Below are 72,089 nucleotides of genomic sequence, written 5' to 3' on the forward strand. Positions count from 1 at the left end.
CACTTCCTCAGGACCTTCCCTGTTAGCTGATAAAGAGTCCACCTGCAATGCAGGAGACCCCGGTTTGATTCTGGGGTCAGGAAGATCCCCTGGAAAAGGGATAAGCTACCCATTCCAATGTTCTTGGGCTTCCCTGGTGGTTCAGACAGTAAAGAATCCACCTGCCATGCAGGAGGCCTGGGTTTGATCCCTGGTTGGGAAGATTCGCCGGAGGACAGCATGTCAACCCACTCCAGTATTCTTGCCTGGAGAATCCCCATGGCCAGAGGACCCTGGTGGGCTGTAGTCCATGGGATCAGAAAGAGTTGGACATGACAGAGTGACTAAGCATGCATGCATGCACTTCCTCAGAGAAAGCTTACTTGACACTTTAGTCTAGCTTATTATTGCTAAAAAAATAGTCTAATTTTTATGCATGGCATTATCAGATTGTATAAGCAAGTTTTCAGTTATGTGCTTATGCATTTAACAGATGTTCCCCATAAGTTCCAAGAGGCAAGCAGAACTTGTTTGTGGTTGTCTGATCTCAAAGACCCCCTACTCTCAGGGGCAAAGCCAGCTGGCTGGGGAGACCCATATGACCTGTGAAGCTCCTAGTTAGCCTCTCCTGATCCACTGTGTAAGCACACTGCCTTGGGGAGCTCTGAGATGAGCCAAGGCCCCAGGTTGGGTTTCTGTGTGGTCCTGAGATGTTGTTTGCCCTGCCCATCCCTAGACCCTGTGGGATAGAGCTAAATGAGGCAAGAACTCTTATCCCCATTTACCAGAGAAGCAAACAAAAGTTAGTGAGAGGAGGACCTGGAGCAGGAAACATGTTTGTGTCATTGTAAAGCCTATGCTCTTTCCAATAACACTGTGCTTTTTATTTATTTTTTAAACTTTATATTTATTTTATTTTTTACATCAAAAACATTTTGGATTGGGGTATAGCCAATTAACAATATTGTGATAGCTTCAGGTGAACAGTGAAGGGACTCAGCCATACATTTATGTGTATCCATTCTCCCCTAAACCTCCCTCCCATCCAGGCTGGCACATAACATTGAGCAGAGTTCCATGTGCTAAACAATATGTTTTTGTTGGTTATCCATTTTAAATATGGCAGTATGTACATGACTTTCCCAAAGTCCTTGACTATCCCTTCCCCCTTTGGCAACCATGAGTTTGTTTTCTAAGTCTGTGAATATTTTTCTAAGTATGTTCATTTGTATCATTTATTTTTGCTTTCCACATATAAGGGATATTATAGGATATCTCTCCTTCTCTGACTTACTTCATTCAGTATGACACTCCCTAGGTCCATCCATGTTGCTGCAAATGACCTTGTTTCATTCTTTGTAATTGCTGAGTAATATTCCATTATATATATTTATGTGTACCACATCTTCTTTATCTATTTCTCTGTTGATTAATATTTAGGTTGTTTCCATGTCTTGGACTCTTGTAAACAGTGCTGCAATGAACATTGAAGTGCACGTATCTTTTCAGGCCATGTTTTTCTTTGGCTATATGCCCAGGAGTGGGATTGCAGAGTTTTATGGTAGCTCTATTTTTAGTTTTATAAGAGTTCTCCATACTGTTCTCCTTAGTGGCTATACCAATTTACAAACCCACCAACAGTGCAGAAAGGTACCCTTCTCTCCACACCCTCTCCAGCATTTGTTGCTTGTGGATTTTTTGATGAAAGTCATCCTGACTGGTGTGAGGTGATATCTCATTGTGGTTTTGATTTGCATTTCTCTAATAACTAGCAATGTTGGGCATCTTTTCTTGTGCCTATTTTCCAGGACATCTGCACATTCTCTTTAGAGAAATGTCTATTCAGGTCTTCTGCCCATTTTTTGAGTGCATTGTTTGCTTTGATGCTATTAAGTGTCATAAGTTGTTTGTAATTTTTGGAGACTAATATCTTATCAGCCACATCATTTGCAAAAATTTTCTACCAATCCGTGGGGTGTCTTTTTGTTTTGTTTGATTCCTATTTTTACCATTTTATTTATTTTTAAAATGAAGTATAATTGCTTTACAGAATTTTGTTGTTCTCTGTCAAACATCAACAAGAATCAGTCATAAGTACAACCATGTCCCCTCCCTCCTGAACATCCCTCCTATCTCCCTCACAACTCCACTCTTCTAGATTGTCACAGAGCCCCTGTTTGAGTTCCCTGGGTCATAGAGCAAGTTCCCTTTGGCTGTCTATTTTACATATGGTATTGTAAATTTCCATGTTACTCTCATACATTTCACCCTCTCCCTCCTACCCTCCCCCTATGTCCATAGATCTGTTCTCTATGTCTGTTTTTCCATTGCTGCCCTACAGATAAATTCATCAGTACCATCTGTCTAGATTCCATATATATATTTGTCAGTATATTATATTTATTTTTCTCTCTCTGACTTATTTCACTCTTTATAATAAGCCTAGGTTCAACAGCGCAGAAGCGTGGCCTAGAGGAGCTACCTTGTGTCCAAGGAAGGAGCAGCAGCTGTGCTTTGCTGGAGCAGCCATGAAGAGATACCCCCGTCCAAGGTAAGAGAAACCCAAGTAAGATGGTAGGCACTGAGAGAGGGCATCAGAGGGCAGACAGACTGAAACCACAATCACAGACAACTAGCCAACCTGATCATACAGACCACAGCCTTGTCTAACTGAATGAAACTAAGCCATGCCGTGTGGGGCCACCCAAGACGGTCGGGTCGTGGTGGACAGGTCTGACAGAATGTGGTCCACTGGAGAAGGGAACGGCAAACCACTTCAGTATTCTTGCCTTGAGAACCCCATGAACAGTATGAGAAGGCAAAAAGATAGGACACTGAAAGATGAACTCCCCAGGTCGGTAGGTGCCCAATATGCTACTGGTGATCAGCAGGGAAATAACTCCACAAAGAATGAAGAGATGCAGCCAAAGCAAAAACAACACCCAGTTGTGGATGGGACTGGTAATAGAAGCAAGGTTTGATGCTGTAAAGAGACTATAAAGAAAGCTGAGTGCCAAAGAATTGATGTTTTTGAAATGTGGTGTTGGAGAAGACTTTTAAGAGTCCCTTGGAATGCAAGGAAATCCAACCAGTTCATCCTAAAGGAGATCAGTCCTGGGTGTTCATTAGTAGTACTGATGTTGAAGCTGAAACTCCAATACTTTGGCCACCTTATGCGAAGAGCTGACTCATTTGAAAAGACCCTGATGCTGGGAAAGAGTGAGGGCAGGAGGAGAAAGGGATGACAGAGGATGAGATGGTTGGATAGCATCACCAACTCAATGGACATGGGTTTGGGTGGACTCCGGGAGTTGGTAATGGACAGGGAGGCCTGGTGTGCTACGGTTCATGGGGTTGCAAACAGTCAGACATGTCTGAGCCACTGAACTGAATTGAACTGATCCACCTCATTAGAACTGACCCAAATGCATTCCTTTTTGTGGATGAGTAATATTCCATTGTATATATGTACCACAGCTTCTCTATCCATGCATCTGTCTATGGACATCTAGGTTGCTTCCATGTTCTAGCTATTGTAAATAGTGCTGCAATGAACATCGGGGTACATGTGTCTTTTTCAATTTTGGTTTTCTCAGGGTATATGCCTTGGAGTGGGATTGTTGGGTCATATGGTGGTTTTATTCCTAGTTTTTTTTTTTTTGTTTGTTTTTTGTTTTTTTTTAAGAAATCCCCATACTGTCTTCCATAGTGGCTGTATCAATTTACATTCCCACCAACAGTGCAAGAGTGTTCCCTTTTCCCCACATGCTCTCCAGCTTTTCTTCTTTGTAGACTTCTTGATGATGGCCATTCTGACTGATGTGAAGTGATATATCATTGAAGTTCTGATTTGCATTTCTCTAATAATGAGCAATGTTGAGCATCTTTTCATGTGTTTGTTATCCCTCTGTATGTCTTGTTTGGAGACATGTCTGTTTAGCTCTTTTCCCCACTTTTTGATTGGGTTGTTTATTTTTCTACTATTGGGTTGTATGAGCTGCTTATATATTTTGGAAATTAATCCTTTGTCAGTTGTTTCATTTGTTATTATTTTTCCTTATTCTGAGGGTTTTCTTTTCACCTTGTGTGTAGTTTCTTTTGCTGTGCAAAAGCTTTTAAGGTAAATAGGTCCCACTTGTTTATTTTTTTTTTAATTTCCATTACTTTAGGAGGTGAGTCAGAAGAATCTTCCTTTGATTTATGTTATTGAGTGTTCTGGCTATGTTTTTCTCAAAAAGTTTTATAGTTTTTGGTCTTGCATTTAGATCTTTAATTCATTTTGAGTTTATCTTTGTGTATGGCATTGTGAAATGTTCTACTTTCATTTTTTGCATGTAGCTGTCCAGTTTTCCAGCATCACTTGTTGAAGAGGCTGTCTTTGCCCCCATTGTATATTCTTGCCTCCTTTGTCAAAAATAAGATGCCCATAGATGCATGGGTTTATCTCTGGACTCTATCTTTTTTTTTTTTTTTCCCAGTGGGTTTTGTCATACATTGACATGAATCAGCAATAGATTTACACGTATTCCCCATCTGGACTCTATCTTATTTCATTGGTCAGTAATTCTGTTTTTATGCCAGTACTGTACTGTCATGATGATTGTAGCTTTGCAGTTAGTCTGAAGACAGGAAGGGTGGTTCCTCCAGCTCCATTCTTTCTCAAGACCTCTTTGGCTATGTAGGGTCTTTTGTGTTTCCATATGAATTGTGAAATTTTTTTTGTTCTAGTTCTGTAAATAATACCATTGGTGTTTTGGTAGGGATCACATTGAATCTGTAGATTGCACTTGGTAGTATAGTCATTTTCACAACATTGACTTTTCCTACCTAGGAACGTGGAATATCTCTCAATCTGTTTATGCTGTCTTTGATTTCTTTCATCAGTGTCATAATTTTCTGTATACAGTTCTTTTTTTTTTTCATTTATTTTTTATTAGTTGGAGGCTAATTACTTTACAATATTGTAGTGGTTTTTGCCATACATTGACATGAGTCAACCATGGATTTACATGTGTTCCCCATCCCGATCCCCCCTCCTGCCTCCCTCCCCATCCCATCCCTCTGGGTCTTCCCAGTGCACCAGCCCTGCGCACTTGTCTCATGCATCCAACCTGGGCTGGCGATCTGTTTCACCCTTGATAGTATACTTGTTTCAATGCTGTTCTCTCAGATCATCCCACCCTCGCCTTCTCCCACAGAGTCCAAAAGTCTGTTCTGTACATCTGTATCTTTTTTCTGTTTTGCATATAGGGTTGTCATTACCATCTTTCTAAAGTCCATATATATGCATTAGTATACTGCACTGGTGTTTATCTTTCTGGTTTACTTCACTCTGTATAATGGGCTCCAGTTTAATCCATCTCATTAGAACTGATTCAAATGAATTCTTTTTAATGGTTGAGTAATATTCCATTGTGTATTTGTACCATAGCTTCCTTATCCATTTGTCTGCTGATGGGCATCTAGATTGCATTACACACCAGTCAGAATGGCTGCTATCAAAAAGTCTACAAGCAATAAATGCTGGAAAGGGTGTGGAGAAAAGGGAACCCTCTTACACTGTTGATGGGAATGCAAACTAGTACAGCCACTATGGAGAACAGTGTGGAGATTCCTTAAAAAACTGGAAATAGAACTGTCATATGACTCAGCAATCCCACTCCTGGGCATACACACCAAGGAAACCAGATCTGAAAGAGACACATGCACCCCAATGTTCATCGCAGCACTATTATATATAATTGCCAGGACATGTATACAGTTCTTTTTTCTCCTTAGGTAAGTTCATTCCTAGACAATTTATATTTTTGTTGCAATGGTGAATGGGGTTGATTCCTTAATTTCTCTTTCTGATTTTTCACTGATAGTAGATAGGAATGCAAATGATTTCTGTGTATTGACCTTGTATTCCATGACTTTGCTGAATTCACTGATTAGCTCTAGTAATTTTCTGATAGTTTACTTTGGATTTTCTGTGTATAGTATCATGTCCTCTGCAAACAGTGAGAGTTTTACTTCTTCTTTTTCAATCTAAATTCATTTTATTTCTTTTTCTTCTCTAATTACTGTAGCTGGGGCTTCCAAAACTATGTTGAATAATAGTGGTGAGAGTGGACACCCTTGTCTTCTTCCTGATCTTAGAGGAAATATTTTTAGTTTCGCGCCATTGAGATTAATGTTTTCTGCAGGCTTGTCATATATGGCCTTTACTAAGTTGATATAGGTTCCTTCTATGCCAATTTTTTGAAGAGTTTTTTTTATCATAAATAGGTGCTAAATTTTATCAAAAGATTTTTATGCACCTATTGAGATTACCATATGGTTTTTATCTTCCAATTTGTTAATATGGTGTTTTACATTGATTTGGGTATATTGAAGAATCCTTGCACCCTGGAATAAACCCTACTTGATCATGGTGTATGAACTTTTTAATGTGTTGTTAAATTCTGTTTGCTAGAATTTTGTTGAGGATTTTTGTGTCTATGTTTGTCAGTGATATTGGTCTTTACTTTTCTTTTTTCTGTGTGTTGTCTTTTTCTGGTTTTGGTATCAGGGTGATGGTGGCATCGTAGAATGAGTTTGGAAGTGTTCCTTCCTCTGCAATGTTTTGGAAGAGTTTCAGAAAAACAGTCATTAGCTCTTCTCTAAATGTTTGATAGAATTTCCCTGTGAAGCCATCAGGCCCTGACCTTTGTTTTCCGGGAGATTTTTTATCATAGTTTCCATTTCAGTGTTTGTAATTGGCCTATTCATAATTTCTATTTCTCCCTTATTAAGAATTGGGAGATTAAACTTTTCTAAGAATCTGTCCATTTCCTCTAGGTTGTCCATTTTATTAGCATATAGTTGCTCATAATATTCTCTTACCATCCTTTGTATTTCTGTGTTGTCTTTTGTAACATCTCCTTTTTCATTTCTAATTATGTTGATACGATTTTTCTCCCTTTTTTTTCTTGATGAGTCTGACTAGTGGTTTGACAATTTTGTTTATCTTCTCAAAGAACCAGTATTAGTTTTATTAATCTTTGCTATTGCTTCCTTCATTTCTTTCTGCACTGATCTTTATGAGTTCATTCCTCCTTCTGACTTTGGTGCTTTTTTTTTCTTCTTTTTCCAGCTGCTTTAGATGTAGAGGTAGGCTGTCTATTCGAGGCTTTTCTTGTTTCCTGAGGTAGGATTTTTTGCTCTAAACTTCTCTCTTAGAACTGCTTTTGCTGAATCTCATAGGTTTTGGGTCGTTGTATTTTCATTGCCATTTGTTTCTAGAAATCTTTTTATTTCCCTTATTTCTTCAGTAACCTCTCCATTACTTAGTAATGTATTATTTAATCTCCATGAGTTTGGATTTTTTTTACAGCTTTTTTTTTGTTCCTGTAGTTGATACCTAGTCTCATAGTGTTGTGGTCAGAGAAGATACCTGATACAAGTTCAGTTTTCTTAAACTTACTGAGATTTGATTTGTGGCCCAAGATGTGGCCTATCCTGGAGAACATTTTGTGTGTACTTAAGAAAGTGTATTCTTCTGCATTTGGATGGAAAGTCCTGAAGATATCAATTAGGTCCAATTTGTCTAATGTTTCAATGAAAGTTTGTGTTTCTTTATTGATCCTCTTTTGATGATCTGTTCATTGTTTTAAGTGGGGTGTTAAAGTACCCTATTATTATGCTACTGTCGATTTCCCCTCTTATACCTGTTAGTGTTGCCTTATGTACTGAGGTGCTCCTATGTTGGGTGCATAGATATTAACAATTGTTATGTCTTCTTCTTGGATTGATCCCTTGTTCTTTATGTAATATCCTTCTCTTTCTCTTATAATATTCTGTATTTTAAAGTATATTCTGTCTGAAATAAGGATTGCCACTCTGGCTTTCTTTTGGTTTCCACTAGCATGGGATACCTTTTTCTATCCTTTTACTTTAAGTCTATATGTGTCTCTAGGTCTGAAGTTGTTCTCTTGTAGGCAGCATATACACACACACACATATGTGTGTGTGTGTGTGTGTGTGTGTCTTTTTTTGTATCCATTTGATCAGTCTGTATCTTTTGGTTGATACATTTAATTCTTTCACATTAAAGGTAATTATTGATATATATATGTTCCTATTAGCATTTTCTTAAATGTTATGGGTTTGTTTTTGCAGGTTTTCCCTTTCTCTTGTATTTACTAGTGTCAACTACAAATCTGCACTTACCAATAGTATTGCCAATGACAACAACAATGGCATCTGCCATCTGCCTCTATGGAGGATGAACCCTGTACTGCTATACCTGTGACCTTCAACAGCCCCTGAGGAAGTTCAGGGTGGAGTGAGGCACTCTATGCTCCACAGAATCTGGTGGGACAGGTCTTTAGATAGTTGGATGTCTTTAGGAACATATTTTATGATCTCAATCCTTGCATTTCCTCATATCTAGAGAAACACTAAGTCCCTTCATGGTGACATCAGATCCTCATGACAAAAAAATCTTTTGTAAAATGAGTGCTTCATGGGATTGAACTCTCCATTCACCAAAACCTAATACCTTATATATACCTTATACCAATAAAGAATATCAATAACCTCAGATATGCAGATGACACCACCCTTATGGCAGATAGTGAAGAGGAACTTAAACACCTCGTGATGAAAGTGAAAGACGAGAGTAAAAAAGTTGGCTTAAAGCTCAACATTCAGAAAACTAAGACCATAGCATCTGGTCCCATCATTTCATGAAAAATAGATGGGGAAACAGTGGAAGCAGTGACAGACTTTATTTTGGGTGGCTCCAAAATAACTGCAGATGGTGATTGTAGCCATGAAATTAAAAGACACTTACTCCTTGGAAGGAAAGTTATGACCAACCTAGATAGCATATTAAAAAGCAGAGACATTACTTTGCCAACAAAGGTCCATCTGGTCAAAGCTATGGTTTTTCCAGTGGTCATGTATGGATGTGAGAGCTGGACTGTGAAGAAAGCTGAGCGTCAAAGAATTGATGCTTTTGAACTGTGGTGTTGGAGAAGACTCTTGAGAGTCCCTTGGACTGCAAGGAGATCCAACCAGTCCATCCTAAAGGAGATCAGTCCTGGGTTTCATTGGAAGGACTGATGCTGAAGCTGAAACTCCAGTATTTTGGCCACCTCATGCGAAGAGTTGACTCATTGGAAAAGACCCTGATGCTGGGAGGGATTGGGGGCAGGAGGAGAAGGGGACGACAGAGGATGAGATGGCTAGATGGCATCACTGACTCGATGGACATGAGTTTGAGTAAACTCTGGGAGTTGGTGATGGACAGGGAGGCCTGGCATGCTGTGATTCATGGGATGGCAAAGAGTCAGACATGACTGAGCAACTGAACTGAACTGAACTGAAATGTACCAATATACCTTATATATTGATTTTCCCCCACTGCTTCTTTGGAGTGGTATCTCAGAGCTATCTGAGGTGCTGCCTCCCAGGCTGCAGTTCTCACTTTGCCCCCAAATAAACTTAACACACAACTCTCAAGTTGCACTTCTGTTTTAGTCAACACCGGCTATGTAAATTCCTTTAGTATTTGTTGTACTGTATAGTTCAGTGGTGCTATATTCTCTTAACTTTTGCTTGAGCTTTTAATTTCTCCATCAATTTTGAATGAAATCTTCAAAAGGTATAGTAATACCTTTTGAATTACCAGGTATAGTAATCTTGGATGTAGATTTTTTTTTCTTTCTATACTTTAAATATATCCTGTCATTCCCTTCTGACCTGCAGAGTGTCTGCTGAAAGATCTGCTGTTAACTTATGGGTTTTCCCTTGTATGTTGCTTCTTGTTTTTCCCTTGCTGCACTTAATATTCTTTCTTTGTGTTTAATCTCTGTTAGTTTGATTAATATGTCTCTCATTGTGTTTCTCCTTGTTTATCATGTAAAGGTTTCTCTGTGCTTCTTGGACTTGATTAACTATTTCTTTTCCCATGTTGGGGCAATTTGCAACTATAATTTCTTCAAAAATTTTCTCAATACCTTTTTTTTCTTCTTCCTCTGGGACTCCTATAACCTAAATATTTGTGTGTTTAATATTGTCCCAAAGGTCTCTGGGTTTATCCTCAATTCTCTTCATTCTTTCCCTTTATTCTGCTCTTCAGAAGTTATTTCCACCATTCTATCTTCCAACTCACTTATTTGTTCTTCTGCTCAGTTATTTTGATATTGGTTCCTTTTAGAGTATTTTTAATTTCAGTAATTTTGCTATTCCTGTCTGTTTGCTTATTCTTTATTTCTTCTATGTCCTTGGTGACTGTAGTAATTCTGTTAATTGTTTCTTGCATTTTCTCCATTCTATTTTCATGTCTTTGGAGCATCTTTACTATCATTATTCTGAATTCTTCTTCAATAGATTGCTTACTCCCTTTGTTTATTTGGTGTTGTGAGTTTCTACCTTGTCTTTTCATTGGTGTTGTAGTTCTCTGTCTTTTCATTTGTTTTTCCTAACTTGCTCCACTTAAGATCTCATTTTCTCAGCCTTTAGGGTTGTATTCCTTCTTCCTTTTGGTTTTTTGCCCTTGGAGAGCAAGGTTAGGTGAGTGGTTTGTGTTAACTTCTTGTTTGGGTGACTTGTGCCTGTGTTCTAGCAGAAGGAGACCAAGGAGATCAAGTAGGTAATTACATAAATAATGGGACAAATACACATACTTCCACACACAGTTATAACCAAAGTATTCTAAAGAAAAGAGTACAGGAGATTGACTTGGTGAAAAAGAGTAACCAAAAGTGATATCAACCAATTAAAAGCAGAGCTAACTAAAGCTCAATTTGGAAAATTAAGCCTGAGCAGAGTGCCAGCTGGGGAATATAGCAAAGAGAGTTCAACAATTTAACTTACGTGGTGAAAAAAGGAAAAGTAAAGGAAAAAAGAGAAGAAAAAAGTGAAAAAAAAGGGAGAGAAAAGGGAGATTTGGAAAAGAGGGCTATAAAAAGAAAATGAAAAGAAAAAATAGAAAAGAAAGGATAAATAGATGTATGTGAAAATATTTATATAAATTCAGGAAGAGCTACAGCAGATAAAGAGGTACAAGGAAAGCAGTCCAATGTATCAAAAACAAAATCAGAAAAATCACCAAAAAAGGAGGAGGGGGATAAAAAAGAAAAAAATCTTAAAATGAAAAATTTTTGAACAAGAAAATCTAAGAGGAAAATTTACAGGACCACAAGACACTAATGTAAAGGTAGAAACATGTAGCAGGAATAAACAGTGTGATTTATAAGAAAAAAAAATCTCAAAGTCATGGTTCTTATTGGTTGTGGGGTCTGCCTCCATGGATGGGGTTCGATTAGTGTCCTGTGATGTTTTCCTGGTTGGGGGAGCTTGTGCCTGTGTTCTGGTTGATGGAGCTGGATCTTGTCTCTCTGAGTAGTAGATTTTGAGGTGTCTATGGGTTCGGTGTATCTTTGGGCAGTCCTTTTGGCTTTGGCAGTTTTAGGTATGTCTATTTCTGCAGCCACTTCAAATCGCAGCACTGTTTATAATAACCAGGACATGGAAGCAACCTAGATGCCCATCAGCAGACGAATGGATAAGGAAGCCATGGTACATATACACAATGGAATATTACTCAGCCATTAAAAAGAATACATTTGAACCAGTTCTAATGAGATGGATGAAACTGGAGCCTATTATACAGAGTGAAGTAAGCCAGAAAGATTAACATCAGTACAGTATACTAATGCATATATATGGAATTTTAAAAGATGGTAACAATAACCTTATATGCAGGACAGAAAAAGAGACACAGATGTATAGAACAGACTTTTGGACTCTGTGGGAGAAGGCGAGGGTGGGATGATCTGAGAGAATAGCATCGAAACAATATATTATCAAGTGTGAAACAAATTGCCAGCCCAGGTTGGGTGCATGAGACAAGTGCTCGGGGCTGGTGCACTGGGAAGACCCAGAGGGATGGGATGGGGAGGGAGATGGGAGGGGGGATCAGGATGGGGAACACATGTACATCCATGGCTGATTCGTGTCACTGTATGGCAAAAACCACTACAATATTGTAAAGTAATTAGCCTCCAACTAATAAAAATAAATGAAAAAAGAAAAAGGAAAAAAAACATGGCCCTCTCAGAATATATTCACTGCTGCCAGCCCCTTACTTGTCCCTGGAATCTTTGCCAATGCTCTGTTCCCCAGTCCTGCCCTGCACTGAAGGCTGAAGCTTGCTAGGTAGGGGCTTGTGTGGATCTTTCCTCATCTCCCTGACCATTGCCAAGATTTGTGTGAGCTTTCCCCGGCCCCCTGAGCTCTCCCTGTATGTTGTGGGACTTGTGTGCACTTGTCTCAGCTCACCAAGTCCACCCTCTATGTTGCAGGGCTTATGTTCTCTTGTTTTGGCTCACTGGCCCACCCTCTACACTGTGGGGCTTATGTGCACTGGTCTCGGCTCCCCAGGCCCTCCCGCTGCATTGCAGGGTTTGTGTGCACTTATCTCAGCTCCCTGGGCAGCGCTCTGCATCACAGGGTTCGTGTGCACTTGTCTTGGCTCACCGACCTGTCCTCTATGTCTCAGAGCTTGTGTGTTCTTCTTCTGGCTCCCTGGGCCTACCCTCTGCATCGCAAGGCTTGTGTGTGCTGCAGAGGTTTGTATGCCATGCATCTCTCAGTACTCCAAGCCCGCCTTCTGTGCAGCGTGGGTTGTGTGCACTGGAGAGGCTTGTATGTGAAAGGTTGTTGCTGAATCACGCAAAGACGCTGGGATTCTTGGCCTCTGGAAGAGAAGAATTCAATCCGGGGCCAGAGATGAGGCTGGATCACTCAGAGCTTTTGTGTAATAAAGTTTTATTAAAGTATAAAGCAGATAGAGAAAGCTTCTGACATAGACATCAGAAAGGGGTAGAAAGAGTACCCACTTGCTAGTGTTAGCAATGGAGTTATATACTTTCAAATTAGTTATTACAGTGAGTCAAAAGAAATCTGGAGGTTGTAAAGACCTCACCAGACCTATTCCCATAATTCGCAACTTGAGATAACAGAATAAGCCAGACGGTTTTTTCAGAGACTGTCCTCAAGCAGTATACATTATTGTTATATAATCCTAAGCAGTGTAGAGGGGTGAAAAAATTTCTCCTTTCTTCCTCCTTGAGAATTCCAAGCCCCTCTCTCCATGGGGACCCCTAGACTTCTTATCAAACTGCCTAGGAATTGACTCTCTCATATGCTGTCCCTCTTTCGGCACCCTGGGCCTGCCCTCTGCACTGCAGGGCTTCTCTCGGTTCCACAAGTCCGTCGTTTTGTTGGGGTCACCGTCCATGAGCTGTTTACAGGTTGAGAAGTACAGCTTTCTCTGTTTTGCGCCCTTTAAGTCCCTGATTTGACTGGCTTTCTGAGATTCCGCAGCTCCCCTTTGGGAACATTTCATGCAAAAATGGGCTCAATAAAGGACAGAAATGGTATGGACCTAACAGAAGCAGAAGATATTAAAAAGAGGTGGCAAGAATATGCAGAAGAACTGTACAAAAAAATCTTCATGACCCAGATAATCACAATGGTGTGATCACTCACCTAGAGCCAGACATCCTGGAATGTGAAGTCAAGTGGGCCTTAAAAAGCATCACTATGAACAAAGCTAGTGGATGTGATAGAATTCCAGTTGAGCTATTTCAAATCCTCAAAGATCATCATCTGTGAAAGTGCTGCACTCAATATGCCAGCAAATTTGGAAAACTCAGCAGTGGACACAGGACTGGAAAAGGTCAGTTTTCATTCCAATCCCAAAGAAAGGCAATCCAAAAGAATGCTCAAACTAATGCACAGTTGCACTCATCTCACACACTAGTAAAGTAATGCTCAAAATTCTCTAAGCCAGGCTTCAGCAATACGTGAACCGAGAACTTGCAGATGTTCAAGGTGGTTTTAGAAAAAGCAGAGGAACCAGAGATCAAATTATCAATATCTGCTGGATCATTGAAAAAGCAAGAGAGTGCCAGAAAAACATGTTTCTGCTTTATTGACTACGCCAAAGCCTTTGACTGTGTGGATCACAATAAACTGTGGAAAATTCTGAAAGAGATAGGAATACCAGACAACCTGACCTGCCTCTTGAGAAACCTGTATGCAGGTCAGGAAGCAACAGTTAGAACTGGACATGGAACAACAGACGGGTTCCAAATAGGAAAATGAGTACGTCAAGGCTGTATATTGTCACCCTGCTTTTTTAACTTATATGCAGAGTACATCATGAGAAACGCTGGGCTGGAAGAAGCACAGCTGGAATCAATATTGCCAGGAGAAATATCAATAACCTCATATATGCAGATAACACAACCCTTATGGCAGAAAGTGAAAAGGAACTAAAAAGCCTCTTGATGAAAGTGAAAGAGGAGAGTGAAAAAGTTGGCTTAAAGCTCAACATTCAGAAAACTAAGATCATGGCATCTGGTCCCATCACTCCATTGCAGATAGGTGGTGAAACAGTGGAAACAGTGGTTGACTTTGTTTTTCTGGGCTTCAAAATCACTGCAGATGGTGATTGCAGCCGTGAAATTGAAAGTCACTTACTCCTTGGAAGAAAAGTATGACCAACCTAGATAGCATATTAAAAAACAGAGACATTACTTTGCCAACAAAGGTCCATCTGGTCAAGGCTATAGTTTTTCCAGTGGGCATGTATGGATGTGAGAGTTGGACTATAAAGAAAGCTGAGCACCAAAGAATTGATGCTTTTGAACTGTGGTGTTGGAGAAGACTCTTGAGAGTCCCTTGAACTTCAAGGAGATCCAACCAGTCCATGCTAAAGGAGATCAGTCCTTGATGTTCATTGGAAGGACTGATGCTGAAGCTGAAACTCCAGTACTTTGGCCACCTCATGCAAAGAGTTGACTCATTGGAAAAGACCCTGATGCTGGGAGGGATTGGGGGCAGGAGGAGAAGGGGACGACAGAGAATGAGATGATTGCATGGCATCACTGTCTCAATGGACATGAGTTTTAGTCATCTCCGGGAGTTGGTGACGGACAAGGAGGCCTGGCATGCTGTGGTTCATGATGTCGCAAAGAGTCAGACACAACTGAGTGACTGAACTGAACTGAACTGTACTGGGTGGGACTGTGCTCCCTCCCTGTTGTTTGGCCTGAGGCAACTCGGTCCTAGAGTCTATAGGCTTCTATATTAGGACTATTGGTAACCTCCAAGAGAACTTATGTAGAGATGCGTCTCTCAGGACTGCTGCTGTCAATGCCCCCATCCCTGTATCAAGCTACTGACCATCCTCACCTCTTCAGGAGACCCTTAAACACTCACAGGTAGGTCTGTCTCAGTCTCCTGTGGGCTCATTGCTCCTTTCTCCTGGATCCTGGTACATAAGACCTTTTTTTGCCCTCCAAGAGTCTCTGTTTCTCCCAGTCCTATGGTAGCTCTGAAATCAAATTTCACTGGCCTTCAAAGTCAGATTCCCTGGGAATTCCCAGTCCCTTGGCCAGATCTCCAGACTGAGGAGCCTTATGTGGGGCCTTGAACCTTCACAACATAGCAAGAACTTCTTTGGTATTATTGTTCCCCAGTTTCTGAGTTGCCCACCTGGCAGATATTGAATTTTATTTTTTCATAATTGTTCTCCTCCTACCATTTCACTGTGGCTTCTTCTTTCTCCTTGTATGTGGAGTATCCTTTTTGGTGGGTTCCAAAGTCTTCTTGTCAATGATTGTTCAACAGCTGGTTGCAATTTTGGTGCTCTGGCAAAAGATGAGCACATGTCCTTCTACTCTGCCACTTTAATCTTGTTCTCACACTGTGCGTTTTAAATGAAGATCATTCAAGCTCCTTCCAGCATTACTTAAAAGGACAGTGCTGAGAGATGGATAGATAATAGTGACAGATAGATGGATAGACAGACAATCTTCCCTTTGCTGCCACCTAAGACATTATATCTACTACTGTGGGCAGGAATCCCTTAGAAGAAATGGAGTAATTATCATAGTCAATAAGAGTCCAACATGCAGTACTTGGATGCAATCTCAAAAACGACAGAATGATCTCTGTTCTTTTCCAAGGCAAACCATTCAATATCATGGTAATCCGAGCCTATGCCTCCAACCAGTAATGCTGAAGAAGCTGATGTTGAACAGTTCTATGAAGACCTACAATATGTTATAGAACTAACACCCAAAAAAGATGTCCTTTTCATTATAGGGGACTGGGATGCAAAAGTAGGAAGTCAAGAAACACCTGGAGGAACAGGCAAATTTGGCCTTGGAGTACGGAATGAAGCAGGGCAAAGGGTAATAGAGTTCTGCCAAGAGAACGCACTGATCATAGCAAACACACTCTTCCAACAACACAAGAGTAGACTACATGAACATCACCAGATGGTTGACACCAAAATCAGATTGACTATATTCTTTGCAGCCAAAGATGGAGAAGCTCTATACAGTCAGCAAAAACAAGACTGGAAGCTGACTGTGGCTTGGATCATGAACTCCTTATTGCCAAATTCAGACTGAAATTGAAGAAAGTAGGGAAAACCACTAGCCCATTCAGGTATGACCTAAATCAAATCCCTTATGACTATATGGTGAAAGTGAGAAATGGATTTAAGGGACTAGATCTGATAGACAGAATGCCTGATGAGCTATGGACGGAGGTTCATGACATTGTATAGGAGACAGGGATCCAGACCATCTTCAAGAAAAAGAAATGCAAAAAAGCAAAGTGGTTGTCTGAGGAGGCCTTACAAATAGCTGTGAAAAGAAGGGAAGTGAAATGCAAAGGAGAAAAGGAAAGATATTTGCATTTGAATGCAGAGTTCCAAAGAATAACAAGGAGAGATAAGAAAGCCTTTCTCATGGGTCAGTGCAAAGAAATAGAGGAAAACAATAGAATGGGAAAGAGTATTGATCTCTTCAAGAAAATTAGAGATACCAAGGGAATATTTCACTCAAAGATAGGCTCAATAAGGACAGAAATGGTAGGGACCTAACAGAAGCAGAAGAAACTAAGAAAAGATGGCAAGAATACACAGAAGAACTGTTCAAAAAAAGATCTTCACGACCCAGATAATCATAATGGTGTGATCACTCACCTAGAGCCAGACATCCAGGAATGTGAAGTTAAATGGGCCTTAGGAAGCATCACTATGAACAAAGCTAGTGGAGGTGATGGAATTCCAGTTAAGCTATTTCAAATCCTGAAAAATGATGCTGTGAAAGTGCTGCACTCAATATGCCAGCAAATTTGGAAAACTCAGCAGTGGCCACAGGACTGGAAAAGGTCAGTTTTCATTCCAATCCCAAAGAAAGGCAATGCCAAAAATGTTCAAACTACCACACAATTGCACTCATCTCACATGCTAGTAAGGCAATGCTTAAAATTCTGCAAGCCAGGCTTCAGCAATACATGAACGATGAACTTCCAGATGTTGAAGTTGGTTTTAGAAAAGGCAAAGGAACCAGAGATCAAACTGCCAACATCTGCTGGATCATCAAAAAAGCAAGAGAGTTCCAGAAAAACATCTATTTCTGCTTTATTGACTATGCCAAGGCCTTTCACTGTGTGGATCGCAATAAACTGTGGAAAATTCTGAAAGAGATAGGAATACCAGACCACCTGATCTTCCTCTTGAGAAACCTGTATGCAGGTCAGGAAGCAACAGTTAGAACTGGACATGGAACAACAGACTGGTTCCAAATAGGAAAAGGAGTATGTCAAGGCTGTATATTGTCACCCTGCTTTTTTAACTTATATGCAGAGTACATCATGAGAAACACTGGGCTGGAGGGAGCACAAGCTGGAATCAAGATTGCCAGGAGAAATATCAGTAACCTCAGATATGCAGATGACACCACTTTTATGGCAGAAAGTAAAAAAGAACTAAAGAGCCTCCTGATGAAAGTGAAAGAGGAGACTGAAAAAGTTGGCTTACAGCTCAACATTCAGAAAACTAAGATCATGGCATCCGGTCCCATCACTTCATTGCAGATACATGGGGAAACAGTGGAAATAGTGGCTGATGGGGAAACAGTGGAAATAGTGGCTGACTTTGTTTTTCTGGGCTCCAAAATCACTGCAGATGGTGATTGCAGCCATGAAATTAAAAGATGCTTACTCCTTGGAAGGAAAGTTATGACCAACCTAGACAGCATATTGAAAAGCAGAGACATTACTTTGTCAACAAAGGTCCATCTGGTCAAGGCTCTGGTTTTTCCAGTGGTCATGTATGGATGTGAGAGTTGAGCTATAAAGAAAGCTGAATACCGAAGAACTGATGCTTTTGAACTATGGTGTTGGAGAAGTCTCTTGAGAGTCCCTTGGATTGCAAGGACATCCAACCAGTCCATCCTAAAGGAAATCAGCCCTGAATGTTCATTAAAAGGAGTGATGCTGAAGCTGAAACTCCAATACTTTGGCCACCTGATGTGACGAGTTGACTCACTTGAAAAGACCTTGATGCTGGTAGAGATTGAGGGCAGGAGGAGAAGGGGACAACAGAGGATGAGATGGTTGGATGGCATCATCGACTCAAGGGACATGGGTTTGGGTGGACTCTGGGAGTTGGTGATGGACAGGGAGGCCTGGCATGCTGCCGTTCATGGAGTCACAGAGTCCAACATGACTGAATGACTGACCTGAACTGGACTGATCTGACAACATTGACATTTTCTCTGTTTATTTCCCAAGCCATTCTGCTGCCTGCAGGCTGATTATCTTTTACTGGCTTACCTCCACACTTTCATTAATGCCTTATCATTTGTCCTTCAGCTCTAATCCAGGGCTCTGTGAGGACAACTAATTAAAGTCAAATGCTTCTTAGAAAGAGATATTGGCCAGCAATCCTGCCCTTCTACTCAGTAGGAGCAATGTTTAGGTTAACAGGTGAAGCAGGCATATATTTAAATGGACATGTTGTCCATTTTATCAATGCTTCAGATGTGCCCATGAGGTTTCTTTAGCTCTTATGAACTCTAATTGCATGTCCTGCTCACAGGTATATATGGAGATCACAGCTGGTTTAAAGAATTTGTCTCAGAGGAAAAGAAAGAGAGAGAGAAAGAGAGAAAATTTATCTATGTATATAGCCAGCTCCTATGAAGGAGCTTACTCAAAGATGAAACAGATGATAGCAGTATCTTGATATAAATTATGATAATAGGTCACACAAACTGTTAGATCACATGCTGATCTAAGAGACTTGAGATTATCTAAACTAACATGCAGATGATGAAACTGGAGCCCTGACAGTGTACACAGTTCTCCAGGCCCCACTTCAGAGTCTCTGATGCCCAGGGAAGACTCTATCCAAGACAGGCTGCTATTTCTCAGGAGAGAAGTTGAGAAAAGCCAGTTGTCTTCTTGTCTGACCTGACACTTTTGGTTCTCGTGTCTCCTAAGCAAACACAGCAGCTTCCCAATCACTCTTTTTTTTTTTTTTTCATTTATTTTTATTAGTTGGAGGCTAATTACTTTACAATATTGTAGTGGTTTTTGTCATACATTGACATGAATCAGCCATGGATTTACATGTATTCCCCATCCCGATCCCCCCTCCCACCTCCCTCTCCACCCAATTCCTCTGGGTCTTCCCAGTGCACCAGGCTGGAGCACTTGTCTCATGCATCCAACCTGGGCTGGTGATCTGTTTCACCCTAGATAATATACATGTTTCGATGCTGTTCTCTCGAAACATCCCACCCTCGCCTTCTCCCAGAGAGTCCAAAATTCTGTTCTGTACATCTGTGTCTCTTTTTCTGTTTTGCATATAGGGTTATCATTACCATCTTTCTAAATTCCATATATATGCGTTAGTATACTGTAATGGTCTTGATCTTTCTGGCTTACTTCACTCTGTATAATGGGCTCCAGTTTCATCCATCTCATTAGAACTAGTTCAAATGAATTCTTTTTAATGGCTGAGTAATATTCCAATCACTCTTACACAGGAAGCACAGAGATTTAAATCTATCCTCAACTGATGAGATAGGAGAAGCAAAATAAAGAATTTGGCCTCCAAAGTATCTATCACTAGAATAGAAACATTCTGCTTTTATAGGGTGCTAACTGTATCCAGGTATGGCTTTTATCTCTCACATGTTACACATATTAATTCATTTACAGATGAAGTATCAGGGGCTTAGAAAGATCAAGTGGCTTATCTAAGCTCACACAGTTGGTCAATGTTGGAGCCAGAATTCTAGGTTTAGTCCTGTATTGTAAAGCAATTTTTCATTGCCTCAACAGACAAGGAGCAAATTAATTTGAATTAAGCTGAGTGATTTGATTTTTGTCGTTTACAAAGATTTGTTTGAAAGCTAAACTTGTGCTTGACCTTTGCTAGGAGCTAGAGGAGATGCAAATAATGAGACAAAAGAGAATTTCATGGCAGACTAAGGTAGTGAATAAAAGCTCTAATGTAATACAAGCTTACATCAGACAGATGCACGGTTATGTTTTGCCTCACTGAGAAAAATTAAAACCCTTGACCATAAGTTTTTTCATCTTCAAAATGGGAATAAAATAGTTATTAATATTTACCTCAGAGTTGTGAGATATAGGTTATTCCATAAACATTTCCTGGAAAACGCCAGGCACTTGGGGGTCAGTAAAGTCCATTAACGAGATCCTAAATCATCACAAATAAATGTTAGTGGTTAATGACGATGACCAATGAAAATGCTATTGCTGATGGTAATGATGGTGATGCTAATGATAAAAGCAGTGGGGGCATTGTTGCTGCTGCTGATGCAATAATAGTGATTAAGCAAAAGAATACGGTCCTGACAGATCAGGAGCTGGCTGTCAATGTCAGTGGTTCCTTAGCTGGAGACATATTTTCCCAGGAGACACTTGGCAATATCTAGAGGCATTTTTGGTTGTCATAACTGTTAAGGGGGTATGAGTGCTACTGCGTCTAGGGGGTGGGCTCCGGGCGTACTGTTAAATACACTGCAATGCACAGGACAGTTCCCACAGTAAAGAATTATCAGGCCCAAAGAAGACATACAAATGACCACCAAGTATACAAAAAGGTATTCAACATCTCTAATCAACGGGGAAATGCAAGTCAAATCTACAATGATCTATCACCTCACAACTGTTAGTGTGGCTATAATTACATTTTACAAAACAAAATGTAAATATGTGTTGGCAAGAATGTGGAGAAAATAAAATGCTTATACATTGTTGGTGGTAATATAGAATGGTGCAACAATTATGGAAAATAGTATGGAGGTTCCTCAAAGAACTAAAAATAAAACTATTATATGATCGAGCATTCCCACTTGTGGGTAAACAGTCAAAAGAAATGAAGTAAGGATCTTATATTACCACATGTGTATTACAACATTGTTCATAATAGGCAAGGTACTGGAACAACTCAAATGCCCATCAACAGAAAAATGGATAAAGAATATGTGGTACAGACACTCAATGGAGTATTAGTTAGGCTTAAAAAGTAAAATCCAACCATTTATGACAACATACCTGAACCTAAAGAATATTATGCTAAGTGAAATAAACCAGTCACAGACAAGCAAATACTGCCTGATTCTACATAGATGTGGCATCTAAAGTAGTCAAACTCAGAGAAGCAAAGAATAGAATGGTGGCTGCCAAGGGCTGGAAGATGAGGGAAATGGGGAGTTACTATTTGACAGGCTTAAAATTTAAGTTTTTCAACATGAATAAATTGTAGATATCTGCTGCACAACATAGCAGCTACAGCTAACAGTATAGTATTGTGAGCTTTACAGTGTGTTGGGAGGGCATGTGCTGCCCCCACCACTTGACAGCAAGGAACATGGCATCAGCCCTGGAGCAGTTTGTCAACAGTGTCAACCAACTCTCCACCCAAGGTTTGTGAAGTTTTCCATGCCCAGCATTCCAAACCTTAAGAGGCTCTTCTCCCAGGTTCACTTCTTTATCAGCACTTGTAAAAGGGAGCACATCTGCTATGCAATAGACACCTGTTAGGGCAATTTGGTTTTCATCTTCTCCAGGGAATGTGTTCCACCCTGTAGTCATTTATATCTCCAATATTTTGCTAGTGTTGTGTCTAGTTGCCAGACTTTGCCATCAGCTAACAGATGCACTTGTGGAAAGAAAACAGCCCCTGCATAGCATTGGTATCTTTAGGCAGGCCATCAACAAGATACAAATGAACACAAACCAGGTGACCTCTGGCAGTTTGCTGGCAAAATGTTTTAAGCCAGCCCTGCCGTACCTGGACATGGACATGGTGGACATCTGCAAGGAGAATGGGACCTATGTTGTGAAGCACTTCCTGGGCTGCTATTGCTACAGCAGGATGGTCTACACCAGGCTGAAGAACTTCAAGCAGGTGCTTTACTTCTATGAGCAGGCCATCACCACCCCCACCACGGCTGTCAGTCACATCATGCTGGAGTCTTATAAAAATTGTGTTCTGATTTCTTTGATACTTCTGGGGAAAATAATTACAGCAGCGGCTGAAACACATGTGTCAAATCATGGATAGATTAGTTAAGCCTCTTAGCTTAATACATACCACAAGTTAGCAAAAGTGTACTCCGTCGACAACCCCTCTGAGCTCCACAGCCTGGTGACCAAGCACAGAAAGACCTTCAATGAAACAACAACATGAGGCTGGTGGAGCAGCGCCTGTTCCTGCTGTCCAGCGCCTGCTCCAGAGGCTCACCAAGACCTTTTTAACATGGTCATTACAAGATATGACGATTTGTTTGCAGTTATCTAGGCTTCAGGAAGCAGAAAACTATGTGCTGTACATGACAGAAGGTGATGAGATTTTCACAAGTATTAGTCAGATGGCTAGGATGGTCAGTTTCCACAATAGCCCTGAAAAATACAAGCCTGCCATGCTTCACATTGACCATGAACATACATATCAATAATTACTTTAAAGGTAAATGGATTAAATGATCCAACCAAAAGACACAAACTGATCACATTGATATACAAACAAGACATGTATATTTGCTGTCTACAGGAGGTCTACTTCAGACCTAGAGACACATACAGACTGAAAGTGAGAGGATGGAAAAATATATTACATGCAAGTGGAAATCAAAGGAAAGCTGGAGTAGCAATTCTAATATCATACAAAGTAGACCATCAAATAAGGAATACTGCAAGAAATAAGGAAGGACACTACATTACAATCAATGGATCAATCCAAGAAGTAGACATAACAGTTGTAAATATTTGTGCATCCAACATAGGTGCATCTTGATACATAAGACAAACACTAACAGACATAAAAGAAGAAACTGACAGTAATACTATAATAGTAGGGGATTTTAACACCCCACTTACACCAAAGGACAGATCATCAAAACAGAAAATTAATAAGGAAACACAAGCCTTAAATGACACATTAGACCAGATGAACCTAATTGATATCTTCAGGACATTCCACCCAAATGCAGAATACACTTTCTTCTCAAGTGCACATGGAACATTCTCCAGGATAGACCACATCTTGGGTCATAAGTAAAGCCTTGGTAGATTTAAGAAAATTGAAATCATATCAAGAGTCTTTCTGACCAAAATGCTATGAAACTTGATATCAATGACAGAAAGAAAAACTGTAAGAAACAAAAGCACATGGTCATTATGGTGATTAAGCAATACATTTGTAAATAACAAACAGGTCACTGAAAAAATAAAAAAGGAAATAAAAAATTCTTAGAGACAATGAAAACACTATGACCCAAAACCTATGGGATGCAGCAAAAGCAGTTCTCAGAAGGAAATTTATAGCAATACAAGCCTCAAGAAATAAGAAAAACATTGAATAGACAACCTAACTTTGCATAAAGCAATTGGAAAAAGAAGAACAAAAAACCCCAAAGTTAGCAGAAGGAAAGAAATCAAAAAGATTAGAGCAGAAATAAATGAAAAAGAAGTGAAGGGAACAATATTAAAGATTAATACAACTAAAAACTGTTTTTTCGAGAAGATAAACAAAACTAACAAGCCATTAGCCAGACTCATCAAGAAAAAAAGGAAGAAGAATCAAATCAACAAAATTAGAAATGAAAAAGGAGAGGCTACAACAGACAATGCAGAAATACAAAGGAAAGAGACTATTATGGGCAACTGTATGTTGATAAAATGGACAACATGGAAGAAGTGGACAGATTTCTAGAAAAGTTCAAGGTACCAAGACTGAACCAGGAAGAAATAGAAACTATGAACAAGTCAATTATAAGCACTGAAATAGAAACCGTGATCAAAAATCTCCCAAAACACAAAAGCCCAGGGCCATATGGCATCACAGGAGAATTCCATCAAACATTTAGAGAGAACTAATGCCTATCTTTCTGAAACTCTTTCGAAAAATTGCAGAGGAAGGAATATTTCCAAAGTTAATGTATGAGGCAACCATCATCCTGATACCAAAACCAGATAAAGACATCACAAAAAAGAAAATTACAGGCCAATATCACTGATGTACATAGATGCAAAAATCCTCAACAAAATTCTAGCAAACAGAATTCAATAACACATTAAAAAGATCATACACCATAATCAAGTTGGGCTTACCCAAGGATGCAAGGGTTCTTCAATATACACAAATTAATCAATGTGGCACACCATATCAACAAACTGAAAGATAAAACCTTATGATAATCTCAATAGATCCAGAAAAGTTTTCAACAAAATTGAGCACCAGTATATAATAAAAATTCTTTTTAAGAAAGGGCATAGGAATTCGTTGGCAGCTGCAGGTGAAGCAGAGCAGAGAACGCTGCGAGAGGAGCCTGTGAAGCGATTCCCACCGTCTCCGGAATCTCGTTCTGCCCTGGATTTCAGTTTGTGGAAATGAGCAGTCGTAAATCAAAGAGTAGCAACTTAATACAAGCAGACTACCTTTCACAGGTACAAAGAATTTTACGTGAAAGATTTTGTCATCAGAGTCCAAATGATAACCTATTTGGAGTACAAGTACAATATAAACACTTAATTGAGCTGCTAAAAAGAACTACTATCCATGGAGAAAGTAACTCTGTTCTCATTATTGGACCCCGAGGTTCAGGAAAGACCATGTTAATAAACCATGCTTTGAAAGAACTAATGGAAGTAGAAGGAGTGAGTGAAAATGTATTACAAGTTCACTTAAATGGACTGCTGCAGATCAATGATAAAATTGCCCTGAAGGAAATCACAAGACAGTTAAATCTGGAAAATGTAGTTGGAGATAAAGTTTTTGGTAGCTTTGCTGAAAACCTTTCATTTCTTCTGGAAGCTTTAAAAAAAAGGTGACCGGACTAGTAGTTGCCCAGTGATCTTCATATTAGATGAATTTGATCTTTTTGCTCATCACAAAAACCAAACACTCCTCTATAACCTTCTTGACATTTCTCAGTCTGCACAGACTCCAGTAGCAATTATTGGTCTTACATGCAGATTGGATATTTTGAAACTTTTAGAAAAAAGAGTGAAGTCACGATTTTCCCACCGGCAGATACACTTAATGAATTCATTTAGTTTTCCACAGTATCTTAAAATATTTAAAGAACAATTATCTCTACCTTCGGTATTTCCAGAGATTTTTGCCGAGCAATGGAATGAAAATGTACAGGGTCTCTCAGAAGATAGAAGTGTGAGAGAAGTGCTGCAGAAGCATTTTAATGTCAGCAAAAAGCTGCGTTCATTACACATGCTACTGATGCTTGCTTTAAATCGTGTAATACCATCACACCCATTTATAACTGCAGCAGATCTGATGGAGGCAAACCAGTTGTGCAGCATGGACTCGAAAGGAAATATTGTGCATGGTCTGTCAGTCTTGGAAATCTGTCTTATCATAGCAATGAAACATTTAAATGACATCTATGAAGAGGAGCCCTTTAATTTTTAAATGGTTTATAATGAATTTCAGAAGTTTGTTCAAAGAAAGGCCCATTCTGTTTATAATTTTGAGAAACCTGTTGTCATGAAGGCGTTTGAACACTTACAACAATTAGAATTAATAAGGCCCATGGGAAGAACATCAGTAAACGCACAGGGGGAGTATCAGCTGATGAAACTACTTTTGGATAATACACAAATTATGAATGCTTTGCAGAAATACCCCAACTGTCCTACAGATGTTAGGCAGTGGGCGACATCCTCCCTAAGCTGGTTATGATTATAACCATGGTTTCAGTTATGGAGTTTCAGGCAGACTTCTTCTAAAGAACTAAAAGCTGTTGTCCTTTAACAAGATATGTTATTACCTTTTCTTATATTTATAAAGATGTATTTTTGTATTTATGGGAGACTGTTAAACATGTATCATGGCTGTGCCTTGCCTTTGAATCATATGAGCAGTTACATGATTGTAAGTTTTAATTTCAGTGATACATTGTTAAGTAACTGTTCAAAAAAATAAATATGACTATCTTAGGGATTGAAAAAAAAAAAAGGGCATAGAAGGAGCCTACATCAACATAATAAAAATCATATATGATAAATCCACAACAAACATCATTATTAATCCTGAAAAACTGAAGCCATTCCCTCTAAGATCATAAATAAATGTGCCACACTCATCACTATTATTCAACATAATTTTGGAATTCATAGCCACAGCAATCAGAGAAGTAAAAGAAATAAAAGAAATTCAGATTGGAAAAGAAGAAGTAAAAATCTCACTGTTTGCAGATGACATGATACTGTACCTAAAAAAAAAAAACCTAAATTTTCTGTGCCAGAAAATTAATAGAGCCAATCAGTGAATTTAGTAAAGTTGCAAGATGCAAAATCAATACACAGAAATCACTTGCAGCCCTATACACTAGCAATAAAAATCAGAAACAGAAATTAAGGAATCAGTCCCATTTACCATTAAAATAGAAAGAATAAAATGCCTAGGAATAAGCCTACCTTAAGGAGACAAACGAGCTGTATACACAAAACTATGAGACACTGATGAAGAGATATTCCATGTACCTGGGTTGGAAGAATCAATATTGTGAAAATGACTATCCCACCAAATGAAATCTAAAGATTCAAAGTGATCCCTATTAAATGACCAATGGCATTTTTCACAGAACTAGAAAAAAAATTTTCACAATTTGTATGGAAACACAAAAGACCCCAAATAGCCAAAGCAGTCTTGAGAAAGAATGGAGGTGAAGGAATCAAACTGCCTGACTTCAGACTAACTACAAAGCTACAGTCATCAAGACAGTATGGTACTGTCACAAAAACAGAAATGTAGACCAATGGAACAAGATGAAAAGCTCAAAGATAAACCCAAGCACCTATGGGCACCTTATCATCAACAAAGGAGGCAAGAATATATAATGGGGCAAAGATAATCTCTTCAATAAGTGGTGCTGGGAGAACCGGACAGTTACATGCAAATGAATTAAATTAGAACATTTCCTAACTCCATACACAAAGATAAATTCCAACTGGATTAGAGACCTAAATGTAAGACAAAAAATTATAAAACTCTTAAAGGAAGGCATAGGCAGAACACTGTATGACATAAATCGCAGCAGGACCCACCTCCTAGAGTAATGGAAATAAAAACAAAAATAAACAAGTGGGACCTAATTTAATTTAAAGACTTTTGGACAGCAAAGGAATCTATAAACAAGGTGGAAAAACAAACCCTCAGAATGGGAGAAAATAATAGCAAATGAAACAATTGACAAAGGATTAATTTTCAAAGTATACAAACAGCTCATGCAACTCAATACCAGAAGAGCAAACAACTCAATCAAAAAATGAGCAAAAGACCTAAGCAGACATTTCTCCAAAGAAGACATACAGATGGCTAAAAAATACATGAAAGGATAATCAACATGACTCATTATTAGAGAAATGCAAATCAAAACTACAATCAGATATCACCTCACACTGGTCAGAATGGCCATCATCAAAAAATGTGTGAAGAATAAATATGCCAGAGAGGATGTGGAGAAAATGGAACCCTCTTGCACTGTTGGTGGGAATGTAAATTGATGAAGCCACTATGGAAGACCATATGGAGATTCCTTAAAAACTAGGAATAAAGCTACCCAACATGTGACCCAACAATCCCACTATTAGGCATATAGCCTGAGAAAACCATAATTTAAAAAGACACATGTACCCCAATGTTCATTGCATAACTATTTATAATAGGACATGGAAGCATGCTAGATATCCATTGACAGATGAATGGATAAAGAAGTTGTGTTACATATAAAATACTCAGCATTTGAATCAGTACTAATGAGGTGGAACCTAGTGCCTATTAAGCAGAGAGAGTAAGTCAGAAAGAGAAAAACAAATATCATATGTTAACACATATATATGGAATCTAGAAAGATGGTATTGATGAACGTATTTGGAAGGCAGCAATGGAGACACAGGCATAGAGAACAGAATTATAGACATGGAGGAGCAGGGGAAGGTGAGGCTGGGACAAATGGAGAAAATAGCAAGGAAACATACACTAGCGCATGTGTATGTGCTTCCCTCATAGCTCAGTTGGTAAAGAATCCTCCTGCAATGCAGGAGACCCTGGTTTGATTCCTGGGTCGGGAATATCCACTGGAGAATGGATAGACTACCCACTCCAGTATCCTGGGGCTTCCCTTATGGCTCAGCTGGTAAAGAATCCTCCTGCAATGCAGGAGACCTGGGTTTGATCCCTAGGTTGGGAAGATCCCCTGCAGAAGGGAAAGGCTACCCACTCCAGTATTCTGGCCTGGAGAATTCCCTGGACTGTATAGTTCATGGGGTCACAAAGATAAAGACACAACTGAGTGACTTTCATGATCTTCTACAGTCGTTTACCATGTGTAAAATAGAGAGCCAGTGAGAATCTCCTGTGGTACTCAGAGAAACCAAACCGGGGCTCTGTGACTGCCTAGAGGGACAGGGTAGGAGGTGTGAGGGAGGTTCAAGAGTGAGGGGACATATGTGTACCTATGGTTGGTTCGTGCTGGTGTAAGGCAGACACCCACACAATATTGTAAAACAACTATCCTTCAATTAAAAATAGATACATTAAAAATATGTTAATAAGTGAAATCTCATGTTAAGTGTACTTATCACACCAAGAAAACTACAAGAGAACCCAAGGAAAGTTTTGGAGTGAATAGATAAGTTTAGTATCTTGATTGTCATGATGGCATTATGAATGTAAGCATATATCAAAACTCATCAAGATTATAGAGTAATACCACTACTACACGTTTGTTAGAGGCTTCCCTGGTAGCTCAGTTGGTAAAGAACCTTCCTACAATGCAGGTTACCTGGGTTTGAGCCCTGGATTGGGAAGATCTCCTGAAGAAGGGAATGGTAACCCACTTCAGTATTCTTGCCCGGGAAATCTCATGGACTGAGGAACCTGGCAGGCTATAGTCCATGGGATGGCAAAGATTGGACATGACTGCACAACTAACACACATACACACACACCTACTAGTTGGCCAAAATCTAGAACATTAATAACATCAAATACTGGAAAGTATGTGGAACTGCAGAACTCAATCATTGCTGGTATATGTACAAAATATAGCACACACTTTGGAAGATGATTTGGTAATTTCGTAAAACTCGAGCTTCCTTGATAGCTCAGTTGGTAAAGAATCTGCCTGCAATTCAGGAGACCCGGGTTCAATTTCTAGGTCAGGAAGATCCCCTGGAGAAGGGAAAGGCTACCCACTCCACTTTTCTGGCCTGGAGAATTCCATGCACTGTATAGCCCATAGGGTCGCAAAGAGCTGGGCAAGACTGAGCGACTTTCACTTTCACTTTGGAAGATGATTTAGTAATTTCTTATAAAACTAAACATACTTTTAACATATGATAGCAGTGGCACTCCCTGGTACTTACTTCAAAGAAATTGAATACTTGTGTCTACACAAAAGTCTGCTCACAGATATTTATTGCAGTTTTACTTGTAATTGCCCCCAACTGGATGTAATCAAGATTTCCTTCAGTAGGTGAATAGATAAATATACAGCAGTACACCCAGAATATGGAATATAATGAAGCACTAAAAAGAAATGAATTATCAAGTCATGGAAGGATAGAGAAAATTTAAATACATATTAGTGAAATATGCCAATCTAAAAAGGCTACATGCTACATTATTCTAAATATATGACATTCTATTTTTTTCCATTTATTTTTATTAGTTGGAGGCTAATTACTTTACAATATTGTAGTGGTTTTTGTCATACATTGACATGAGTCAGCCATGGATTTACAAGTATTCCCCATCTTGATAAATATATAACATTCTAGAAAATCCAAATTCTGGAGACAGCTAAAAAACAAGTAGTTGCTAGGGGGTGGGGATAGGAGGAAAGGGATGAATAGGTAGAGCACAGAGGATTTTGGGGACAGTGAAAATGCCCTGCATGATATTAAGATGATGGATAAACGTGGCTATACATTTGTCCAAATTCATTGAATGTAGAACACCAGGAGTGAAACCTAACATAAACTATGGGCTTGGGGTGATAATGATGTGTCAATGTAGGTTTATCAATTGTAACAAATGTGCTACGGTGATGGAGGATATTGATAATGGGAAGGCTACACTAACTCTTATGGCAGAAAGTGAAGAAGAACTAAAGAGCCTCTTGATGAAAGTGAAAGAGGAGAGTGAAAAAGTTGGCTCAAAGCTCAACATTCAGAAAACTAAGATCATGGCATATGGTCCCATCACTTCATGGCAAATAGATGGGGAAACAGTGGAAAGAGTGGCTGACTTTATTTTGGGGGCTCCAAAATCACTGCAGATGGTGATTGCAGCCATGAAATTAAAAGACGCTTACTCCTTGGAAGGAAAGTTATGACTAACTTAGACAGCATATTGAAAAGCAGAGACATTACTTTGTCAACAAAGGTCCATCTACTCAAGGCTATTGTTTTTCCAGTGGTCATGTATGGATGTGAAAGTTGGACTGTGAAGAAAGCTGAGTGCCAAAGAATTGATGCTTTTGAAATGTGGTGTTGGGAAAGACTCTTGAGAGTCCCTTGGACTGCAAGGAGATCCAACCAGTCCATCCTAAAGGAGATCAGTCCTGGATGTTCATTGGAAGGAGTGATGCTGAAGCTGAAACTCCAATACTTTGGCCACCTGATGTGAAGAGCTGACTCATTTGAAAAGACCCTGATGCTGGGAAAGATTGAGGGCAGGAAGAGAAGGGGACGACAGAAGATGAGATGGTTGGGTGGCATCACCGACTCAAGACACATGGGTTTGGGTGGAATCCAGAAGTTGGTGATGAACAGGGAGGCCTGGTGTGCTGCGGTTCATGGAGTTGCAAAGAGTCAGACACGGCTGAGTGACTGAATTGAACTGAACTGAATATCTTCTTACCTTTTGAAAACTCTTAAATATGACCAGAGATTTAGGACATTCTCCTGAGGATTTTTTGTAAAGGGATTTTTTCCTAAAAAGAGTGCAAAGAACAGCCCACTTTAAAACAGAAAATGATAGGTATCGATCTTCCCTAGCATTTAAAAAGCAAAACTGAACACAACAACCACCACTCTGCACACCCATGGGAATCATACAAAGGAATACACAGCTTCCAACTTTCCTGAGTTCAAGTTAATGTCAGGGTTTGGAGGGAGGAATGGGGAGAGTAGATCTTATTGGAACTTCTGGTGCTCATAGCAAAGTGACTCAGGCATCTGAATTGACTAGTGAGGTTTCTTTCAACAGAGGAACAAAGTGAGGATATAGCAAGCTTGCCCTGTAGTCCCATAAAATTTGAGAGAAAAAACAGAGTGATCCTTGACAAACAGACAGAGCTGGATGCATGGAGCCTGATGGGTAGGAAACAGAGAGCACAGCCAGAAGTTCCAGATCATTGAACTGCCCTTTGTGGGTATAGATTTGAAGCTTCCTATGAATCTCTGAACCCAGAGTCAACTGACTAAGGCAACATTCACCAAAAGACATGTCTATTTCCTTCTACAGGCAGTGACTACAACCCCATGCAGTAGGGACTCTCATTGCTATCTAACAGTCAAAGAGATGATACTGTGCCCACACTTGGTTTTGTCCCTTGAGTCACTCTAGGATCATTATGACCATTTCTCCATTTTTCCTATGCAGACCACACTTATGAAAGCTTGTGTTGAATGGTATTGGATTCTTGAATTCCAAAGGAGAATTTTGCTTTGAGACAAGAGACTCAGCTTCAGTCACTCAGAGCATCATGTGGCAGAAGTTTCATTACAGTGAAAAAAGGACAGAGAAATCTTCTGACACAGACATTAGAAGGGGGCAGAGAGTGCTCCACTCGCTAGTCTTATCAAGGCCTTATATACTTTTTCAATTGCTTACTAACAGTAGAAAAGTCTTACCAGACCTACTCCCACAGCATACATCTTAAGATAAGAAGATTAGTCAGAAGGTTCCTATTGCAAGATACATTGTTATTATATAATCATTAGTACAGAGCTTAAGGGAAAACATAGTTTGAGCAAGATGAGTTATTTTGTTGTGTAACCATTAGCTCTGGCCTTAAAGAAAGTTAGTATTAAAGATTGCTGTTATAACAACTCAGAGTTTAAGGAAAAATCATTTTATGTGACGAAGATGAAGAAATGTAGAATAAAAAAGTTTGTCCTTTTCTCCTCCTTGAGGGCCCCAGACTCCTTATCAGCCTACCTAAGAATTAATTCTCTGATTTCCCCTTTTCTTTTTGTAAAATATGGCTGCCAAAGGAAAAGGGGTGTAGCTCTCATTCTGTAGCTACTTCCTGCTGGCCAGGGGCACAGAACCTAAATTGTTGAGGCAGTATATTCTCCTTACCCTCATATTGAGGGTCTCTGATCCAGGGGCACCAAATAATAGTTGGAGGAGGTGGTAAAAAAAAAAAAAAAAAAAAAAAAATAGGAGCTTGAACAATCATTTGTAACTTAAAATTAAATGTCACATTATGTCTATAGTTAATGTACAAAGTGTTACACCAGTCCATCTTAGGATCATTAGATGTCATCAGATCAAGAAGAGGCATCACATATGATTGTTGTTGATGAAGGTATTCACAGAGTTGAAGAAAGTCCTTTCCTTGAAGTGGAGAGATCCACCTTGGGAAGCCTCCAACTGATGAAGAAGGGGAGCAGTTGCAGATCCACCAATTAGGCCAATTGTGGAATGCAGTGTAGGAGTGAGCCCAGGACAGGAAGGCAAGGTCCTGAGGGTCACATGGCAGACTCAGGATTTTAGAACTCAGCAGAAGCAAGCCCACATAGGTTATCAGGCCCATCCAAAAAGTAAAGAGTAAAAGCATAGAAACTAAAGACGTAAAAACGACATCACTTAGTATCAGTCAGGCTGCAGCATTTTAATTCAAGTGTGGTCCATCCACGAATCAGCTCCTGGCACTTTGACAGCTATAAGAGAAGAAACAATAACCTGGTAGGGGTTTCCCCAGAGGGGCTCTAGAGATTGTCCTCCAGACCCCAGCGTCTTTATCAGGACTTTTGTTCCTAGCTCAAACAATGGCTCGTCTGAGTCAGAGGCTGGGTCAGGAGTCACCTCCCAGAGTTCCTGTAATGTCTGTTGAAAAGCTGAAAGCTGAGTCCCATAGCTAATTTTAAGACTTCAGGATCTATGACAATGTCTGTGTGCAAAAACGGTCTGCCATAGAGACAATTCAAAAGGAGGCAGTCCCTTCTTAGAGACAGTTTGGGCCCTCAATAAAGCTACGGGTAAAACTTTAAAACGACTGTCTTGTGTTTCCTGAGTTAGCTTACACAGGTGCCACTTAAAAATGTCGTTAGCCTTTTCAACCTTTCCTGAAGATTGGGGTTTCTTGGAACAGTGTAAGTGATACTCTGTTCCTAGAGCTTTTGACACCCCTTGAGTTACAGCAGCTTTAAAGGCAGAGTCATTGTCACTCTGAACTTTAGAGTTTAAGATTCTGCTCACATCATGAGAAGTCAGTACAATGAGATTTCTCCTGTTAGTAAACTTAAGAACTTCAGGCACTAGCAAAGCAATAGTAGCTACAGGTTGTTGGTGAGGCCCTTGGGGTTGTGTCATCACCGCCAAGGCCATTCTTTTTTTTTTTTTTTTTTTTTCTTAGTAACAGATTAAATTCTGACCCTGTGGGCAGGCTTAAAGCAGGAGCCTACAGGAGAGCAGTTTGAAATCTTACAAGCCTTTTGAGTCTCTGGAGACCAAACCAGCTTGTCAGTCTTGGCCGTTTATATAAAGCCTGGGCAAGCCCCCCATAACCTAGAATCTAAATGTGGCAATATCCTTCAGTGCCCAAGAATACTATCAATTGTCTTAAAGGCATGGGTAGAGGATGATTTAGTATAGATTTAAGTCTAGAAAGCATCCTTCAAATCAATGAAAAATATCTGGCTCATTCTGGAATTTCAGGCAAAAAAGTACAAGGATTAGGCACCACGGGCTGTAAAGGAACCACAGCCTCTGAATGTCCTTACCTTGTCCTGAAGTTCCCCAATGAAACCCCCAAGATGATCACTTACAGTGAATGCTGTCAGATTCATGATCTCTGAGGGAGAGAATTTCGCTTTGGGACAAGAGACTCAGCTTCAGTCACTCAGAGCTTTGTGTTTCAAAAGTTTTATTACAGTGAAAAGGGGACAGAGAAAGTTTCTGACACAGACATCAGAAGGGGGCAGAGTGCCCCACTTGCTAGTCTTACCAGGCCTTACATATTTTTTCAATTGCTTACTTACAATAGAAAACTCTTACCAGGTCTGCTCCCATAACATATGTCTTAAGATAGCAAGATTAATCTGTTATTAGAAGCTTCCTGTTAAGAAGGAGAAACATGTCTTCAAGCAAGATACATTGTTGTTATATAATCATTAATACAGAGCTTAAGAAAAAACATACACTTGAGCAAGATGAGTTGTTTTGTTGTATAACCATTTATTCTGGTCTTAAAGAAAGTTAGTCTTAAAGATTGTTTTCATAACAACTCAGAGTTTAAGGGAAAAAGTCTTAACACATGTAAATCCATGGTTGATTCATGTCAATGTATGGCAAAAACCACTACAATATTGTAAAGTAATTAGCCTCCAACTAAAAAAAAAAAAAAAAAAGGAAAAAATTTTTAATAAATAAAGAAAGAAAAAAAGTCTTATGTGACTAAGATGAAGGAATGTAGAAAAAAGTTTGTCCTTTCTCCTCCTCAAGTGCCCTGTACTCTTATCGACCTACCTAAGAATTAACTCTAACTGACATCCTCAGAGGAGAACTTTAACAACTACTTTCTTGACCTCTGGCCCTATAATCAGGGATACTCTAATAACTTCTAAACTCTAAAACCCAGATAAGTGTATATTTTGTCACTTATGGAGGATTAAGTGCTCTCATTTGTATAAACTCTGGGTCCTAGAATTCCCAGTATTTCCTCAGCTCTGAATCTTTTCCTACCAGCCCTTTCAGGGAAGATAAATAAATAGGCATGAATAGCAGGCAGACAGCTTCCCAAAAGCACAGATAAGGCATGGGACAGGCATGATGAATAGACAGTATGGTTCATGCTGAGGAGCCCTGGATAAACTAGATCTAATTCTCAATCACTTTCTTTACTGATTATTGTACCCAACAGAGACATTCTGATTCATTTTTCTCTCTTCAGTTATCCTTCAGTTCCATCCAAAAGGTCAGCTGAGGGCATAATTAAGTCAATTACTTTCTGAAAGGCCATCATGACAATGATTAAAGAAAATGATAGCAGGCCCCATTCATCCTGTGGGAATTATTAGCTTGCCAGTTTCAAGACTCATTGAGACAAAGGGTCAAAAAATCAAAAGATATGGTTGCTTACCAACTTATTCATTTCTCCTTTTGTTTGTGTCTGTGTGTAAAACCTATTATGACCCAGAACAATCCTAAGCCTTGTCTTATTGGGGTTTATAGCCTGGTGGAAGGCACAGAAGTGAATCCAAAAATAACCCTAATAAATATACTGCCACAGATAGAGAAAGGTTATGAGAATGGGATGCACCACAGAGGCCTCTTTTTTACCTTGGAGCCCAGGAAGCTCTGAGGCTCATTCTATAGGGTGAGCAGGAGTTAGCCGGGCAAAGAGGCATAGATATGTCTTCCCAGCAGGCCTTTACAGAAATTATTCTTTTCTGAGAGCTGAAAAAGGACAGAGTGGCCAGATAGCATTAGGTGACAAGCAGATGGGCATGAGATAAGGCCGAAAAAGTGGGCAGGACAGAGCAGGTAGAAACTCATTGACTAGAGCATAGTGATAGACTAAGAGATGAAGCAGAGAGAGCTCGGATGTCAGCACCAGAGTCTCTAAATGCTGGAACCACTGGCCACGCTGTGCTTCTTTGTGTGGATCCATGGCTTTGCAAGGCCTGGGGTGAGGACTTATGAGTGCACTGTATAGTCTGGGTAGGTGTGATACCTGTACTGCAACAAAAAGTTAGGGAAATAGGAATGGGAGATAAAACTGAGAAAGAAATGAGACAGACTTTAATACCAAGTTGTTTCTCAGCCAAACTCTGAATGTCAAAATGGTTTTTTATACCACATGCCAATTGCACTGGAGACAGTCTATGAGCTACCCAGATCCTCTCAACAATTTCAGCTTCCTGAGTTCTAACCACTTGCCAGGCCTCTGCCTGTCACAGCATCCCTGCACACTCTATCGGGTGCAGCCTCTCCCGCAGAGTGTACCAGGCTACGTGTGGTCCCCATTGCACTTGCTGTGGCAGGAGCTAGAGCAGATTGAGTACCATAGTTCAACTCCACTGGACTATTGGAGGCTTTGATTTCTTCCGTGGAAGAAAACTTTCAAGAGTTTTCTCCAACACTACAGTCCAAAAGCATCAATTCTTCAGTGCTCAGCTTTCTTTATGGTCCAACTCTCACATCCATACATGACTACCGAAAAAATCATAGTTTGATCATATGGACCTTTGCTGGCAAACTAATGTCTCTGTTTTTTAATATGCTAAGTTGGTCATAGCTTTTCTTCCAAGGAACAAGCATCTTTTAATTTCATGGTGCAGTCACTGTCCACAATGATTCTGGAGCCTAAGGCGGTTAGTTATCACAACCTGGATATGTGGAGACATTGAAGACCTGTGTGGTGAATTTTGAGCAATAAGAGACAGGAAATGGAAAGAGGCTAGAAGATAAATTGTTTGACCTTCTCCCCTAAGATAGCCTGCTCTTCTTCTTTTTAAAAAAATTTATAGTAGTGTATAGCTGAATAACAATGTGTTAAGGTGCCCAACAAAGCGACTTAGCCCTACATATACATGTATTCATTCTCCCCCAAAATCCCCTCGACATGGGCTGTTTTGACACAATGTTTTCACATGCCCTCTGGGAGACATTCCATGAGACTGCAACTAGCTGGAGTTCTTGAGAAACTGGTCCGTTTGGTAACTTACCATCTTTTATTTCCTTTCTCTCCTTGGGCTTTACTTTCTTTTACCTCTTACTTATCTTGCTGGGACACATCTCCCAAGAAAGCATTCTTGTTGTTGTTCAGTCACTCAGTAGTGTCCAACTCTTTACAACCCCATGGACTGTAGCACACCAGGTTTCCCTGTCCTTCATTATCTCCTGGAGGTTGCTCAAACTCATTTCCTTTGATTCTATAATGGAATACAACCATCTCATCCTCTGTTGCTCTTTTCTCCTCCTGCCCTCAATCTTTCCCAGCATCAGGGTCTTTTCCAATGAGACAGCTCCTCACATCAGGTAGCTAAAGTACAGGAGCTTCAGCTTCAGCATCAGTCCTTCCAATGAATATTCAGGGTGAATTTCCTTTAGGATTGACCAGTTTGATCTTGCAGTCCAAGCAACTTTCAAGAGTTTTCTCCAACACTACAGTCCAAAAGCATCAGTTCTTCAGTGCTCAGCTTTCTTTATGGTCCAACTCTCACATCCATACATGACTACCGAAAAAATCATAGTTTGATCATATGGACCTTTGCTGGCAAACTTTTCTTCCAAGGAACAGGCATCTTTCAATTTCATGGTGCAGTCACTGTCCACAATGATTCTGGAGCCTAAGAAAATAGAGTCTGTCACTGTTTCCATTGTTTCTCCCTCTATTTGCCATGAAGTGATGGGACCAGATGCCATGATGTTAGTAATTTGAATGTTGAGGTTCAAGCCAGCTTCTTCACTTTGCCCTTTCACCTTCATCAAGAGGTTCTTTAGTTCCTCTTTGCTTTCTGCCATTAGGGTGGTATCAGCTGCATATCTGAGGTTATTGATATTTCTCCCAGGAATCTTGATTCCAGCTTGTGCTTCATCCAACCTGGCATTTCACATGATGTACTCTGCAGAGAAGTTAAATAAGTAGGGTGACAATATACAGCCTTGACATACTCCTTTCCCAATTTTAAACGAGTCTGTTTTCCATGTCTGGTTCTAGGTGCTGCTTCTTGAGAAGCATACAGGTTTCTCAGGAGTCAGGTAAGGCGGTCTAGTGTTCCCATCTCTTTAACAGTTTTCCACAGTGTGTTGTGATGCACTCAGTCAAGGGCTTTAGCATAGTCAATGAAGCAGAAGTAGATGTTTTTTTCTGGAATTCTTTTGCTTTTACTATGATCCAATGGCTGTTAGCAATTTGACCTCCTGTTTCTATGCCTTTTCTAAATCCAGCTTGTACATCTGGAAGTTCTTGGTTCTTATTTTAGAAATTAAAAGAAACCAACTACCTCTAATATCCTTGAAAAATGTTCCGTACTTCACATCACGTATTGAGGGATATTCTGAGATATGTTTCAACACCTTTTCTCTCATTTCCAAAGTTTAGTTCAGTTCAGTCGCTCAGTCATGTGACCCTGTGGACCGCAGCATGCCGGGATTCCCTGCCCATCACCAACTCCCGGAGATGGCTCGAATTCATGTCCACTGAGTCAGTGATGCCATCCAATCAACTCATCCTCTGTCGTCCCCTTCTCCTCCTGCCTTCAATCTTGCCCGGCATCAGGGTCTTTTCTAATAAGTCAATTCTAAACCAGTCAACTGACTGGTTTGATCTCCTTGAAGTCCAAGGGCCTCTCAAGAGTCTTCTCAAAACCACTGTTCAAAATCATCAGTTATTTGGCATGCAGCTTTCTTTATGGTCCAACTCTCACATCCATACATGAATACTGGAAAAACCATAGCTTTGACTATACAGAGCTTTGTTGGCAAACTAATGTCTCTGCTTTTTAATATGTTTTCTAGGTCTATCATAGCTTTTCTTCCAAGGAACAAGCATCTTTTAATTTCATGGCTGCAGTCACCATCTGCAGTGATTTTGGAGCCCAAGAAAATAAAGTCTCTCACTGTTTCCAAAATTCAGTAGATGTGATTCCCACAGACCTTTTGCGAACTTTCTCTAGTAAGAGAGGAAGCCTGGCATTTTACAAAGAATGACCTTAGGTGTCTGTAAGGAATAAACATTTCACAGAAATAGTCTCTACAAATATATAACATTGTCTTTTAATGTTAATTAAGGTAGTGCATGCAAGCATACTCAGTCATGTCGGACTCTTTGTGACCCCATGGACTGAGGCCCACCAGCCTCCTCTGTCCATAGGACTATTCCTATAAGAATACTGGAGTCATTGCCATTTCCTCCTCTGGGAGATCTTCCTGATCCAAGGATCAAACCTGCATTTCCTATGTCTCTTGCATTGGTAGGTGTATTCCTTATCACTGAGCCACCTGGAAAGCCCTAACTAAGGTAGAGGAAGGACCACTATCTTAATATATGGACATCAGCAAATCCACCAGCACCATCAAAATGAAGAGGTCAATATGGGGCATAGTCAGCCTGACATGCTGAAGACAGACAACCTCTACATTGGAAGGAAATTTAAATGGTGAATTTTCCCCCTCAATTATTTCTTATTAACATGGGACCTGATTAGAAATTGGATTCTCTGTGAGACGTTCAACTTATAATTTAAGAACTTTTGCTGTACAACCATTATAAAACAATTACATAAAGATTAATTAGCAAATTTCCAAAACAGTAGTAAATAACATAGTAGTTTAGTTGACCATTATCTCCCAAATCTGAACGTTAACACAGGTGGAGCCTCAGGCGGAACGAGCAGCGAGGCAACAGAGGGTAAAGGAAGGAGGAGAGTAACGTGGTCAGCGCTGGCCCTCTGCCTGTCTGCACGCCCACATCTGCTCTCCTGATCCACTACCCTCGAGACCCTCTCTGATAAGCAAAGTGGAGAGCTCGGACCTAAAGCTGGGACAGACAAACATCGCCTGGGGACTGGTGCAAGTATGTAGGAAGGTCAGTCATGTGAGAAGGGCATGGCTGAAAGAGGCACTGGTGGAGCTTGGGACGTACAGAAAGCAAGGGAACACCTATCTTGAGTGGTCTGACCACAAATTGCTCTTTCCTACTTTCTGCCCATATATGTCCTCTATACCACAGGGACCCCCTCTGGTAGGCAATAAGGATAAACATTTAATTCATTTAGGCAGAGACTTATCATTCTGCGATCCTAGCATGAATTACAGCATAGATTAATTTCTCCAAAGTAAAATGTACATGAACTTCAAATCAGAGAAAACTTGCCTTTAACCAGGACAGCTGGTGTCTGCAACTCCACACCAGTCACGTTGAAGAGCTGGCCTGGGTCTCGAGTTCCTTAAGATCAAGTGAGGGCAGTCCCCTCCCCTGCCCTTTCAGTCTCTGAATTAGACACTCTGTTTCAGGCAAGTGGCTTAGAGGCCACCTTCGGGCTCACATACCCATTCTATCTACCCTGCCTCACCCTCACAGTACTCAGATATTGACATATGTAAGTGTCCTTTTCCTAATCATACAAGGCCATCCCCATACCATACCAGCAGAGTCAGACTGTCTGCCTGCAGCTTGGCTTCTTATTCTGTTTTACTCCAGTAATTATGCAAATCACAGCTATTAGTATAACAGCTTCTGCAGGTTTCAGAAGGAAAAGTGAAAAAATGCTAACACAATATCAATATGCTTGGTTAAAAGATCACCAATTTCCCCCATTCTCCTCATTCACTCTTGTCAGTATGGTATTTATGCATAAGAAGCCTGTTTTTTTAGTACATGAATATCTATAAAAGTGATATCAGTCAGTCAGCAGAAACCTCTGTAACTGCAACTATGGAAGAAAATAAAGGAAAAGCCCAACTCCAGCCAACATGGAGGGGAAGAAGAAGGGCTAGACACAGACGCTGTCCTTGCAGGCCTGGGTTGAGGTCTGACTATAGAGGACTTGGGAGGCAGGGTGCAGGCCTCTCTCTCATGTTGGACACATTTAACCCCAAGTAGCTTCCCTGGTGGCTCAGACGGTAAAGCGTCTGCCTACAATGTGGAAGACCCAGGTTCAATCCCAGGGTCGGGAAGATCTCCTGGAGAAGGAAATGGCAACCCACTCCAGTATTCTTGCCTGGAAAATCCCATGGAAGGAGGAACCTGGTAAGCTACAGTCCATGGGGTCGCAAAGAGTCGGACACGACTGAGCAACTTCACTTTCACTTTTCCCGCTGAGCAGTCTGCTATCCTTTGGGATTGCCTTGCTCCCCTTTTCATTTATTTTGTTCACTAGACAGGAAACTTTCTGAGGACAGGAGCTGTGTAAATTCGCCTCCACCCTGCCATATCCCTCACAATGTGCAGATTTAGAGCTGGAATCCAGAGTACGCAGTGACATTGGGCACCCGCACCTGCCTGCATTTGGTGGGACAGTGGTACCGGTACTGTGTCGGTCACAATCCCTGAATGAACGTATGGCATGTTAACCTCTGAAGGTTTTACAATGTGACAGTTTACAAAGGCCTGGGTGGGCCTGTGACCACACAGGTTTAAAGGGATGTGGAGAGCAAGAGAATCCCAGTTATCAGTAGGATGGGTGCTATAGAGAGGAGGGACTCAGCTACCTGAAAGCAACACTGCTGGGAGGAAGCAAGAGGAAAAAATGCCCTGGATCCTCTGCTCCCTCCCTCCCTCTGTTCTCCAGCCATTCAGATTGCTTCCTGAGGTACAGAGCAGAGTAGAGAAGATCCTACAGGCCATTTCTGGGCAGGATCCTTTGGAGCTACTCTGATAAAAATAAACAGTCTTAGGAGTGCATATCCTGATGCCCCGGGTCACACCCATTCCTCAACTCATCTCTGATCGGAGTTCCATGCCAGCTTCTCATCTGGTTCTGGCTCTGGTGTCGTCCCACTTCAAGGTCATTCCACTTTCTGCCTCGGGGCTTGGTCTGATTTCTTGGGAGACCTTTAAGTCTGCAGTAAGGAGCAGCACAGAAGAGTGGTCTTAGCACCTCTGGAGACAGGCCCCAAATAAGAAGAAAGGGAGATAGTAGATAAATGATCCAGCTTCCCATCTCTCAGGTGGATGATCCTGGAAAACATTCTGTTCACATTTTGGCAGGTCAGCGTGGACCTGAGCCCTGTTTTCCACATAGCAATTATGACTGTGACCTTCCTTGTCTTGCTCTCCTCACACCCTCACTCTTGCTTCTGGCAGTCACCTCCCAAATGAGATTCTGCCTTTGGGGGGGTTCAATTAAGACAGGTGGACTAGCCAATAAAGTGCACTGTAGCAATAGATTACATATATAAAGAAATATTACACTGAATTGCTGCCTCATACCATATACAAAAGTCAATTCCTGATAGATCAAAGTCTTCAGTGTGAAAGATCAAAGCTTGAAATGCTTAGGGGCATGTATTTATGACCTTGGAGTAGGAAAGAACTTCCTATGTAAGGCACAAAACTTCTAACCATAAAAAATGTGAATAACAAATTTGACATTATAATAAAGAATTTATGTTTATCTAAAGACACCACAAATAAAGTGAAAAGGCAAGTTACTAACTAAAGAAGGTATTTGCAAGACATGAAACAAAGAATTATTATCCCAAATGCCCTAAGAAAAATTAATAAGAGAAGAAATGACTTTAAAATATAGGTCAAAGGAGAGGATACTTAAATGGTCATAAATATACTAAAAGATTCTCAACTACTTATCAAAAAAGTGCAAATTAAGATCAAATGTGATTATTAAAAAGAACAATAAGGTGTAGCAGTTGAAAGCAAGGCAAAAATGTCTCATGGGATCAAATCCTGGCTTCACTGTAGGCTAGCTATGTGATCTTGCTGACATTACTTTACACTCTATGTGCTGCAGCTTTCTCGTGTGTACAAGAGGGCTAATAGTAGTTCCTACTTCACAAGGGTGCATATGAAAGACTTGCTTCACAAACAGTAAACATGCCAACTATTTTCAAAAACAATCGCCAGGCTACTCATAGGTCATGTAATTGACCCTTACAATATGAGTACCACATTGCAAGTCTTTATTCATTGTGACCCCCAAATAGTGCCTTTAAGGAACACTTAGGTGGCCTACACAGGATGTAACAGCTTCTGTAAGCAGTGGGTGTATTTACCATACTGCATCCTTAAACAAACTGAAAAAAAAGTGGATTAGTTACATGTAAGTCATCATGGGGCTTCCCAGGTGGTACTAGTTCTTCCCAGGTGGTGTAAAGAACTTGTCTGCCAAGGCAGGAGACATAAGAGACACAGGTTTGGTCCCTGGGTTGAGATGATCCCCTGGAGGAGGTCATGGCAACCCACTCTAGTATTCTGGCCTGGAGAATCCCATGGACAGAGGAACCTGGTGGGCCACAGTCCATAGGGTCAAAAAGAGTTGGACACTGCTGAAGTGGAAAACAGCAGTGGCCGCAGAACTGCAAAAGATCAGTTTTCATTCCAATCTTAAAGAAATGTAATGCCAAAGAATGTTCAAACTACTGCACGATTGCACTCATCTCACATGCTAGCAAAATAATGCTCAAGATTCTCCAAGCTAAGCTTCAACAATATGTGAACCAAGAACTTCCAGGTGTTCAAACCAGATTTAGAAAAGGCAGAGGAACCAGAGATCAAAATGCCAACATCCATTGGGTCATAGAAAAAGCAAGAGAATTCCAGAAAAACATCTACTTCTGCTTCATTAACTATGCTAAAACCATTGACTTTGTGGGTCACAACAAACTGTGGAAAATTTTTAAAGACATGAGAATATCAGACCACTTTACCTGCCTCCTGAGAAATCCGTATACAGGTCAAGTAGCAACAGTTAGAACTGGACATGGAACTAGTTCCAAATTGGGAAAGGAGTATTTCAAGGCTGTATATTGTCACCCTGCTTATTTAACTTACATGCAGAGCACATCATGTAAAATGCCAGACAAGATGAAGCACAAGCTGGAATCAAGATTGCAGGGAGAAATATCGATAATCTCAGATATGCAGATGATACCACTCTTATGGCAGAAAGTGAAGAGGAACTAAAGAGCCTCTTGATGAAAGTGAAAGAGGAGAGGGGAAAAGCTGGCTTAAAATTCAACATTCAAAAAACAAAGATCATGGCATCCAGTCCCATCACTTCATGGCAAATGGATGGGGAAACAAGGAAAATAATGACAGATTTTGTTTTTTTGGGCTCCAAATCCACTGCAGAGGGTGACTGCAGCCATGATATTAAAAGACACTTGCTCCTTGGAAGAAAAGCTATGACAAACCTAGACTACGTATTAAAAAGCAGAACTTTACCAAGAAAGTCAGTATGGTCAAATCTACGGTTTTTCCAGTAGTCATGTATGGATGTGAGAGATGAACCACAAAGAAAGCTGGGCGCTGAAGAATTGATGCTTTTGAACTGTGGTGTTGAAGAAGACTCTTGGACTGCAAGGAGATTCAACCAGTCAATCCTAAAGGAAATCAGTTCTGTATATCCATTGGAAGGACTGATGCTGAAGCTGAAGCTCCAACACTTTGACCACCTGATGTGAAGAACTGACTCATTAGAAAAGACCCTGTGCTGGTAAAGATTGAAGGCAGGAGGAGAAAGGGATGACAGAGGATGATATGGTTGGATGGCATCACCAATAACATGGACATGAGTTTGAGCAAGCTCCAGTAGTTGGTGATAGAGAGGGAAGACTGGTGTGCTACAGTCCATGGTGTCCTAAAGAGTCGGACATGACTGAGTGACTGAACTGACTGTGGGGTTCATGAGGGAAAGTCTAAACAAATCTCTGTGTAGGTGGAGCTCCTGACTCTCATTCTGTACCAGGGGCAGCATGAGCTTGAGAGGCTTGTAAAATACCTCTATAGCCCTGGGCAAGGGAGAGTACTTCTTCCAGACTCTGTAGCCCAAAGAGGGGACCACTTGCTATGTCAGCTGCCCTTTGTGTCCTCTGGGTCTCATGCTTCAAGCTTTAAGTCTGCTCCACCTGGGTCTCTACCCTATGCCTCAGGTAAAAACTATAGTCAAACCCAATGGCAGATGTTGTACTAACCTCTGATGGAAGTGAATGAAATAAAATACCAGCTAGGTGTATGTGCATTTGGTTGAGAGTGGAAGCCCAGATCTGAAGTTTATAAAATGAAGGACTATATATCTCTCTAGTGATAATAGTCATCATGATGTTAATCCTTACATAACAGTTTCTATTTGTTTGGCACTGTTCTAAGAAACTTTACATGTATTAACTCATGTACCCTGTATTAACTTCAATAACCCTATGAGGTAGGTATTATTTTTATCCTAGTTTGACTTAGGGAGAAATAAAGTCACAGAGAAGTTTTTGTATGTTTTCAAGATTACACAGCTAACAACTGGCAGAACTGAGACTTAAAGCCTCTTTATCTGGCTCCAGAGTCTTCAACCTGAGATGGGAGAAGTGACAGGGCACAAGCAGGGAGACTGGTTTTTAATTACACTTATTGTGAATGGACTATTCATCAAAATTATGTGAATTCAATTTGATGTAACAAGCACATGTTTGCGGGCTGTAGGGTGTAATGTACTATGGAAATATTAATACACTGATGCTGACCTCAGGAGATTTAGGACACAGCCCATAGTCAGAGTCACGTGATCACTGTGGAAACCCTTCTGAGAACTGAGGGCTTTCCTGGCTCCCAGACTATAGGCCTCAAGAGTGTGGTCCCTGCTTCTGATAAGGCTCGGGCCAGCAAAGCATCTACTTGAGGGATGGGGCAGATTACATGAGTTCAGTCACACTACTTCCAGGAATGTACTCTGACTCCTGCTGAGCATAACTCAAGATGAGCCAAGATGCCCTCTTGAGGGTGAGAACTGAGGAGAGGAGACACTGCCGCAAAGGACATAAGGAGAGAAAAGGAGTCATTGGAGAAAAGACAAAATGGAGGAAAAGAACTACAAGGATAAAAAAAAAGCAGCAACTCTGAGAAGAGCATCTGGGATTGGCCTACTTGTTCATTCATGTATTTAGTTAGTCAGCTCTCTGCTGAACATCTGTTCTGAGGCCTGGAGATAAAGTGTTAAAAAATAAACGAAGCATAATTTAAAACAGTCAAGTCCCCTGTTTGCAGGGAACTAACATTCCAGAAAAGAAGATTATAAGTGGCCATTCTTTAAGTGTCCAGCTTGTTAGTTTTATCTGCCTGCCCAGCTTCCTCATCTGGACATCTGGTCAAAGACTACAACTCCCAAAATACAACAGGAAGTGAAAAGATAGGCAATTCTTAGATCTCTGAAGAAATGTGTTACAAAAGGGAGAGAGACAGGAATAGCACCAAATACACATCCTGTTGAGAAGTAAGCTCTTTCTTGCACTAGGCTATTTAAATATATATTGCAATTTCATCCAATATACCTATATATCTCTTGGCTTTGAAGGAAAATTTACAACTACTGAGTATACACCAGGTCACAGATTAGTACCAGGGTATAAAATTTCATTCTGGCCAGAATTTCTGGCTGAGACTATTAAGTGGGCCTAGAAATCTACCTCCTGTGAAGATTAGTATTCAGCCAGTACCCCTCAATACAGTCATGCTGGGTGTATGGTGCCAAAAGCATTCTGATTGTGTGGAACTGTGCCATATGGTTGTTAAATATTTTTAATATCATTTTGATTCCATACTCCCAGATCTCCATAGAAATAATCAGGTATATTTATTGGATTGACCAAAAAGTTCCCTCAGTTTTTTTTAAGGAAAAATAAAAGATATATTTTTCATTTTCACTAAGAATTTTATCAAACAACATATTCACCACTTTATTCCACTTCATTCTGCCATTTTTTAGGCAACTTTATAATTCCATCTTCCCCACAGTTTTATCTTTTTGAGTAAAGAACAGTTCCAGTACTTTTTACAGTCTTCCAGGGAATTGAGTTTTTTTTCCACTAAGAGAATTTTGTAAAGCTGTAATAAATGGACATCTGAAGGTGCAATGTCTGATGAATATAGTGGATGAGTCAGAATTTTCCAGCCAAGCTGTAACAGTTTTAATCTGGTTAGCAAAGAAACATTCAGTCTTGCATTTTCCTGATATACAATCATGCATTTTCTGTTGACTAATTTTGGACAATTTTTGTCATGTGTTGCTTTCACTTGGTCTTATTGGAAACATTACTTGTTGGAATTAATTGTTTGGTTTTCTGGAAGAAGCTTATAAAAGAGGATTCCCTTCCAATCCCACCATACACACAGCATCACCTTCTTTGGATGAAGACAAGCTTTTGGTGTGGTTGGTGGCTGTTCATTTCTCTTGCCTCACTATCTCTTTCATTTCACATTTTACATATGTATCCACTTTTCATTACCCATTGCAAGTTGTTGTAAAAATGGAACATTTTCATTATGCTTCAGTAGAGAATTGCATGCAGAAATATGGTCAAGAAGGTGGTTTTTTTTTTTTTTTTTCCCCATTTAACTTATGTGGAACCCAAACATCAAAGTGATTTAACATAACCAAGCTGGTACAAATGGTTTTCAGCCCTTGACCTGGATATTTCGAATATGTCAGCTATCTCCCACTGGTATAGCAATTGTTCTCAATTGATATCTTGATTTGATCACTATCAACTTTAACTGGTCTACCTGACTGTGGAGCTTTGTCCATTGAGAAATCTGCAGCATGAAATTTCACATACCCCTTTAGACACATTCAGTCAGTCACAGTACCTTCTTCATATGCTGCCCAAATATTTTTTTATGTTTCAGTTGTGTTTTTACCTTTCTTGAAATAGCAAAACATAATGTGCCAAAAATGTTCTTTTCTTTCTTCCATCTTCAGTATTAAAATGGATATACAAAAATTCACCAACTTTGATGAGCTTTATAAATGCACACTGATATGACAGCTGTCATATTAAAATCTAATACAATTGTTTTGAATGAAGTTAAAGACTATTAAGCATTACTAGGCCCATCTTATAAAAAAAAAATGAATGAAACTTTTGGCCAACCCTATATACACGCATATGTATGTATATGTATATGCATATTGTTATTCAGTCACTAAGTCATGTCCACTCTTTGTAACCCCATGGACTGCAGCACACCAAGCTTCCCTGTATGTATATGTATATATATGTGTGTATATATATGTGTGTATATATATATATATATATATATGAATAATTACTGGAAACTAAGCAAGGTTTCATGATGGTGCCTAAATTTAAGGAAATGTGGTAATATGGTAAATATGGTAAAATATGAACCAGATTTAGAAGTCATATAGGATTGGTCCATGAGCCTTTTTCTTAAGACAGCACTGAACATGAGAAGCAGGGAGTCGATACTCTTTCTTAGTGGAAGAGGGCTTCCCCAGTGGCTCAGCAGGTAAAGAACCCACTTGCTATGCAGGAGACACAAGATGTGCGAGTTCAATCCCTGGGTCAGGAAGATCCCCTGGAGAAGGAAATGGCAACCCACTCCAATATTCTTGCCTGTAAAGTCCCATGGAAAGAGGAGCCTGGTGGGCTACAGTCCATAGGGTCACAAAGAGTTGGACACAACTGAGCACACGCACAGTATTTCTTAGCAGAAGACATCTCTTAGCAGAAATCATTGCTTTTACAGAAAAGGGTCATGCTCTGGAATGCTAGAATATCAAAGACATCTGCCCAGGATAAAAGCTGAGGGATGAAGGGTGAGAGCCGAAGAATGAAAGAGGTTTTAGCAGTGGGAATTTTGCTTCAATTTAAAGGAGGAATTGAAAGAAAATCACTGGACCAGTGAAGAGGTCCTACAATATAGAAGGAAGAGGATTTTTAAAAAGTGACTTATCACTGAAATAAATTCAGCACAAGGAGTCAGATTTTCTTTTTCCTAAAAGATATTGCATCAGTGAAACTAGAATATGTGATCTTGAAGAAGTAGCAACATAAGCATACAGCAAAATCCAAACCTAGTGTGTGTTCAGTAGAGAGTCGATTAACTGAAGACATGAATAAACAAGTGACTAGTCTCAGAAGTTTTTCTCAAAGTCAATACCTCTTCAGTTCTACTGTTTCTTTCCTCCTCTTTTCCTCTTCTCTCATGGCTCTTTTTCCCTCCTGATATTCTTTAACTGCAGTGTTTCCTCAGTTCTCACTTCCAGGAGAGCCTTCTAGTCCATCCTGGCTTCTGAACTTGTTATCATGGCCCAAGAGGCTCATATTATTCGGTCTCTGGCTTCTCCCCTGGCTTCATCTGTTCCACCACACCTGTCTTGTTAGAACAGAGGTCAGTTACTTGCTCACTTCCTTCAGGTTTCTGTTCAGATAATATCATATCAAGGAATAGCAAATGTCCTATAAAACTAGCACACACTACCTGCCTACCTCAGTCCCTGTCTCTTTCCACCTTCTTCAAACCACTTTTCATACCATCTACTTCTAGTTTTAATTGTGTGTCTCTCTCCATTCGAATGTATACTCCATGAGAGCAGGGCTGTTATTCTGCCACACTATAACTGAAGGTTCTAGAACAGTGCTCAGTAAAGTTCCTTACAGTTTTAGCTTTTGAATGAGTAAGATTTGCACTTAAAAAATATTTGCTGAATAAACTAATGAAAGGTTAAAATAAAACAGATGGATTTTTATTCATTAAAATAAAATAGAAGCAACATTAAAAAAAAAAAAAAAAAACCCTAAAATCAGAAACTTAGCTGAGTTGAAGAAAGATTCAGTTCACTGTTTGAAGTTATTTCCTGAGCACCAGATTAAATGAGTAAGAAAAGTCCACTTCCTCAACCAGGGATGGCAAATGTGTGCCCCCTTCAGGGCCACAGGGCCAGCTTTCCTTGAGGAGTAGCAGGGATACTGGATATGGCCTTTGTGAGAAAAGAAGGCCATGGTCAGCTCCGTGCCTGCCAGGAAGACCACAGAAAGGAGGGTTGCCATCAGCTGCATATGTCATTTTGGGCCAGCTGGCATTTTCCAGTTTCAAGAAAAATTAAACTGCCCAAAATTAAACTGTCTACACAGGAAAAATATCTGCCTTCATCTATTTGGGTTGCCGTAACAAAATACCACAGATGGGAGTGCTTAAACAACAGACATTTATTTCTCACAGCTCTGGAAATGAGAAGTACAAAATCAAGATGTCAGCAAGGTAGGCTTCATCCCGAGGTGTCTCTTCTTGATTTGCAGGCAGCTACCACCTTGCTTTGCGCTCACATGATCTCTATTTTGTGTACATGCAGAGAGAGAGAGAGGAAGAGAGAGCGAGATCTCTGGTGTCTTTTCTTGTAAGACCACTAATCCTATCATATTAAGGCCCAACCATTATGACCTCATTTAACGTAAGTTACTTTTCTAGAAGCTCCATTTCCAAATACAGCCACACTGGGAGTTAGGGCTTCAATAGATGAATTTGGGGGGACCCAAACATTCAGTACAAACAGCTCATAAGCATATAGACAGGGGAAAAAATAGTAGTTTTAAAGGAATGGAAATCTTTCTACCTCAGATTTCTCTGCAACGCCGATCGCCTGTAAGCAATGGAATCCTGTCTTCTGAAAATTGAGAGGGAGAGAAGGGGTGGAGAAAGAGAAGCAGAGAGAGAGAAATGACAGTTATGTCTGTGCAGGACAGATATGCAGTTTGGGGACTGAAGAAAGTTAAGCAAGGCAAGCCTGTGGAAGCCATGAGAAATAATAAGAAATTAAATCAGATACTAGCAAATTTGAAAGAGAAAACATTAAGATTATTTAGTAAGTTTGAGATTGACCCTTTGAAGAACCCAATAAAAATATGAAACTTTAACAAATCTAATTAAGAAACATAGAACTAAAGATATTAGAAATAAAAGTGGTGTAACATATGCTGATGAAAGTAATTAAAATTATGTGATAATATTAGGCACAGTTATATGCTAATAAATTCCATCAAAATGTAAAAAGGTAAACTTCATAGAACATAACAAATTACAAAAAATAGCTCAACAGGAAGCAACACTTCAGAACAGACAATAACCATAGAAGAGATAGGAAAGTGTTGTCAACACACTGCCTTTGAAAGCTCTTGGGTGGTCTTTGGCTCTACTGGTGAATATTTTCTGAATTTGATGGAACAGATAATTTCCATACTGTAAAACCTATACCAGAATATAGAAAAAGAATACTCAATTTATTTTATGAGGAAATGACTTGATCAAATTTATCAAAAATGGCATGAAAGATTTATTTATCAGCCCTTCCCAAAAATATAATTAGTAGTCTTTTGATAGTGCCTTGGAACTGTCATGGCGAATCTGGGTGTATCATATAGCTTGCAGATTGAGGCTCAAGGTTTAGTTAAAGTCGACTTGTCTGCCATCTTGGGCCCATTTGATTTTAACTGTTTTATGTTATGTTCCTAAGCTATGTCATTCTTTCTTTTTTATTTATTTATTTATTTTTTAATTGAAGGATTATTGCTTTACAGAATTGTTGTTTTCTGTCAAACCTCAGCATGAATCAGCCATAGGTATACATGTGTCCCCTCTCTCTTGAACCTCGCTCCCATCTCCTTCCCCATCCCACCCCTCTAGGTTGATACAGAGCCCCTGTTTGAGTTCCCTAATGAGGTGGATGAACCGAGAACCTATTATACAGAGTGAAGCAAGCCAGAAAGAGAAAGATAAATATTGTATACTAGTGCACACAAACAGAATCTTTGTCATTCTTGTCATTCTTTCAAAAGTTGTTCCCTGCCTCCTTCTCTCCTGTTCATGCTCTTTTTGTGAGCCCTGTCCAGTCCCACAATGCTGCCTCTATGATCTTCTGGTGGGACAACCAGAAAATAGCTGGCCCTTGGGAGGGAAATACTGTATGATATCCAGTCCCTCTAGAGATTCAGACCTTCGTCTTCCATGTTTCCTACATGTGCAACAACAGCACCTCTCAGTGGAACTTCGGGGTGGGTGACAGACACACAATGCCTGCTAGAAGTCCATCTGTTGGTGGCATCCCTTCAAGGGCAACTGGGTTTCTAGGGACAATGTTTGCCATTTTGAGACTTAGCTCTGCAGGCCATTTGGGCCAAAACCCTTACCACCCTTCTCCTAAAGCTGTGAATATACTCCCATATCAAATCCCCACTCCACTTTTAATGAACATCTGGTCTGTTGTCTCCTATTATTTTGTCCTTAAGCCACTTTGTCTCAATTCCTTACAACCACAACCCTGAACCCTCTTTAGGCAACATGACTCCATGCAATTCATTATAGATGACCCACTCCTTTATCAATACTTTTGTTATTACCTAGAATGAGTTTATGACAATGAAATGTTCCTCTTATGGAGGACTAGGAGAGGAAATCAGTGACTTACATTCCCTCAGAGTGATAAGAGAATTAGGCTTGTGGATATTTTGCTGGGTTCCCAGTCTCAGAGAACAGGCTTGGATTACTTTAGTGAAGTGAAGTCACTCAGTTATGCCCAACTCTTTGCGACCTCATGGGCTGTAGCCTGCCAAGCTCCTCCGTCCATGGAATTTTCCAGGCAAGAATACTGGAATCGGTTGCTGTTTCCTTCTCCAGGGGAATCTTCCCAACCCAGGGATCGAACCCAGTTGTCCTGCATTGTGGGCAAACTCTTTACTATCTGAGCCACCAGAGAAGCCTGGATTGCTTTACATCATGGTATCCATTCCCATCCGGGGTGGACAAAGCAGCAATGAGTTAAGATTAAAATCCGTTAATCCTACCCAAAACCAGTCATGCTGGAGACCCTGGGGACAGGGTCTCCAGCCTGGGGATCCCAGGAGGTCAACCTGCCTCTACCTGCCCAGGGACCCAATTCTTGGGAGGCTGACATTCCTTGACATGCCCTAGGATTTGATCTCCAGGAGGTTGACATGCCTCAACCTGCCTGGGGAATCTCCACCCTGACCCAGGGATGCCCAGGTCTCAGGTTGCAACAGTACTGGGTAGGATATGTTTCAGAAAGATTCAGTCCTAAGGAAGTCCACTGATAGAAACAGAAGGAAGCCTATTAGTTGTGATGCTGTGCCTGGTCTCGGCAGTAACTCAGGAGCCCAACAAGAACCTGATTGCCTTTCTGGGCAGAGGCCCTCCAAAAGTTTGTCAATCCTCCAAAAGTTTGGAAGAGGCCCTCCAAAAGTTTGCCAATCCGGACTTAGACTTTTATGAGGGACAGGTGATTTTAAAAGACAAATTTCTGTCCCAGTGTGCATCAGACATAAGGATAAAGTTACACCAGCTACAGCAGCAGGACTCTGCTTCCTCTTTAGATGAGATGGCCCAGGCAGCCACCAAAACCTTTTCTAAACAAACAGGGGAGGGAGGCCAAGACCCAGGAAAGGGAGAGAGGAGAGACAAGGCATGCCCAGATACTGGCTGCCCTCCAGGGAAGACCTATGGCAAACCCTGAGTTCTTGAAGGACAAGGCATGAGGCAAACGCCTAATCTGTAGACAGGCGGGACATTAGGCCAAAGAGTGTCCAAACCACAGCAAGCCTCCTAAAACAGCTTGCTACAAATGCCATCAATTGGGACATTGGGCAGCACTCTGCCCTCGGGATTCAAGAGCCTCAAGGTCAAGTGCCAAGCCTTCTGTCACGATGGTTCAACAGGACTGGAATGGCCTGCTCCGGCCAGCCCGCCTGTCACAGATAACCATCATGGAGCTAGAGCCAAGGGTGCAACTAGATGTGGCAGGTAGGTCTGAGAATTTCTTGGTTGACACAAGGGCTGCCTACTCTGTCCCGACCTCCTACTCTGGAGCCTTCTTCTTTCAAATGTGTATCATTTTGGGTGCTACAGGAAAAACAATTATAAAAAGATTCACCCAAGCACTTCTTTAATAGTGGGATGGACAAATATTTTCCCACCAGTTTCTGATAGTCCCTGAGAAGAGATATACTCACTAAGCTGGGGACCACCTTTGTGATGGGAAGTTTTTCAGCCCCTGGAGTCCTACAGCTCCTTGTTACTACTGAGGAACCCATTATGCCCTCTCCAATAGGAAGGGACCAAAAACTATGGAGGAATCCAGGAGAAAAGCAACAAATAACCTGGATAATATTACCTCAGGGACTCAGAGATAGCCCCCATCAATTTGGATAGGTTCTTAGCTAGGATCTCCTAGGTCTGGACCTGGAACCTAATGGGAAAATATAGAAATATATAGATGACCTACTAATCTGCTCCACAGATGAGGAAAACACCCAACAACAGGCAATTCAGGCTCTAAACATTTTGGCAGAGAGGGGATATAAAGTCTCCCATGCTAAGGCACAGATGGTCCAGACAAAGGTCCCCCACGACTCAGAAACAATTATGAGCTTTCCTGGGGCTAACTGGGTATTGTAGAATATAGATAACCAACTATGGCCTAATTGCCCAGCCCTTATATGAAAACTTGAAGGGACAGGGTTGCCCAATCCCATTGATGTTGAGAACTCCTCAAAATAAGGCAGAGGCTACACTAAAACAAGTCTTAACTCAAGCACCTACCTTGAGCTTGCCAGACCCAGAAAAATCATTCCAACTGTATGTCCACAAAAAGGAAGGAATAGCCTTGGAAATGTTAATTCAAAGGTTGGTACCTAAGCCCCAGCTAGTAGCTTACTTGTCCAAGAGGCTCTACCCAACTATCTGATGCTGGCCTCCCTGCCTTTGAAATCTTGCAGCTATTGCAGTCCTGATAGAAGACTCTCTCTTGGGGGCAAACTATTTTTACCAGCCACCAGGTGAAACAACTCCTGAATGGGAGAGGCCATTTATGGATGTCTGATCAAAGGATCTTCAGATATCAAGTAGCGCTAATGAAAAACTCAGGTCTGATTATATCTTCTTGTGAGGTTCTTAACCCACCTACCCTCCTGCCTATCTGCAAGGGATCTCTTCCCTTTCACTCTTGCCTAGAAACTTTGGACCACTGGACAAAACCCTGAGAGGGATTGTCAGAAGATCCTCTGACCTATCCTGAGGAAATTTGGTACACTGATGGAAGCAGCTTTGTCTTCAATGGAAAAAGAAGAGCCGGATATGCAGTAGTCTCCAATTTTGAGACCATAGAGGCTAAACTTTTACCACCAGGTACTTCAGCCCAATTGGCTGAGCTCATGGCTCAGACCTGAGCTATAGAGCTAGGAAAGGAAAAAGGGTAGCCATTCACACTGACTGCATGCATGCCTGTCTGGTGCTACATGCACATGCCGCTATTTGGAAAGAAAGAGGCCATTTGACCACCCAAGGATCCTCAATCAAGTATGGTGATCAAAATTTTAGGCTCTTGGAGGCAGTTCATCTGCCCGTTGAGGTTTCAATCTCCTGTTGTAAAGGACACCAAAAAGGGATCGCAGAAGTGGCATGAGGGAACCAAGCAGCCAGTCAGGCAGCTGAGAGAGCAGCACTACAGAACAGTGATCTATTAGGGGTTGCCACCTTACTTCCACCGACTAATTTGCCAGAATCTCCTTCATATACTGAAGGTGAGACTCTTAAAGCTAAGAGTAAATATCTTGGAAGGTTTTCAAGAAGATCATATGGGGTGGTTCCAAAAGGCAGCACTCCTTTTTCTGCCTGGGAACCTCCAGTGGAAATTGGTTAACTCCTTACATGGCACCTCTCATTTAGGGGACAAGGCCGTCCAAAGATTACTAGAAAGATCCTTCAGAGGAACAGACTATAAGGCAAGTGGTCTCCTCTTGTCCCGCTTGCCAATTAAACAACCTCCAAAGAGCTTGAAGACTCCAGCTGGCCCAGCCCATCCAACAGCGTGGGAGCTACCCAGGAGAGGATTGGCAGATGGACTTCACCCAGATGCCAGTTTCTCAAGAATATAAATACCTACTAGTCATGATAAATACATTCACAGGATGGATAGAAGGCTTTCCTACCTGGCTTGAGAAGGCTGAAGAAGTAATTAAAAAAAAAAAAAAAACTGCTCCATGAAATCATTCTGAGATTTGGCCTTCCCAGGTCACTACAAAGCGACAATGGGACATCATTTACTTCTAAAGTCACCCAAAGGGTCTCTAAACCATAGAGCATTACTTGTTACCTCCATTGGGCTTGCGGGCCTCAGTCTTTAGGAAAAATAGAAAGAGCCAACACAACTTGGCAGGGCTTGTACTCCAAAATAGACAGGAGATAGATCTCCTGATAGATCTCCTGACTGCTGAACAAAGAGGGACTTGAGCCAGAGGGACTTGAATAAGGAGGGACAAGATGAAACAACACATCTCATCTTGAATGAGATGAGTTGTTTCCAGGTAAATATCTCTAGCCAAGTTCAAGAAAGTTTCACAGTCCTCAAGGAAAACATTCAGATCCTACAGGATCTCAAAGAAAGAACTGTAGAGTCCTCAGGGTGAGGACTCTTGAGAGTCCCTTAGACTGCAAGAAGATTAAACAAATCAATCCTAAAGGAAATCAGTCCTGAATATTCATTGGAAGGACTGATGCTGAAGCTAAAGCTCCAATTTTTGGGCCACCTGATGCAAAGAACTGACTCATTAGAAAAGACTCTGATGCTGGGAAAGATTGAAGGCAGGAGGAGAAGGGGATGACAGAGGATGAGGTGATTGGATGGCATCGCTGACTCAATGGACATGAGTTTGAGGAAGCTCTGTGAGTTGGTGATGGACAGGGAAGCCTGGCATGCTGCAGTCCATGGGTCTGAAAGAGTCAGATGTGACTAAGCAACTGAACTGAACTGAAAAGGTTCCAAGTCAAACTCCTGGTTCCTCTCTGCCTCTATCATACCCTATCTTTTCAGTAATTGCTCAGACCAAAGACCTATAAGTCCACATTTAAATTTGGAATATAGCCACTCCTCTTTATTCCTGGTTAATTTAAGTTTCTTGCCTTGCACCAAAAGAATTTGGAGATTAAGTAGGGAGGTTAAGAAAGTAAGGTGTGGGGCTTCCTTGGCAGCTCAGTGGTTAAGACTCCACACTTCCAATGCAGGAGACACGTGTTCAATCCCTGGTCAGACAACTAAGATCCTGCATTCCACATGGCATGGCAAAAAAAAAAAAAGTAAAGTAAAAATGTATTTAAGCAAGGATATGGCATCAGAGGCAGAGTGTGCAGACAGGCGAGTTAGGAGCTACTGCCCTGGGTTTCTTTGGAAAGTCAGTAATGAGGGGCACACAAATGAAGGGGCAGAATATTCGCTGGGGAAGGAGGAGTTTGGGGGTTGTATATTCTGATTTTTATCCCAGCTCCATCTTCCCAAAGGGAGGAGGGATTTTTGTCCTTATTTAGCTTTGTTCAGAAGTGTCATTGTAACCAAGTCCAAGCTTGCTCTGCTTGCCACACAACAGGCCAATGAATCAGAGAGATTGTTGAGGCAATCTCCTCACTTTAATTGTGGAGCTGGCAGACTGAGAAGATGGCAGGCCTCTAAATAATCGTCTTATTGGGGTCTGGATGCCAGGTTCTTTTATAGACCAGAGAGAAAGAAGCAATGAAGAGCTAAAGTCAAAAGGCAGAATAGAAAGAGAGAGGCAGTGACATAAAAGGAAAAGGTCTTCAGTCTTGCAAAACATCTCCAAGGGAAAGGCCTGCCTTTGGAAAGGATGTGTTAATCTCTCCTATTAACAGGCGGGTGGGGACAAAGGTAAACAAAGGCACTTTACAACCCAGTTCATATTTAAGAGCCTAAAAAAAAAAAAGGTGGAGGGACAAAGTCCTCCAGGCAAGCCATGATTATAATAGCAAGAACAAAGAAAAGCAAGTCAAAGAAACAGTTTCCAACATAGATTCAGAATTGGCTTCCTCCCTGCAACATCATGGGGACAGTGCATGATAGGTACTTTTCATCTGTAAGGCTGATTTTATTGCTTATTATAATGAGAGTGTAATGAGCAATGGGTTACATTTGGACTCCTATCTTTCCCTACCTTTCTTTGTCTGCTTCCAGAACACTAATGATGCGAAAGACTTCCTGACAGCCCGGAGGCTCCTGCTTTTCTTTGTCTGCCAGTGGACCCCCGCTGTTTAAAGATTTCCTGCCACCTGGCCCCTGCCTCCGTTTCTCTGTTCATATCTAGCGACCTGACTGCTCTAACATCACCAACTCTTTCGTTACTGTTCGGGTCCACAAGGGGCTCATAGCGTATAGTTTAAAACGGCCCACTGTGGCTATCTGACACGCAAGGGATGACGTCACAGCGGCCACATTGTCCCGCTGGGTATCCTGCTTTTTCCTTAAAGGCGATATCCTGTTTTTCCCTGCCGGTGCCCGTTTCTCAAGACCACAGGACCACTCGATCATGAGACCTCATCGAGTACGTGACCACAAGACCCCAGCTGCCGGCTAAAGATTAACTAAGGCTCCCACCCTTCAGGGCACAATTTCCCATCTGCAGGGTATAATAAGGGTTGGCTGTAAAGGGCAAGCGCTGGTTTTTCTCTAAAGCCAGTCGCTTTCTTTCTTTCTTCCTATAATCTTACTCTGCCTGAATGCCCAGTTGCCTCTCTTTTCTCCTCACTCAGCTTGCAGTTAGTTACTACCCACATCCAAGACATCAGCTCTCACCAGAAGCACTTCTCTAGGCACTATCTGTCTTCTCTGCTTCTACTGCATTCTGCCCTCCCCAGTCACACCACTGCCTGCAGCCAGAGTGAGTCTCTCAAAAGCACATCAGATCTCACGACTCCTGAGCTTTTGCCACAACTAGAATAAAATTAAAATTCTTTACATTAGCTCACAAGAACTTTATTACTTGTGATAAAGTAATTACTGCTCACTTTACCAAACCCTTCCCATACCACACTCCCATTGGCTTTTGCCACCATACCCACACTGTTCTCACCATTCTTTAAATGGCCCCAATCTTTTTCCACCTCAGGGCATTTGTACTTGCTTTAAAAAATCCTCTTCTAGATTTAGCAGGATGTACTTCACCTCCAGGAGACATTCCTGCCCCTAGATCCAAATCGTTTCTTCTCTTTACCCCTATAGTTCCTTACATTATTTTAATTTTCTTTATAACACTGACCACAACCTAAAATTATAAATTTTACATATTACTTCTTTACTGTCTGTCATAATTTCCTGAAGATGGGATCAGATTGGATCACACCATCCTCACTGCTAAGTGCCTAACATGGGGTAGGCAGAAATACTGGTTGAAAAAAATCAACAGTAGTGAAAACCAAATGTCCAAAAATAGTGCAATATTTTTTTAAAATATAAAAATCATCATTGTGATTTAAATCATGTTTCCAGAAAAACCTTGAAGAGAAGGAAAATTTTTCACTGTTATAACAAATAGTATGAAGTAAAAGGGAAAATGTGGCTTCCCAGGTATCTCAGTGGTAAGAAACCTACCTGCCAATTCAGGAGACATGGATTTGATCCCTGGATTGGGGAGGTCCCCTGGAGGAGGAAATATCAACCCATTCTGGTATTCTTGCCTGGAAAATCCCATGGACAGAGGAGCCTGGTGGGCTACAGTCCATGGGGTCACAGAACATCACACATGAATGAGCGTCTGACCAAAAAGAAAAATAGGTAAAATTACACATTTTGGTGACCTCAATTTTGTGAAATTATCTATCTAGCAAGATATTTTAAAAACTAATAATAAATGCTCAAAATGGTTACAGTGGTTATATCTGTTGTGGTCTGTAGATGGGTTGGAAAAGAATTTCCAGACGTGAGGCAGAATGAGAGGAGAAAAGAGTTTGTTGAAGTGGGAGATGCTATTAGAATAGTGGGCCAGCTCAAGGGAGAGTCAGCCCCTTCCATGAACTAGTATCCAAATTTTGTATTTTAAGTAGCCTCAAGACAGGAATATTCCTACTGGAAGGATGGCATTAGGTGATTGCTTAGAACGCTCTAAGGTGGTTATTTTATCTAATATATGGTCACGGAACTGGCTGGTTTAGATCAGGAGGCTAATAGTAACAGTTGCTTTGGAGCTTGGTTAATTCCAGAAATTTTTGTCCTGTGTCCTTGGTATAAGGCTGAACACCTGTCACCTTGGTATAGGGCTCCACATTCCCCCATCTTCTCATTTATGGACCAAATCTTTGGCCCCTTAACACCCTGCTCATGATTGACTCTTTGTGACCCCATAGGCCAAAATACTGGAATGGGTAGGCTTTCCCTTCTCCAGGGATCTTCCTGACCCAGGAATCAAACCAGGGTCTCCTGCATTGCAGGCAGACTCTTTACCAACTGAGCTCTCAGGGAAGCCCTCATGACTGACTACCTATCCCTATCTTGGGCCATAGGGACCCAGGTCATTGAGAAAGGGGCGATGACCTAGCTTCTTCAGGCTGAACAGGGACATTGTGGAGTCCTGGGTTCCAATGCCCACTCTCTGTCAAGGGGAATTTATGAAGGGAGATGTGAGTCCATGGAATGACAAGATGGCCTGTTCCAGTGTAGTCCAGGAGTTAGCCAAGTGATATTCTTGCCATACTACCATTTGGAGATTTGTTGTATTCCAGAACAAACTTAACAAGAAGCTTAAAGATACATGGTCTGAAGATTAATAGAAGTATAAAAGTTGCCAAAGGGCCTAAAAGAGGAGCTAGCTAGAAGAACAGGACCAGACATTGGTCCATGACATTAGTGTTTCTCTAGGTGTGAGAAGATGCAAGAATTTGGACTCAGGAAAATCTTTACCTGAAAGTATCTAAATTTCTGAAGGCCTGTTCTGTCAGTTTTTCTCAGAGCACACAGTGCCTCATTTCTGATCTCTACCCTGAACTCTTTTCTAGGGGTGCTGAAGCTCAGCAGCTTGCAGTGGTCATGATTTAATCTTTGTAGAGGCAGACAGCAAGTGCCAGTTTCCAGTTGGCGGAGGCACTGCAGGGTCATAAATTTGACCACGGTTTGGGAGCCATTTTGTGATCATTTTGTCCCACAGTGCTGGCAGTGCCCATTTCTAGGTCTGGCAAAGATTCTGCTGATAGGCTTCTCAAGGTGCTGCTCCTGGACCAGGCCTAAGGAGTAGCAAAAGCCTCTGGATGATACCTATTTTACTAGCCTCTGGGTCCAGGAAAATATTCCCTTTTGTTGCTTATTCCTATATCTAGAGTTGCATTATTACAATCATTAATCTCATATGGAACTACAAATCATTTTATCAGAGACTCAGTCACACATGTGGTAATGTAAGAAACAATTTTTTGAAACAGGCAACATAAAAATGTAGTTAGCAGTTATTAGTAAGGTCATAAGTAAGAATTTAAGTCAAGAACTTCCATTAGGCATAGCCCAGCATATCCTTAAGTCATCTGACTTAGTTTATTAAATAAATATAGCCTGGTATTAATACCCTGGTTGTAGATCATGGAACATCTGTTCTTTATCCAAAGATTGATTACTGAGATAAGCTTTAGAAGCAAACTTTAGTGTCCTTTTAATAACTTAATTACATTTTTAGCAATATAACATAACAACAAGGGATTATCTCAGAAGTGATTCTTAGCAAACACAGACCTTAATTAAGAAAACTAGAATTTAATATTCAGTGAAACATAATTTTTTTCATTGTGAAGGCATTAACCCTGTAGCCAGAGAAGGCTTTGGCTCACCAAACAAAAATGAAGTTTGTCAGGGATTTGGGAAAAGCCAAGCAGTTATTTTGGATTTCCCATAGCTCTGACTGTTGGATTTACAGCTAATGTTTACCCATTTAAAATTTCCTAACTTAGGAGTAGACTGTTGCCATGTTTTAAGGACATCAGGATAGCAGAAGTCTGACAAAGAGGGGATAATTTTTGTAGAAGCAGAATGAGCTAAATCTGTATGTACCATAATCTTCATAGATCATTGTGAAATAATACTTATATACTTTACTAAAGTAATGAAACCTTTTGAAAACAAATATAAATTATTTAAAGGTAAAGAAATTCACATTGTCTATTATAAAAAGCCAAATTCCAAGAAAATTTTGTTCTCTTAAAAGAGAGAAAACCAAATTCCAGTCTGATGCCAGCTTACTGTTAGTTAATTTAATTTTACAAAGTCCTCTTTAAAGTAAATCTTGAAGAGGTAGTATTTTTGCAAAGGTATCAGAGTAAAACCATAGATGTCTATATTGACATAAAGACTTAAGAAGGCATGTTTAAAATCTGAGTACATTGCAATTGAAAGAGTAACTTGGTCATTGCTGTGATATGCAACACTTTAAGATAGTAGTTAGAATTATGACTGATAACATTTTACCAGGACATATCAGATCTTTATAAATACTATATAATTTCTAGATTATCTGTATTATCTGTACTGGTAACATTTACCATACAATATAATCTAAGATTTATTACTTATTTGACAGTACTTACAGGTATCTTTAGTGTGCCAAATGAACATAATTAGCTTAGTATCTTTCTTTGGGATGCCTCAGAGGCCCTCAGAAGCATCCTAAGTTTAGCTAGAGGTCAAAAGAACTTCATTCGATTCAATATTAGGAAGTTTTGCCAAAAAGAATATCAAAAGGTTTAGAACTTTCAGTCAGATAGGCTAATAAGTGATTGTGAAACAATAGTTATTCATTCAGCCAAAGTAACAATAAAATATTTCAAAGGTAAATATAGAATGGATCACTCAAGAGGTAAAAAAAAGAAAAAAGAAAAACCTTAAAATCCATTATCAAAAGCAACTGAACATCTTAAGAAAACTTGTACTCATCTTTAGGTCCACTTTCCACAAAACTTTTTTTCACTTTGTCCATCCATCACTTTATTTGTTCAGAAACAGCCACCTGTAAGTCAGACCTACTTCCTTTTTCCTTAATAAAATGCAATTCCATTTCTCATATCTTCTTTACTAAAAACACATATCCTACTTTTCTTAAGCAACCATGAACTGTCCTTGATTAGCACTTTATATATTGGTAAATATAATCACTTAAAGTTCTTATCCCATTTCCATTTGCTTTCCTTAAAAGGTTCTGCATACTGAGCTATTTTCCTTGCTGACAAATTTGCAACAGATACAAGATCTTATTTAGCTTATATTAAGCCTAGGCACAATAAAAGTATTATACATATTGCTGATAATTCTTGGGCTTCCCTGGTGGCCCAGACAGTAAAAAATCCACCTGCAATGCAGGAGAAGACCTGGGTTTGATCCCTGGGTTGGGAAGATCCCCTAGAGGAGGGCATGGCAACCCACTCCAGTATTCTTGCCTAGAGAGTCCCCACGGATAGAGGAGCGTGGCAGGCTACAGTCCATAAGGCTGCAAAGAGTCAGACACAACTGAGCGACTAATCACAGCACAAACTCAGGCACAGCAATTACACTTATTGCTGATGATTCTTAAGCTGCATCTATATTATTTATATTAAGGAACAAACATTAATAACTGGTATTAATTTAATTCTGAATATCCCCACTTCATGTGAACCTGAAATTCATTTATCTTAGCTTCTCTTGTATCTAGAATTGCTTGATTTTTAAGGACTTACTTTAATTTAGGCCAATTAAACAAAACTTATTTACAAATCAACCTCAGAAATATAAAGACACATACTGAGATATACACAAAATCAGACAGACAGCCAGAGATCTCAGAGCTTTCTACTTGAGATTTAAAATGTCTCTTTGCCCTTTATTTCTTGGCTTGAAGTTCTACTAATTTTCCCAAGGCTGAAGTCTCAGGAAAAGTGGGCTACCTATCTCAAGGACATGTTCAGAGTTAACTTCAAGCTTTCTCTTAGGCATGTTTTTGCTTAACAAGCTAGCTTTTTCTAATTGTACATGTAAGAAGAACCGGTTTTGTAATTTCAAAAAGATTTTATTTTAACCAGTTTTCTCTGGAGTCTAATACCATGAACATACTGTCCTTTTCTTTCTGTGGTCATGGTCTCATAGCTGAAATTAAAATTACAGAGTGCTCAAATCAGCTTGGTAATAGGGGTTGACTGATTGATAAGATGTTGTCCCAGCAGGAGTTATCCTTCTGGGGAAGTGGGGTCTTACCAGGAGAATCTGAAGGGGTAAGGGAACTTTCAGGAGTGGGGAAGCTTGGTTCCCCTCTCCCCTGAGAGATAGACTTTAGAAGGGGATTCCTAACTGATAGCGGGGGAGATAGACGAGGGCAAGGGTATAAGGTGTCAACAGAAAGACACCTGTGGCAGGAGTCCCTCGGATCTGGATTGTGACTGAGGGCCATGACGATCGGAACATGAGGGACCCCTGAGTTCCTTTCCTGCTTTTGGCCAAAGAGATCAAGTTAACAGATTGTGTTATAATCTAGTGTGTCATTAACACGCCATTTTTTTTGGTTCCCCGTTTTATATTGGGGCCAGGCCTTTTCCTTTTGAGATTTTTCAGGGTCAAATTTTTCTAGTTCCTGAGGATGCAAGGGGTGAGTCTGAGGGAGGGTCCCAGGATATATCAGAACCCATTACTAGCCTGTATGCCATAGAATGGATGGGGGTCCTGAGAGTCACGGGCTGACAGAAAGGTGTCCCTTTTCCCCAATGATCTCTCCAAGTGACTGATGGCACAGAATAGCTGACCGCCCCAACAGTTATATCTGACAGTGAGAGGTGACCCCGGAGAACCATGTGGCTAAGGCACCACACACCCCAGGCAGGGAAAGACAGAGATTCCCTGGAGCAACCATGTGATTTACCCTTTGGAGATTCCCTGAAACATGGAAGGCACTCTTGGGATGGCTCAGAGGTAACTCCTAGGCTCCTGTAAATCAATCCAGACTAAAAGGGAAAGAAGTGAAAGTGACAGGGAAGATGAGGCAGAGGAATCTGCCTCATAGTCCTTCCAGGGAGGGGGCAACCAGGGGTGGTGGGCTGTATTTTGCTTGAACAGATATGTGCCTGATGCTGCATGGAAGTTGTCTTGCTGGTGGCAGATGTTCTAATAGCCTGGTCCATTCCATGACTCCCTTATCTTGCATGGGAATCGTCAAGCAGCAGGTTCCCTAATGGCTTTTATGCGCCTAACCTGTGCCCACACAATTTTAATTGGCCTGATCCTTATCCTAAGGGAGAAAAAGGAAAGGAGGAAAGGAGAGCCCTCACCCACTTGGGTGGCAGCTACTGACACAGTGTGCTGTGGGACCTTTGGAATGTTCCAGAGAGTCATCCTGGCCAGAGTTCCTCAATTGCCTCCAAAGAACTTCATCTGTTTGCAGGAGGCTAACGGAAAAGGAATGAGAGAAAGAGGGAGTTACCTCGAGAGTCCCCATAGGGGCCACCAATCTGTCATGGTCTGTGTGCAAGCTGGAAAGGAATTTCCAGGCATAATGCAGAATGAGAGAACAGAGTTTATTAGAGTGGGAGATGCTGTTAGAGGGGCTTCCCTGGTGGCTCAGATGGTAAAGAGTCTGCCTGTAATGCAGGGAGACTCGGGTTCAGTCCCTGAGTCAGGAAGATCTCCTGTGAAAGGGAATGGCTAACCACTCTAGTACCCTTGCATGGAGAATTCCATGGATAGAGGAGCCTGGTGGGCTACAGTCAATGGGGTCGCAAAGAGTAGGACACAACTGAGCAACTAACACACACACGTGCTGTTAGAACAGCAGGTTGGCTCAAGGGAGAGCCTAACTTTTCTCTCTCTCCATAAATGCACCCTGACAGAGAGTGGGCATCGGGACTCAGGACCCCATCACATCCCTGTTCAGCCAGAAGAAGCTAGGAGTGGTCATCACCCCTTTCCCCAATAACCAGGGCCCCCTATGGCCTGAGATAGTTGGTCATGAGTAGGGTGTTAATGGACCAAAGATTTGTACCATAAATAAAAAGAGGGGGGAATGTGGAGCCCTATACCAAAGTCACAGGCATGGAGCCTTATATCAAGGTCAAAATTTCCAGAATTAACCAAGCCTCATAGCAACTGTTACCATGTGCCTCCTGATCCAAACTGGCCAGTTCCCTGATCCCATATTAAGTAAAATATCCATCCTATTACCCACCTAACCAATCACCTAATGCCATCCTTCCAGTAGGAATTTTCCTGTCTTAAGGATATAAAATTTGGCTACTAGCCCATGAAAGGGGTCAGCTCTCCATTGAGCTGGCCTACTTTTCTAACAGCATCTCCCACTCAATGAGCTCTATTATCTTATCACTCTACCTCATGTCTGAAAATTCTTTTCCAACCCACGTGCAGACTCTGACAATAATTATGCAAAAGAATAATATGATTTTTTATTTTATTATTTTACTTTAAAAGTTTTATTAAAAGAAATTCACATTGATATATTGTTTTAATTACATATTATAAAGTAACAAAGAAAAAGATCCTGCCAAAAATATGTCTGAGACAAGAAACCAATTAAATTGCACCCTAAAGCCCAGGGGAACTGTGCGGACTTGCCTACTGACTGCCTGACTATTGGGATGGAAACTAGGCCTCTTTGACTAAGAGAAGGGGAGTGAAGAAGGGGGGCATTGACTCTGGCATGAGGAGTGGTCCAGCATTCTCAGTAGGGATCAAAGCCCTTAAAGACTGCATTATATTTTCAAATCACCAACTAGAACAGAAGATACATGGGTGGTTGACAAAAGAATGTGTGAATGAGACTAACAGGTGAATTTACTCTTGCCTATAATCAAGAACAATCCCCAAGCAGTAGCAGAAACCTTGGACTCTTCACAACTAGTATTTGCACAAATGGTTCCTTACCTACTATGCAGAGAGTGGCAACACATGATTATAACTTTTGCTGAAAGGTGAAAACAGCGTGAGCCTAAGTTTGAAAACATGGAGGAATTTTGTTCCAGGTACGCACCTTTAGTAGGAAGGAAAGAGGAAGAGGAGGAGAAGGAGAAAGAAACAGAAAAGAAGAAGGAGAATTGGAAGGGGTAAAGAGAGAAAGATGGGGAGGAGAGGAAGGAGAGGGAAGACAAGAAGGAGAAGATAGATTTGGTGGGTAGGTGCTAGATTTCTGGGGTGTATGGTATCCTCCACATCATTTTGCAGATGAGAACTGAAGCTCTGGAGACAAAAGAGGGTGATATAGCTGCACAGGACCGAGCCAGCATCTGAAGCTTCACCAGCCCATAGATGTGCAAAGGGAAAATAAAGATGAAGCACCTGCTGGGGACAAGAAGAACCTACAAAGATCCAGAATATTTCTAGAGCTGATCAGACAGGGCAGGGCCAGGAAGGTCACAGCCTAACAATATTGCATGCATCTGTGTCGCCTACAGGTCTCAGGTATTTGTCCACAAATGCATGGATGATACTTCTGGTTTCCAGAGATTGCTGCAGCACGTGCCCATGCATTGTCATAGAAACTCACCACTTGGAAGGTGCTCTCTGCACATACCTAAATGTTGTTATCCCCAAACAACCAGCCAGCCAGCTAGGGCTTTGGAAAATACTCAAACACCTCATCCGGCTATTTTGATGAAACACTGTTGGACAGAAAAACAGGCCACCCCCAGGAGTATGTGGAGAATGATAGGATTCATGAATATGCATAAAGTCCTCTTTCCAGAGACAATTGCTTCAGCATTTATTGGAACAGAACAGGCTGGGAGGGAAGACAGCTCATCCCCAATGTCTTTCCGCCTCCCTGTAGGAATTTTGTGAAAGTTAGGATCACTTCCTGTATCCCCAGGACTGGGTCCTCTGCACTAGCAAGGCCCACAGAGGCCCTCTGGACTCCTTCATGTCCTTCACCACATCCCACCTTGGTCAGAGCAGGAAATAGAGTTCAGAGGGAACCAGCTTGCCTGAAGTCACATAGCAGTTCCTAGAGGGCCAGGACTTTCACCACCAAGTGACTTCCACACTGCAGGCCCCTGGAAGAATACCAAAGTAGACCAGAATGTGATGAGGAGTGAGCCCTCAGCATAGCTCATCTGGCATTCAGAATCCCTGGAGGGAAACATCTCCCTAGCCCCCACTAGGGCTGGGGTGGGGAGCTGCAGGGCAAGACAGAGCTAGGCAGGGGACCCCACAGAGAAATCTATGACAGGATTTCCCATTGACAGGCTTCCCTTTGAAGCCTCTACTGCTTCAGTGCCCAGCCCCTATAGTCTATCTGCAATTTCTTTCTGTGAAAAGGGTGAGGTCTGACCAACACAGACACGCTAAGGTATGAGTGTGTGTTATCTCTCCCAGGTTAATTGTGTTCTTTAAGCAGAGTAGACTAGACATGTTAAGGGGCAAAGCAGGAAAAATGGGATAGGGATCAGGCATTACACAGATCACCCAGACTAATCCATAAGGGAGTGACCCTGCCCAAAGCCCTGTGGGGCCATGGTGACAGTGCAGAAACTTTCTTTGATCTGATTCCTCAAGTAGCCTCCATATGTTAGTCAAAAGGAGCAAGGCAAGTGGGCGGAGTGCCCAAGTCATGGTGGGCAGTCAGACATTTCTAAAGAAGGTCGAGCATGCTCAGACACTGGGGGTCCAGGTGATGTCAGCATCTGTCGCCCTGTGCTCCCAAGTCTATGGAGAGAAAGCTTTGAGCAGGGCTGAGCCAGCTGTCAAGTACTTGCTTGTCATGCTTCTCACACTGATGAGGCAGGGGAGAGTGAGGGTTTCCTTTGAAGGGCTAGGTGATATGAGGTTGCTGGAAGTGACAAGCCCTATTTCATCCTGCTTTTAAAAGGGTCTGAGATAGATGCCTGGCTGAAAGGCTAAGTTGTGCTGAGCATCAGGGCCACTATTCTGCAGAGCCTACTTTGAAGTAGAAACCCAAGCTCACTTAGCTGGAGCAAATGGCACTCTGCAAGTCCAAGACTGAGAGAGACCCCCTTGAGTTTGCAAGCATTTAGGAACCAGAGTGAACATGTTACAAACAATTATATCAACCTGTTTGTCACCGTGGCACCCACAGACCTAATTGTAAACCACTAAGTCTGCCCCTTTGGACAATTTGTCAACTCCCTGGGCCTCAAATTCCTCCACTGTGAAATGGAGCTAAGAATATTTACTTCACAGGGTCGTTGAAGGGACTTAACATGATAAAGACACAAACTGTCCCTTAGAGAACATTCTGTGAGTGAGCAGTTCTTTGTGGCAGTTATTGTGGTTCTAGTTGCTATTGTTGTGCTAGGCACTCAGCCTACAAAGATGAAAAATACTCAAGAGATCTGAAGAGTTCTGGAGGAGAGACATTTACAGATAAATACCATGAAATAGGATGGTGATCAGATCCTGAAGGTGCAGCAAAAACTTTAATTAAGACAGAGTTCTGCAAAGAAGGTAGTTTTTGCACAGCCCTCAGGATAAATAAGATTTCCATGGGGACATATGAAAAGGGCACTTCAGATCCAGGAAGTATGATGGACCAAAGCACAGAACTTCTTGACCTGCAGCCCCTTACACATTTGTCACATATGAGTTTGGCATCTTCAACTAGGGCACAAAGAACAAGTCAGACAAACCAAATAATCATCTCAACATAGAGCTGGATCATAAGGTCCTCCAAGCCAGTCTCAAAAGGCTTGATGTGGATTCCTGAACAGATGATCCCTAAGATGAAGGTTACAGGAGACACAGATATCAACCAGGTAAAGGTATGAAGATGAAGAAAGGGAAGTAGATGAATGTCTAAGTGATTTGAAAACTACAATGAATCTCTCTACCCAAGAACTGGACAGGCAGCAGTAGCTCAGTAAGTTGGTGACCCTTGATCTTTTGGACATCTCCTCAGGATGCTGCCATGGATATGAGAAACTGCTTGGTTATCAGCTTTGTGTCATCAGATCCAGAAGCTCCGGGAGCCTCCCCCAGTCGTGGTAATTTGCCCACAGCAAACTACTTGGAAAACTCACCAAGAAAACTACCTCTCTTTCTTCCATTTCAATTCTCATCATTTGATTGCATCTGAAATGTGTGAGCCCTTTCATTCTCCAATAGAGAAGATGGCATCCCCAGGGGATAATAGAGTGTGAGAGTGTGCCTCTGGAGGTATGCAAGGACATTGCCCAGGCCAAGAGGCTTGCCCAAGCAAACATATGTTGCATACATTCTCCTATGGTGCTGGAGCAGGATACAGAGCTTCTCTTAGTCTCAGAGACTGAATCAGGGTGGAAAGATGGAGTCTGGTAGAATACAGTATGCCAGAGAACCACAGAACATGTTCCCTTGGTGATTACAGTGGGGTTGTTTGCTATAGGCTAACTTGACACACAAGACAGAACTTTCTAAATTTTAATAAACCTGTAGGTAACCCAGGATCTTGTCAAAATGAGGATTCTGACCTGGAGGTGGGCATCAAGATTCTGCTCTTTTAACAAGATCCTATGTAATGCAGGGGATATACAGATCTGTAGGCCACACTTAGAAGCAGCAAACATGGACCCTTCACTCAGGCAGCAAACAGTCACTGCACCTCCTAAGTGTTTATGCACAGTATTAGCAAAATTGCAAAGGCCTGTACTCCAGGAACTCACTTTATATTTGATGAAGATAACAATAAATGAGTAAGCAAATAAAAAGGATAACATGATAGAGTGAGAAGTTCGTTAGAGCGACAAAGGAGAACTTGGGTGCAGATGGTGGAAGTGCTTTAGGCTGACTGATGGAGGAAGCCTGCCCTACAGAAGGAATTAAGAAGGCTGCTTTGGAGAGGCAGAAGGAGCCATCTGGAAGAGCCTTGGTAGGAGAACATTGCAGGCAGGAGGACAGCAAGTGCAAGGACACTGTGCTCTGAACAAGCTTGGGCCATTCAAGCTGCACAAGCTTGAGACAGAGCTAAGTGCCTTGACCTCCAGGCTGCAGCCTTTTCCCTGGACTCAGCCACTTGTACTTGGTTGTGAGGTTCTGTTAAACCGGATTCAACTAAATGCCCTTGGCTATCCAGGATTGAAGATTCTGGTCTCTTCTATTATAGAGCCCCACACCATTCCTGGGTCCTTGGGAAACCATGTCTGAAAAGTAGAGATTTAAACAAAATCTTCACTACCAGAATTCTACTTTCCCACTGGTCCTGGAGGCCCAATATCAGTTTTCCAAGGAAAGAGGGATGGGAAGGAGGGCTTGGCAATGACACAGTCACAAAGAAAGGCTGAAATACAGCCTGGCCAACTTGGGAGAAAAAGTAGAGGTACGAAAGATTCACCCTCCCATTCATCCTAATGGCACTCTCCCTCCTGACACTTTACTACATCTCACTGTACATGCAGTTGATATGTTGGATATTTGACCCCTTCTGCTGCTTGGAGGTTGTATCTGACACATTTTGTGCCAGACACCACATATGCTCATGGGCTACTTATTTTTTGGTCACTATACTGCAATGGGAACTGACACCTCTCAGCCTCAGTTGTGTTGGACATTTCTCTTTGCCTGAGAACTTCTCTGTCATCACTACACAAAGCTCTTGCAAAAACCTATTTATGCATTCTGTTGCATGTGCCAATCTGGAAGTGTGAGGGAACTAGCACATTATGTGGCCACATTTGACCAATGGAGGATGGAACTAGTGGACAAATATGCCTCTCTTTTGTCCTTCAGGAAGACAGTTCTTTAGGTAACTTCTTAGGTGGCTTCCCAAAGGGTCCCAGCAGGATTGAGTCTAGTTAGAAGTGATCAAGTCAAGAAGGTACCTTCATATCAACTTTACCTCCTTTCTTTTTCCACTCTTCTCACTGTTCCATTTCTTGTTCCCTGGAATTACTTCCAAAGATCAACCTCTGGCACATAAGCTCTTGTCCCAGACTCTTCCTTTCAGAAGAAATTGAAGCTAGGACAGAAGGGCATTCCAACCAATGAAAACCCAGTGTTATCACACATGATCCTATCCTACTGATGGCAAGTCTGAGGTTTTTTGCTACCCAGACTCCCTGCCACAGGCTAGGAGGTGAGTTAGCTTGGAACTGGGCCATTCTTGTGCCTCACTCCTGCCTGGAGTTAACATGTCAAGGAGCCCTGGGTGGATCTTCCGGGTGGATCTTCCAGTTGGGTCCTCAACTGCAAACACATAATTTGTTCTCTGAGATCTCTTTTCATGGATTTATATTATAATTTGGAATTAGTGTTCCTCTAGTGCTCAGCCACAACAC

At 41.0% G+C, this 72,089-nt stretch overlaps 1 protein-coding gene and 1 pseudogene across 1 annotated transcript; both read left to right on the forward strand.

Annotated features, from left to right (window-relative positions):
- The first annotated feature begins 21,789 nt into the window (after positions 1–21,789).
- On the forward strand, positions 21,790–22,817 carry LOC133052461 (COP9 signalosome complex subunit 3-like; annotated as a pseudogene).
- Positions 22,818–24,642: 1,825 nt separating this feature from the next.
- Positions 24,643–26,316, forward strand: LOC133052618 (origin recognition complex subunit 4-like). Its single transcript, XM_061137546.1, is given in 2 exon segments — positions 24,643–25,179; positions 25,181–26,316. Coding segments are annotated over 2 exon segments (1,308 nt in total). The 5' UTR covers positions 24,643–24,750; the 3' UTR covers positions 26,060–26,316.
- The last annotated feature ends 45,773 nt before the right edge of the window (positions 26,317–72,089 follow it).

The sequence above is a fragment of the Dama dama genome, chromosome 4 (assembly GCF_033118175.1).
Source record: "Dama dama isolate Ldn47 chromosome 4, ASM3311817v1, whole genome shotgun sequence".
Lineage (NCBI taxonomy): Eukaryota > Metazoa > Chordata > Mammalia > Artiodactyla > Cervidae > Dama > Dama dama.